This window comes from Cynocephalus volans, chromosome 1 (genome assembly GCF_027409185.1).
Source record: "Cynocephalus volans isolate mCynVol1 chromosome 1, mCynVol1.pri, whole genome shotgun sequence".
Classification (NCBI taxonomy): Eukaryota; Metazoa; Chordata; class Mammalia; order Dermoptera; family Cynocephalidae; genus Cynocephalus; species Cynocephalus volans.
In genome coordinates, this window is record NC_084460.1 from 263,111,880 (window position 1) to 263,183,968 (window position 72,089).

Consider the following 72,089-nt stretch of genomic DNA (forward strand, 5'->3'; position numbering starts at 1 on the left):
ATGAAGATAAGTTGGTTGGTATGTCTCCAGCACTATACATCCCTATTTTCTATTTATTGTATGTACTCACTTTGAATAATGTGTTTCAAACTGATATTTTTTAAACAATCAATGTAAGGACTGAAGTGGTAACTTAATAAAGTTAATTTGTATATTTTTTGTAGTTATTTTGGTTATTGAAATCTTTGTATATCATTTCAATGTGTATTTAAATAGACATATGTGAAGTGTTATTATAGCATTTAATATCTTAAAAATACTTTCACAGAAACAGACTGACAAATCCTGGCAAAATTCAATCTTCCTTTAGTCAATATTGAACTCCTCCTCTCCTTTCACTTCATACCCAACAACCTTCTGGCATTAAACATACAATCATAGTGCTAAAAGTCCTCCGATCAACAAGGGACCTCAGTAAGTAGTTCTCTTCATAACTGTGTATATGTGTGAATTTGCTTAATAAATCTGTATTGGGTACCTGCTTTCTCTCAGACACAGGGTATATAGTGGTAAAGGACTCATACCAGTCTACTTATATGGTGGTTTGTGCTTTCACACAAGTAAAGCAATATCTTTCCACTTATAGATGAGGTATCTTCCCAGAGCATAAGCAGTTTGCATATAAGTAGTTGGCATATAATTATGTACCTTTTAAATAACAAAGTTTTTAAAAAATGGCAGATAAGAATCAGATATTTTATTATTTCTCAGCACTGTACTACTTCACTTTTGATGGAAATAGGAACCCAAACTTTACCACTGCCTTTACAAATACCATAGGAAAACTTTCAGGATCTAGTCTTTGGGATGCAACTGGGCGGATATTATGATAGTATGTAGATGGAATTTTGGTCAGAGAACTCAGGAATACCCAAATATTGCTTTGATCTAGCCATTCTTTTGACCCCTGAGGTTCCCCAAGCATGGTCAGGACAGGCAAAGAACAGGAGAATGAAAAAGATAATGTTGGTTTTGGCTTTGCAGGGGTGCTTGTGCTCAATTTTAAGGAAGTTCCAAATGTGGGGCTGATTTCAATTAACTGATCTAGTCTCTCAGGTTCCAGAAATTGGTTCTAGTATTTTTCTTCCCTATGTTAACTGCAATGCTCCCTTTATTTTTACAACTACAATGACCATTTGAGTGGAATGCTAACAAAGGGATCCTGGGACTTTCTACGTTCTTAAGCCCAAATGTAAAGCATCAGAGTTTATATATCTTCCTGGAGTTCATCTGATTCTACATGTCATTCTATGCTAAGCCCCTCCAAGGAGACAGACCTGGTCAGGAATTTTTCTGAGGGTAATTTTATGATATTCTCGTTTTATTTTCCCTCCTCTGTGGATAAGAGAAAGTTCATAAGACCATGATATGTAGATCTCTGAGATTTCATGGGGCTGACCACAAGTTTTCAATGCTCAAGAGTTTAGGCATTTAAAAAAATTATTTTCTTTTGCACGCTTACAATAGCACTGTGTGCCAGGTACTGTTTTGAGTGCTTTGCAAAAAACATTTACTACTAATAACTCTTTGAGGTAGGTACTGTTATTATCCCCATTTTACATACAAAGAAATACAGAGAGGTTAAATAACTTTCCAGTGGTGTGGTAAAGGAGACCTGGGGGCCCAATAGCTCAGTAATATCCCTCAGCTAATTTCACCCTTGTTTTCAGTCCCACAGTTGGTCTTACCTGATCCCCTCCACCCTCAGAATCCAGTGAGTCCAAGTGCTAAATCTTTTGGGGGGTTCCATGGAATACCTTGCTTGCTTCTTGTATTCCTTCCTCCAGGATCGTAAACTATGACTTTCCTAACTCTACTACAGTCATTTTCTAACTTCCTAAAGATTCACTGATATCCCTCTTCTGCAGTTGTCTCCTCTCCATTTCTTTGTAATTTTATTACTGTCTGTTCAGTGGGATTTTGAGAATAAGTATGTATTTTTTTAAACCTTAGTTTTCATCTTTTTTTTTTTTTTTTTTGGTGCCTGGCCAGTATGGGGATCCGAATCCTTGACATTGGTGTTAATCAGCACCATGCTCTAACCCAGTGAGCTAACCAGCCAGCCCTTCATCTCCTTTTTGACCCTATTGGGTTTACCACTAATTCTCTTGAGTGCAAGGTACTACAGATTTACAAGAGAGAGCTTTCTAAGTCAAATCATAGGGTGCCGCCATCCCCCAGATTCTTAACCTACTCCTTTTTTCTTCTCCCTGCAAGTACTAAATCCTACATCACATTACTTGTTCCTCCTTCGCCTTGGTTGTTTTGGCATTCCTTATGTGTTCCTGAGAATCTTTTTGTTGTTATTGTTAAATAATGTCAGGCATTGGAGCAGGGAGTGAAATAATTTTATTTGTACTTTTTTTAGTACCTAATTTATTCTTAAGAATTTATAAAGTAATTACATTGCTTTAAAAGTTAAACTTTCCTCTAAATATTCACATACTGTGTATGTAACTAACCAATCTACACATATGGAACTAGCAAAATTAATTTCTTTGATCATTTAAATATCGCAGACTTTATCAAAGACTTCTAAACCTTTCAAATCTGGTATATCATATTCTCTTGGATGTTTTAAACACCTTTAGAGACAGAAAACCCTATTAATATTATAATAATTACAAAACTAGCCAATACAGTTACATGTAAGAGAATTGCTATTTCAGCTTCTTATGTTTATTATTTCTATTCTAATGTTGCCTTTCTAAGGTAGATTTTATATGTTTCTGGGCATTCAGGATATTAACTAGATTCAAGAAGAGACACCATCAGCCCAGATTAAGTTGTGGGATCAGGTAACTGTTATTGTTGATGATGTGTAACCTTGTTGCATAGGCTGATGTGATGCTGAGCCTTGATCTTTAGGATGAGTCCCTTCTTTTGGGGGCGGGGGGGGTGGCTGGCTGGTGGGAGGATCTGAAACTTTGACCTTGGTGTTATCAACATCGTGCTCTAACAAACTTGGTGTTATCAACATCATGCTATAACAAACTTTTTGTTTTTTGTAATAAAGCTTTACTTGTTACATCATGAGGTTCTTATATCCTCTGTGTTTCAGAGATTTTAATGATTAGAGATGTGCTATCTTTCTTGGCAATGCAGTGCCCTTTATGTTATGCATGGTTGTCAGTACCTAATTCTTGTCATTTATGGTATATTGACCTGGTTTGTCACTATACATAGAAACTTATGTCAGTCTCATGAATTGATTACTATTCATGAGTTTATCTCAAAAGTTTAATCCCCTGAAAATTTAGCTTTCTTTCTGGGGAATGTGGATAATCTATCATCTTGGAAACCATTGTTGGACCTTCTTTCAGTTGAATGTTCATGACCAATGGTAGATGGTTCCTGGACTCCCCTTCTACCTCAATATATGAGACTACCAGTGCTGCTCAGTTCTTCCTACTCTTGTTCAGTTCCTACTTTCTTCCATTTGAGGAGTGGAAACTTTCTTTCAAATGAGAGGACTGTTTGGCTCTCACTAGTTTTATTTCACTCCTTCCTATTTATACATGAGGGTACTTCAAAAAGTTCATGAGAGGGCCAACCCCGTGGTGCACTTGGGAGAGTGCGGCGCTGGGAGCGCAGTAGCGCTCCTGACGTGGGTTCGGATCCTATATAGGGATGGCCGGTGCGCTCACTGGCTGAGCGCAGTGCTGCTGTTCACAAAAAAGACAAAAAAAACCCCCCCAAAAACAAAAAGTTCATGAGAAGATTCATATTATCTTTTAATTCTATTTTTCCACGAACTTTCTGAAGTACCATCATATAGAAACAAGAACATAATCTATACTTAAAGGCAGACATCAATGCTCTTGTTTACTAACATCAATAAGGCACTAAGCATATAATATTCACCAGTTTATAGTAGAACTGTCAGGAGCTGGCCAGTTAGCTCAGTTGGTTAGAGCATGGTGTTACAACACCAAAGTCAAGCGTTCAGATCCCCTTACCGGCCAGCCAAAAACAAAACACTTCTTTTATTAGAACTTTCTCAATTTTTTACATTCATTTTCCTCTTTTGAGTATCATTATGCACCCTTGGCTTTGTTCTAAATAACTATCAATTTGTTATCGATACTCAAAATGTCCTAACTTTGCTGATGGGAACCCCTTGGGGAGGCTCCTCTTTTTAAAATCTGCTCTGGATGTCTTTGAAAAAGTATTTTTGCGGTCAAGCAGCAACAGTGTTCCAGATCCATCCTGATTTTTTCCTGCCCCAAGGCATGGACTCAAATGCTATTCAAGGAATCCTATTTCCTTTTAGTGGAGTATTAAAGACCTAAGTGCTAGGGATGTACATGAGAATTGGTGATAGGCACAAATGCTATTGCTGTTGCTATTGTTAGGCCATTTTTTGTGAGTCAAAGAGAGAGATCGCTTAATGTTACTAAATTCACAGATTATTTCCAGTTTGACAAAATGAAACTAATTTTCTTATAATGTTTAGTTTCATCAACCATTTACTCCAACACTGATAGTCCCCTACATCTAACCCAGTTTGAAAATCATCACACTGGAGCTATTTGTGAAGATGAGGAAGCTTCCCCGAGTCATGTGCGTGAAAAGCAGGTTTTGGATTCTCCAAGACCTGAGTCTAGCTGGGGCTACCTCTGCTGCAGTAGAAACATTCCATTTTCTCAACTCTTTTCCTGCAATAGCAGGATCTAACTTTATACTGCCATTCCTTTCCTCTGTTATTCCTGTTTTTCAAGTAGATCCAGCTACATTTCTATGGTTAGGGCTGAATAGTGAATCAGTGTTTGCTTCCTTTCTCCCCATTTTCTTTCAGGCTAATTCATTTGTTCTCTTAACACTCCTGCAAATTTTGACTTGAAAGGGCCTTCTATTGTTCAAATAAATCCTGCAGAGTAAGGCAATTATCCTGCTTGCCTTCATAGTAATGCAGTTTACCCCCTGCATTTTTTTTTAGTTCAACATCTGATTGCTGCCTGAATATACTTTGTGTTGTTTCCCAAGGGATTTTCATGATTTCCACAAATATCCTGAGCATGTTTCCTCAGGGGATCTACTATTCCTGCCTCCTTATCTACAGTCACTGGCATCTCTATAACCTTGACAAAATGCTCTAAGTAACCATCTTGATCCTTGATACTCTTGCTCCTCTCTCCAAAATTTCTGCAATCACTTTGTGCAGCTGTTCCAGTCAAGAAAGGAAAAGGGGTTTTCCCAATTTCTCTGGCTGTAGTTTTCAGAGGGTTTCTTGCAACAATTGCCTAGATCCTGGCTTAGGGGTACTCTCCAGGTTGCTTTGGTTTAAGAGCTCAAGTGCTTAAGTCAAAAACTGGTTCAAACTGGGGTGTACCACTCAATAGCTCTGAGACTTTGTGTAAGTTATTTGAACTTTCAGAGGCTCAATTTACATAACTGCAGTATAGGCTTAGTAAGTAGTTATGCGTCACTTAAAAATGGGGATATGTTCTAAGAAATGTCAGTAGGTGATTTCATCATTTTGCAAACCTGGAGGGTAGTCTACTACACACTCAGGTTATGTTATAGCCTATTGCTACCACCATCAATTGAAATGTTATGTGGCACATGACTATAGTCCCTAACCTAAGATTATTCTGAGGGTTAAAATAATACTAGTATCTACCTGTGGCTCACACATAATCACTTGGTTATTCTATTTCCTCTCCTGTTTATCTCTAAAGTCTCCTGTCATTCTCCTCAATCTAGAAATTCTTAAATCCAGATATTTATCCCTCACCTTTTCTTCCAAAAACCTAGCGTGGTCTGTTAAAATACAAACCATTTCCCTAGGTTTCTTTTCCTCCAAACCCTCTCATACTACTAGCAAGTTTGCTTGTCGCCACCTTTATAACCCAAACTGTGTTCTAGTCAAATTCTGCTGAGTCAATATGCCTTTTATTCAATCCCCTCTAATCTGTTCAACATACATGAAAATACTACAGGTAGAATGTTTTACACACGTGCCGGCCTCTGCCCCTTCTCTTCAGTTGGCTTTCATTTCTCATAACTTTTACATTATGGAAAGGCTAACACAATTATTAACTTTAAACAAATTTTTATTACACAAAGGTCATCACATAATCAGATATTTCTCTACTTTGTACACAATTATTCTGACTCTCCACAGAAAGGCTGCTTCTTAACTTCTCATCTGGCGATGGCAAGCACTAAAATCCTGATTTTAACAGAATAGTAGTAAAAATGCCTCAGTGATTTAAGTTGAAAGCAGTACACTGGTACATGGCTCTTGCACCCAGTATCAGGAATGTAAAAATGTCTTTTATTCAAAAATACAAAATAAATTATCTGTAGGCATGGACAATGACATCAGTAAACCATTATATATTGTCAACTGAAACCAGTAACTGATGGTTATAGTGATTTTCTTAAACATCAGCCAGCCTTTTCTTCAGTCATTTTCTTCAATCGACTTCTCTGAAGTTATCGGTGAGGAACACTGCCTTGAGCTTCCTGTCACAGTTCATTAATATTGATAAAGCACTATTCTAGGAATTAGAACATGCCACCTCCCATTCCACCCATTCCTCCCATTCCACCCATTCCTCCCATTCCAGGGTCCTTCTCTTCTTTAGGAATTTCTGTGACTACAACTTCTGCTGTAGTTAAAAGAGAGGCTACCCCAGCAGCATCCAACAAAGCGGTTCTTACAACCTAGAAAAAAATTTAATGAGACATTACTTTTCCCTCATATATGAACAAAATGTGATGAAAATTTCCTCTTAGAGTGAGTTGTTGGAAGAATTTTTACAAGGTGTTCAAATATTTACCTTTGTTGGATCAATGATTCCTTTTTCTATCATATTCACAAAATCTCCAAGCATAGCATCATAACCAACTTCTGAGGAACTTTGCATAATTTTCTCAACTATCAAAGATCCTTCAACACCTGCATTCTTAGCAATGGTCATGGCAGGAATTTTGAGTGTTCTTTTAATAATTTCTATACCTACACAAAGAAAACAAATCTTAGCAAATTTGTTGTTTATTCTTTTATAAATATTACAACACAATTCTAACTTTTGAGGGTACCGATATAGGAAAATCCCAATCCTACCACAATTTGTCAAATCATTTCCCTTGAAAGATGCAATGTATTATTAGCTCTCTCTGACATAACTTTTCTACTTCTGTTATTCAGGAAATTGTGATTTAATGTTCCATTTAGAGGGCAGCATTATTATTCTAATAGAAAGCCTAAAAATTAGGCCACAAATAAATTCATTTGAAAGATAACTCTTTACCAATCTTTTGATCTTCATTAGCTGGAGTTAATGAGTCCAAGGCTGGAATGCAGCGAAGCAGGGCACAACCCCCTCCCAGAACAATGCCTTCTTCAACAGCAGCTCTTGTAGCATTAAGGGCATCTGTAACTCTGTCTTTCTTTTCATTCACTTCGACATCACTTGTCCCACCAACCTAAAGATTAAAAGAATTCCATTTAGTATGACCTCTCCCATTCAAGATGCTGGTTGCTAAAAGTCATTTAAAAAGCACATCGTTTCATTAAAAAAAAAAAAAAAAAAAGTGGCAGCATGACTAAACAACTAAGAGGGCATGTGTAGTGTCCCACAAAAGGCAGACTCCAGACTGACCTTCTAGTCCATTAACAAAAGACCTCTCTCTTTCCTTAGCAACTTCCCCTAGTAAAAGTTCAACTCTGGTTTAAGAAAGGAATGTTTCAGTAAGGAAATTTTATATAATAAGTACTTCCACAATATAGCTAATTCCCCAAATATTTGCTTAGTTCCATGGCATTACTGGGGAATACCAAGGAAGTAAAATTATTCTTGGGCTCGGAACCCAAGAGTCTTATTCTCAACAATAAATCTTACCTTTAGCACAGCTACTCCATCTGAAAGTTTTGCCAGACGTTCGTTCAGTTTTTCCTTTTCATATTCACTAGTTGTGACATCTAACTGCTCAATGATTTCTTGAATGCGTTTTTCAATTTGAGATTTGTCACCTTTTCCCTTCAAGAGCATGGCATCATCTTTGGTCACAATGACCTCCCCAACTTTTCCTAAGTCATGAGGCTGAACGTCTTCAAGATTTAGGGTCAATCCCTCTTCTCCAAACACCTATAAAAACATTTAAACGTGAACCAGTTGTAGGTTACAGTTTCTTCCATACCAAATTTACCAATCCATCATGTGGGTGTGTTCTGTCAAGAGAAACACCTTGAGGGCCGGCCCGTGGCTCACTCGGGAGAGTGTGGTGTTGAGAACACCAAGGCCCCGGGTTCGGATCCCATATAGGGATGGCCGGTTGGCTCGCTGGCTGAGCGTGGTGCTGACAACACCAAGTCAAGGGTTGAGATCCCCTTACCGGTCATCTTTTTTAAAAAAAAAAAAAAAAAGAAACACCTTGAAATACTACATTTCTTTGTAACGAGAGATTTCAAGACCATTGCTAGTCTAGAATAAGACTTGAATATGGACTTTTATTGAATTTCCAACTTCTCAATCCTCTCAACTCTGCCAATTAGTATTAGCCTTATTTGAGAAAGGAAACACCCAAGGTCCCATTTATTGGTGGAACCAGGACTAGACCATAGGCCTAAACTGTTGTCTTTCAAAACTGAAAACAAATTTGGTCCCTAAGCCAATTCTTAGGCCAGACTCATGACAAGTTAGAGATGAAAAGGATCCTAATCCAATTCCTGTGTACCAAATACCCGACAGAAACAGACAGTAGCATGTAATTGTGAAAAATGTAAATTCTATCTATAAATTTTAGACCTAGCAGTATAAATTATTTTCAGTAAACCAACATCACATTTATTTTACTTACTGCACCACCAGTAGCAATAGCCATGTCTTTAAGCTGGTTCTTTCGATTGTCACCAAAACCTGGAGCTTTCACTGCTACAACTTGAAGACCAACCTTTAGCCTGTTAAGAACAGTTTATAAGATTTAAATAAAATAAAAATGCCTGTCTGGTTTAATTCCTGTCAAGTTCTGGTACTAGGACTACTTAGGACTCCTACCCTTTTTTTTTTGTGCTTCCTAGTAATATTTGTCAAATTAAGATAGGAAAGACATGAGACAGGGCTATTTTCCATTCATCTATACTTGTCCATATCTGATTACCTTAATAAACTGCTGGCCTTACAGTCCAGTTGAACAGCTGGACCAAGAAGCAAAATTCACATTAAAAGATACAGTGACAACTACTTTATGAATGGTGGAAAAACAATAATTATTGAATATTAAATGAGGGCTATTTAATAAACATATTTACTCCACAGGTTCCACTTAGTATTGGATTAAGGTGCTGGCTCATTAGCTCGGTTGGTTAGAGCACAGTTATTAAAGCTAAGTTTGAACAAGGAATGTTCTGAATTCAGTTCCTTTATAAAATGTTGTACAACGCTCACAGTAGTGTTAAGCTCACCTGAAATTTTATCAGATAAATGATACTTGGAATATACAATGAAAGAAATGTCCACTTGAGAGCAGATTGTGAAACAGAAGGGAGCCAAATAAAGATAAGCTATGATAAATTGGACATCTGATTTTATAGCTAGCTATCAGCATAAAATGGCTCAATGAAAACTCTGTAGGCCTATTTTTTTTTTTTTTTTTGCTTCAAATCCCACAATCTGCAAGGCTTTTCTTAACATCTCTCCCCACCCTTCCAAGCAAATCCAAATTAAGAAAAACATTCCAGGACAAGCAAGCTCATTTAGAACCTTGGTCAGGTCAAGTAATCTCTAAAACATACATGCACTTCATTTGTGCATTTTCATTTACCAAAATTGGAAAGTCTTGCTTCTGAAATGCCTCAATTCTAAGAATAGGATGCATATACATTTTAATACCCTAAGATTCTGTTTACAGCACAAACATCACCTATTCTAAATTTGAAATTAACATCAAACTATACATTAAAATGTAGATTTAAATAAGTTAACTAGACTTCATTGTATTCTAGGCAGAGTACTATTTTTTTCTGACGATTAAACATTTAACAATAGATTATATAAATACTTAATTACTAAATACAAATACACTTAGGTCTGAGGTTTTTAGAATGGCAGTTGCCTATTTACCTGTTCCTTGAAAAGTTACACTGTTAAAAACAAAACACCTCAGTCATGCACTTCCAAAACAAATGTAAATACTTATAAAAATGGAGATTTCAAATAGCAATACAAATACCTCTTTCACTTAGAAATGTAAACCATCAAATTCTGCTGCTTATTACCTATTCAAAACAAGTGTACTTAGAGCTTCTCCATCAACATCTTCAGCAATTATGACCAAGGGCTTCCGGTGAGCATTGGCAATTTCAAGAGCAGGTACAATAGACTGGACGCTAGAAATTTTCTTTTCACTCAGGAGAACATAGGCATCCTGGAATTCACATTTCTGACCTACAAAACAATGAATATTTCAAACCAAACTTTAACAACACTCAAAATGATTGCAATTTCTATAAATGAAAAGCTAGGGCTGGTTGGTTAGAGTGCGGTGTTGTAACACCAACGTCAAGGGTTAGATCCCCCATCAGCCAGCAACAAAAATAAAATAAACAAGCAAATAAATGAAAAACTAAACCGAAGTTCCAATATACTTTAAAAGTGACCAAAAAGGGCCGGCCCGTGGCTCACTGGGTGAGCGTGATGCTGACAACACCAAGTCAAGGGTTAAGATCCCCTTACCGATCATCATTTAAAAAAAAAAAAAAAAAAAGTGACCAAAAAATGTGTTTTTTTCCTTCATTTCTCACATATATTAACTTTTAGAACATACAAACTTACTTTTTAGAGGTATGAACACCAACTAATGCCTATATTTTGACACATACTAATGAAGTATATTTTTAAAATTTCAGTTATTGATTTGCTCTTACCTTTTGATGTATTAATAAAATATGGAGAAATATAGCCTCGATCAAACTTCATGCCCTCAATAATTTCTAATTCATCATTCAGTGTTTTTCCATCCTATGACAAGTCAAAGAATTAGATCAATGAATTTCACTGAAGAAACACAAAACTTGGAATTATAGACCAGGTTAATAAAAACAGACCCCAATGGCCTTTAAGGTATCCAGGTAGGAATATACAAATGCCCCAGAGCATACAACTCCATTTCTGCAAAAATTCCAAAAATGTGTATTTGAATAATTCAAATTATTAAATGATAATATCACGTAAATAAGATGAATTCATTCCAGGAAGCAAAGGCTACTAATTCACACAAAATACAGTAAGTACTCTACTCTAAACAGGTGCTGAAATTACACACAAAGGAATAACATACTCTATTTGCAACTCATATAGATCAAATTTTTCTACTTCAGAATCTGTTTTGATCAAACACCTTATCCAAGCTATCATTAAAAACACTTGCCTTTACTGTGATGACACCCTTTCTTCCAACCTTTTTCATTGCATCAGAAATAATGTTGCCAATTTCTTTGTCTCCATTTGCAGAAATCGTAGCAACCTGTAATAATCAAATTACCTTCAAAATTAAATGGTATGGTTACTGTCCTCAATCAACCCTCTTCCCTTTGCCTAGTAGCTTCCAAACTAGTACTTCCAAACATGAAGGAGGTTAATTTATGGTTTAACAGTTTTAATGAAGTACTAGTTCTTCTTTGTTCAGTTCTTTTTCAACTCATTATTCAGCTATATCATTTTGAAGAATATAAATATAAAATTATTCTTTTAAATAAACAAAAACAGTGAAGAAAAAAACCCCCCAAAACTGCTAACCCCATTTTACCTTTCCTTGGCATATCTGGTGACTTTACAAACTGACAAAAATTATACACCTATGAGAATGGCTAAGAACATTTTCACATACATAAAAATCCCTTTTATAGCCATGTAGAACTAAGAGGACAATCCATTAAGATTCAAATTATGGTCGCTGAATTCTTTTCAAATGTTTTAGCAATAAAGAAAAAAAAAAAACTGCTCCCAATGTTGGTGACTGGGTAGTATTGTTATTCTGACACTGACCTGTGATCATGAAATAAAATGACACAACCTACTAGACTTAAAAAAAAAAAAAAATTTATTATGAAAAGTCCTTACCTGAGCAATTTCTTCAGGGGTGGTCACAGGTTTGGACTGCTTCTTAAGTTCAGCAATTACAGCATCAACAGCTAACATCACACCTAGTATGATAATATGTCATTACAATGCTTATTCTAGTATATGTGCTGCCGAAGCGAGCACTACAATGCTTATTCTCTCATGGCTTCCATACCAAGAAGAAATCTCAAGATTCATGATAAATATTTTTATGGCTTCATATTAAGTTTGTACATTGCTTCTGTGCCAGTGATGTTCCTGACCACAAGGGAACTGGATGGCATGCAATTAAACAATGACTCTAAACTTATACAGTAAAAATAAATTAACACAGTAAATAAAGTCCTGCAATGCCAAAATTATTTTGAAAATTGGACTAAGAAAAGGTGGATATGTATAGTTTCAAGAATTTTGCCATTCAAGTCATCCTAATCCATCAAGTGGCCTGGTCCCAATAGGGCTATCCAACACTTCTCACTTTCATCAAATGACACAAAAAAGATACCAAAATGCGTAACACTTGCTTACTTTGAACAAGAAGTCCAATTCTTAGCAATAGGAATTTCTTACGGCTATGCCCCTGCAGGTTTTAATTATCTGAAATTCCCTCACTTCATTTAATGTGTATTTATGAACTAACAAAATGTTAAGTCAGTTTTAACAGACCCATTTTGCTAACTCTCCCCTCCTTTGAGAAATGTTACTTTAAGAAAAAAATTCAGTGCCAGCCCCGCGGCTCACTCGGGAGAGGGCGGCACTGGTAGCACTGAGGCCGCGGGTTCGGATCCTATATAGGGATGGCCGGTGCGCTCGCTGGCTGAGCGTGGTGTGGATGACACCGTGCTGAGGGTCGCGATCCCCTTACTGGTCAGAAAAAAAGAAAAAAATTCAACAGCCCAGTTAACTTAGTTGGTTATAGCACAGCCTTGTAACACCAAGGTCATGGATTGGGATCCCAGTACCAGCCAGCCACCAAAAAGGAAAAAAAAAGAAAAAACCCAAGGCAAGGTGTTGAGAGGTAAGTATTCTCTATAACCTTAATTAATACTTGTTGATGATTTACAGTAAAACGGCTTTCAATGCAATGTATTCATTTGAACCTCAAACACTGCAATATGAGGGTACTTCAAAAAGTTCATGGAAGGGGCTGACTCATGGGCTCACTTGGGAGAGTGTGGTGCTGATAACACCAAGGCCACAGGTTCGGATCCCTATATAGGGATGGCCAGTTGGCTCACTTGGGAGAACGTGGTGCTGACAACACCAAGTCAAGGATTAAGATCCCCTTACTGGTCATCTTTAAAAAAATAGTCCATGAAAAAACAGAATTAAACATACAACAATAAAATGGTAAGTAGTATTAAAAAAAAATGCTACAATAACTGAGGAAACATCACTCTCTGACATCCTGATTGATCTAGTTTCTTATTTAGTCTTAAAACTTTCCATAGTAAAACATCAAAACTGTATCATCTGATGGGTACAGTGGTGTTTACAACTAATTGATGACAACCAGTCACAGATTTCTTTGTTCCTTTGTCACTCCCACTGCTTCACTTGACTTGCCTTAAAAAAATAAATTATATAATTTCTCTTCTCTAATCCCTGTAATTTTGCTATTTTCAAGTATATAGCATATTCTGTATCTTCCAATAAACTGCTGTTCTTCCTGGCGGGGTGGGGGGTGGCAGTCAGGGACTACTTTAGTCCTATTTTTCGTAACACCCAGCACAGGATAGTGGGTACTTTGTATTTAATCACTATTTGATGAAGAAAAACAGTTTTAAGATTTTTTTTTTTTAAAATGAGAACAGAAATGAGAAAAGAATCAACTTCCTAAAATAACAGACATTTTCCTTAGGTCCAAGCTGTTTTATTATGGAACACCGAGGTTTAGAACACTGTAGTGACAATGAAGAGACATTCCTACCTCTCCTGATTTCCACTGGATTAGCACCTTTGCTAATCTTCTCGAAGCCTTCCTTGGCAATAGAGCGTGCCAGTACAGTAGCAGTGGTGGTGCCATCACCAGCCTCTTCATTTGTGTTATTGGCAACATCTTGAACAAGTTTAGCTCCAATATTCTTATATTTATCCTTTAAGTCAATTGACTTTGCAACAGTTACACCATCTTTTGTTACTTTGGGACTTCCCCAACTCTGTTCAATAATCACTGTTCTTCCCTATAATTGCCGAGAGAAAAAATGTGACAGGATCACACACTTTTTAAGGATTGTTCAGATTTTTTTTAAAAAAGCATCTGAAAGCCTCAGCACAGCTGTGTCATTTCTAGCAGTCCTGCAGCATGAATCTCAAGGGCAAATTTAACAACATTCTTAGTCTGCAGATAAAATAACGTGCTTCTCTGCCAAGAGCTTAAGTTTGAATGGGATATCACAGGAGACAAAAACCCTGAACTCAAAGATGTCATCTTATAAAATGAACAAGAACACAAAACAAACCATGAAATTCCAGAACATTCTTCACATCATTTATACTTAAATTTTGGGTCGTGCCTGTTATCTTTGAAAGTAATGGGACTTGTTTTAAAATCCACTTACTAAAACACTAACCAGCAAGGAAAGTACAGTGTGCTCTTTCAGGTTCACTCACCATAAAACCTCAAACATGACACAAATAGTATTGGCAGTTTTGGATTTGAACCAAAGCTTCTTTCTATTCTTGAGGTATGCAAATGCCTTATTTTATAGAGCTGTTTGGATCACTTTGATATTTACATTGTCTTCAGTCTGAAACGAAGCAACACTTTACAACACCTTCAAAGGTCTCCTCAAAATATTACACCAGGGTTGGCTGGTTACCTCAGTTGGTCAGTCTAGGGTGTTATAACATCAAGGTCAAGGGTTCGGATCCCCATACCGGCCGCCAAAAACAAACAAAAATATTACCCCACACTATTAAATGAGACTTATAATTGTAAATATGTTTTGGAACAGAACAGCAGAAAAACACTGGCTAAAATGGGAGAGGGGAAATGGGAAGGAAGCTATTGCTTAACGGCTACAGAGCTAACAGTTTACCAAGAGGAAAAAAGTTCTAGAGATGGATGGTGGTGATGGCTACAAACAATGTAAATGTATTTTAACGGCCCTGAACCGTACCTTAAAAATGCTATTACCTCAGGTAAGCTATACTCTTTCCTCTATATTTGGCACTAACTACTGGGAAGGGATCCAAAATTTAACCCAAGCAGACAAGCAAGATTAATTCTACCTCCAGTTTAAGACTCCACCTTGAGCTATGAATTACTACCCGATTACATCACACAGTACAAAAATAAGGTTTCAAAAATGTGGCTGAAGTTTAATTTTAAGATGATTATGCCTCAGTTAAAAAAAATAGTTAACCAATGTAAATGGGGTTCTCTCAAAAACGGATACCAAAGTACTGCTCAATAGTTCAGTATAACGATTTACTTAAGTAAAACACTACTCCTAATTTAATAATACTGTAATTACAATAAAATAAGAATACTGATACCTTTGGCCCCATTGTAACGGCTACGGCATCGGCTAAGAGGTCTACACCTTGAAGCATTAAGGCTCGGGCATCTGCACCAAATTTTACATCTTTGGCATACGCCCGAGTGAGATGAGGAGCCAGTGCCCTGGACACTGGTCTCAACTGGCGAAGGACTGTGGGTAATCGAAGCATTTCTGAGGGGCAGAACAAGTAAATGATCAGTACTGGCGCTACCCGTGGTGCTTTGCAGCAAACATACCCACCCAACCCCGCAAGAGAATAAGCAGTGTTAGATGTGAGCCTGGCTGAGCTCCCGCCAGCCACCATGCCCGGGCCACGGAATGCGCCCAGCTTCAGGACATCAGCTGCTAGCTGAAGCTTAAAGAGGCCGCCCCCACGCATGACCCAAGCACTAGCACAAAGCACACGCAACTCCTTCCCCACGGCCACCTACCCCTGCCACCAAAAACGAGTTAATCTTTCACCGCTAAAATGGCCTTGAGAACAGACCCACTTCAAATGTGCCTATGAAAAACCTACTCACCGGGAGAAAGGCAAGTTACAAATCCCAGTGACCGGGAAAGTAAAAATATTGCTGAGGGTGCAAAAAAGCCGCTCGGCAAAAAGTGTCTCCATGTATCTAGCCGGAGCTACAGTATCAGAGCAGCCGGCAAGGCCGCGATGCTGGGGGCGGCGGCCCGTCCCCCTCCACGCGGCCTCACGTGTCTTTCCTTCAGGACACCCCCGGCAAGGTCAAGAGTGGAGGCGCTGGAGTCCCTGCAGCCCGCGGGGTAAAAACCGGTTCTTCTGCGGATACGACCACCGCCCCTCCCCCACCCCCGCGCCCCTGCAGCCGGCGAGGAGCTAGTTGCACCATAGGGTCCAGTGGCTTCAACCCCCCGATCCCAATTCCCGCGCGAGTCCTCCCTCCCGCGCCCGGGCGCGCGATCCGCGCCGCACGTGATAGGAACCCGCGTGGGCCGGCGGGGCCTGGACCAGCCGGCCCAGGCCTGCAGCTCTGCGGGGAAGTCCTGGCTCTCTCCCTCGGCCCACTCAGGCAGGACCGCAGCGGAGGACGGCCGGCTCCAGGGTCGTAGGCGCCAGGGCGGAGCGGCGCGGGGCGGCCGCGTACCTGCGGGGCGGCGGCGGAGCGTGCGCGCGGCAAGGCAGGCCGTCGGCGGTGAGTGAGGGACAGAGCGCACGGCGCACACTGCAATGAGCCCGTGCCCCTCCCTCCGCCGCTCCCCCGCCCCGCGGCACGAAGTGTGCGGTCGGCTCCCGCCCTTCCCGTTGGCCAGGGCCCCGCAATCTGCATGCGCCGCGCGCGACCCCGCCCCTCCCTACCCGCTCAAGGCCAGGCCGGCGGGCTCACCCCCTCTGGCCAGCTTAGACTAGTTCCCGGGCCCCGCTCGGTTCCAGAACTTTCCGGAAAGCGCCGCGCTCTCTGAGGGTCAAGGATCAAGGCGTCATTTCCGGAGTGGGGGGAGGAAGGGATAGTTCTTTCACCTGGGCTTGTCGCCTAGAAAAGACTAGAAAGAGCTCCTCTTTTCTCCCGCCTCCCCGTCCGCGCGTCAGTGGCCTGCGCAGAGCCCTCGGAACGAATCCCGGCGCGCGCCGCCGCGTCCGCCCCTTCTGGCGCGGAGGGGCGGGGCAGGGGAACGGAGGCCAGCGCGCTTGCGCACTGCCCGGGTTTTCACGTGTCCCCAGGGCCAGACTGCGGATCTGTCCTGGCGGTGGTGGCGGCGAGAGGGCAAAATACGAACTGCGGTGGCGGCGGGAGTCATGGTAAGTCCCGCGTGGGCCCTCGGCGGGCCCTGGTCATCCCAGGAGCAGGGGGAGCCCAGACGGCCTGCTTTTTGGCCTGGCGGGAGGGGTATGGGACCAATGACCGGCGCCCGCCTGTCCCCTGGAGAGGCGACGCCGACCGACCCTTTTCTCCGCCGAAGGCCCTTTGCACGCGCGTGTGCCGCAGGCGTGTGGGCAGGGGGCGGGAAGGCGGACGCACACGCGGCGGCTCACCTGCTTCTGCAGGGCCTTTGTGGGTGTGTAATACCGTGGAGGAAGCGCATGGCCCCAGGTAGAGAGCGATCCGAACGTTTCCTGAAAAATCCTTAGAAAAACTTGAGCAAGTAAGATAATTGACCTTGGGATAAGCTTGGTTGTCCTTTAAAGCTTAGCTGGTTGCTTACCAGGGGAGCACCAACGACCCCTAACAGAGGTAACTTGCAATATAGGGTGAGAAGTTCAAACGTGTTTCCTAAACGGATAATCTGAATTTTGGTGTAAATTTTGAAAGCCAAAACGTGGTGTTTGAGATGTAATGGTTATGGTGGCACGGTCTGTTCAAAGTATGATTACATATATTGTTTTTGTTTCAACTCCAACATTTCTCTCTACAGGCAGGACAAGCATTTAGAAAGTTTCTTCCACTCTTTGATCGAGTATTGGTTGAAAGGAGTGCAGCTGAAACTGTAACCAAAGGAGGCATTATGCTTCCAGAAAAAGCGCAAGGAAAAGTGTTGCAAGCAACAGTAGTAGCTGTTGGATCGGGCTCTAAAGGAAAGGTAAATGGGTCTATAATGGAACTATTTTTGTGCGCGAAATGGAGGAAAAAGGAGTAATCCTGGGTTATTAAAATAGCCTTTCGAATAGCATGTGTCATCATCAGGATCATTGTTGAGTTCACCTTTAATTTGTCTCTTTAAGGAAAATGATTGTAAAGTAAAATATTTTATATGATGGGGATTTCCAGGGTATGAAAATTGCCGTCGATAGCCATTTGATAGTCTAGTGTGACCAGCGTTTTTTTTCAAATTTCAAAGTTTTGATAAGACAAAACATTATGCTTCAAGACTAAACTGTGGCAGATTGTAAGATTTGAGAGGAAACTTGGACTGTTGGTTAACTGTAACACAATGAAATTGCCTTAATCTCATAACCACTTAGGGCCTCAGTTGGCATACCTATGAAAGGAACAGGTTGGGCTATTCTTCCAGGTGTTCTCCAATTACCTAGTTAGACCTAAGGTCTGTAAAAATGTAGTAAGGCTTTGAGGAGTGGGCATTTCTGCTTCAGTCCCTCTGTACTTCGGAGGAAAGGAAATTGAATCAAAAGAAATGTATGTTCTAAGTACAGAAAACTAATCTTAAATTTTTGTATATTGAAAAAAGTCAAATAGCTAGCCTGTATGTGGTTTTTCAAACTGGTGTATTTTACATGGTTGATAGATTATGTTAATATTTAACAATTATGAAGTTAGGTTTAGTTAAAGTTAGCTTTTCCTGTACAGATAACTCTTTGAACTTTTACACTGAAATCAGGTTTTAGTTTAAGCTTTCATTATTTTGAAGTATAACTCTGCAGTGATGTTATTGAGTGAAGAAACTACAATTCTAGTATAAATTGTATCACTTGGCCACCAAGTACATTGTTAACATATTGGTACATTTTACTAATTGTAGTGATTTAAAAGTTAACTGTATATATTTGGTGAACAAGATGTCTTTGTTAATGAACATTCTTATTCCCTTAAGGGTGGAGAGATTCAACCAGTTAGTGTGAAAGTTGGCGATAAAGTTCTTCTCCCAGAATATGGAGGCACCAAAGTGGTTATAGATGACAAGGTGTGGAAACCTAATAATTCTAAAAAGAAGTTAAGTTCTTGCTGTAAGCTGTATTTAACTAATGGTTTCTCTATTTGCAGGATTATTTCTTATTTAGAGATGGTGACATTCTTGGAAAGTATGTAGACTGAAATAAATCACTGTTGAAATGGCATCACTCGAAGCTGCCCATTCCATTGAAGTTCTGAAATCTTTCATCATGTAAATAATTTCCATGTCTCTTTTATAATAAACTAATGATATCTAAACTAATGACATCTAGTGTCTGAAATTTAGTTTCATTGTATTGATATAAATATTTCTAAATAAAAATATGTAAATGAGTGGTTAATCTTTATTTAGTGATTCACGGTGGTTTTGGGGTTCTCCAGTTTATGCGCTTTTCCTAATCTGCAGAGAATTCTGGGAAACCAGGTTTTCTAGCTAGATACATTTTCACACTGAATTTAGCTGTATTATATATATTATAGATGCTGATAGAAAGTCATGGATTTACACTTTTATTTTGAGAAAATTAAGTAGCAACATTCTGATTTCAGGTATAACAAGTTTATAGTGAAGTACAGTTCTTCATTCATGGGCTCCAGTGGGGGTTTTTTTTTTTTTTTTTTTTGTCTTTTTTCGTGACCGGCACTCAGCCAGTGAGTGCACCGGTCATTCCCATGTAGGATCCGAACCCGCGGTGGGAGCGTCGCAGCGCTCCCAGCGCAGCACTCTACCGAGTGCGCCACGGGCTCGGCCCCAGTGGGTTTTTTTTTAATGTCTTGTTTCTTAAGTTTTGTATTTAGAAAAACTTACTTCCTGAATGAACATTTCCAGTTTCTAAAACTTTACTACATAATTTACTTGGTAAAAAAAGTCCAAGGCAAGGTATATTAAACACTGGCTGAGTGCCTTCTGTTTTTCCAGATTAGACACTATTATGGCAATAATAGTTAATACTTCAGGGACATTTTCTAGGTGCTGGCTGCTATTGTAGGTGCTTTGTGTATATTGATTGCTTTAATATTTCACCAGTCCTATGAGTCAGGTACTAGTCTCATCTTGCAAATGAAGAAGCTGAGGCACAGTAATAACCAACATCACTCAGTGGGAAGTGGCAAAGCTGGGATTTAGACCAGTCTACCTCCAGATGCTGTCTAAAACTTGATCCTTTATGGCCTCGTATTTGCTACTTTGTTAGATACGTCTAAGCATTTAATACACATCACTTCAGTTAATCTTGGTGATAATGACTGTTATGGGGAGTGGGTAGTAACAAACGGCACTTAAGTGTTGAATTTAACCAGTAAGGAAACAATCACAAAATGAGATAAATAGTTTGATCTAGCTATAGAAGGGTTAACATTTGAACCCAGACTCCCATGCTGGAGTTGATTACCAAACCTCTAAACTCAACACTCTCTTAGCTACCAGCTCTTTGTCTTAGTAGTTAACATTACTTTCTAGTTTCATTTACTTATAAACTAGTCTGTGGTAATGTTTTTTAAAGATTATGTCCTATATTTTAAGTGGAATTGAAATCCAGATGAAGTTGTAGTTGTGTTCCCCACCAATAAAGTAGTATGTACTTCCAGTAATATCAATACATGTGTATTTTCATTAACGTATGTGTTAGCGTCTTTGGTATACTAAAGCTTAATTTTTGTCAAACTGAAGTACTAGAGTTATGCCTAAAAGCTCTTTCTTATGTTATCCAAATGGGTTATCAATTTCATACTCTATTCCAGGTACAGTTAGATAATGTGTTTTGCCCATCATAACCTTGTGAGCACAGACTTGCCAATGAGAAAGCTTGACTTGGAAGAGAGAACTTGTTCAAGGCCATGTGGCTTGTAACTTGCAGAGCTAGGAATCCAGTCCGAAGGCCACAGCTTTCCCATTATTCTCTAATGCTGTGTTCCAAAGACCCAAGCAAATGAGTTTTGAGATCTAAAGGTGATAGTTTCCAAACTTGGTTCATTCCTAAAACTATAAAATTTCAGGGCCCCATTCAAACCAACTAAATCAGAATGATGAATTTTTATGCCACAATAGTCCTTGCCTAGCTTTCTTGTTAAAGAATTTTATTTTTTGGTGGCTGGCTAATATGGAGATCTGAGGCCTTTTGGTGTTATCAGCCAGAAAAAATTTGAGATTGTGAAGTTATATTGATAAAATAGGGAAAAGAATTTTACCACGAGAAATTTAGAGGACTGGGAGTGTGTAACCGTATGTTTGAGACTAGTATGTTGCCATTTACCTTTTGTTCAAGAGAAAAATAATTATGAAGAAAGGTAAACAAAATAGGTGAAATTCTAACGAATTTACACAATAATATTAACTACCACTTTTGAGCACTTGCCAGGCACCGTTCTAGGCACTTTATGTGTAATCTTGCTTGGTTGCATGTAGTCATAGCAACCTTTTGAGACAGAGGTTCCTGCTTCAAAGGTGAAGAAAGGTGCGCAATGAGGTAAACTCAAAGTGACAGAAAGTTTAAGTTACAGAGTTGGATTGAACTCATTTGATTTCCAACACAAAAACTTTTGGAAGCAGAAATGAACAACATTAAAATTACCAGGGAGGGGCCGGCCCGTGGCTCACTCGGGAGAGTGCGGTGCTGATAACACCAAGGCCCCGGGTTCGGGTCCCATATACGGATGGCCGGTTCGCTCACTGGCTGAGCGTGGTGCTCACAACACCAAGTCAAGGGTTAAGATCCCCTTACCGGTCATCTTTTAAAAAAAAAAAAAAAAAAAAAAATTTAAAAAAAAAAAAAAAAAATTACCAGGGAGTTATTCTGTCATACAGGTATTAACCATTATTAAGATTATGACTTTTCCTTCTATTGTTTCAGAAGTATGTGTGCTTTTACAAAAAGTTCTTTTAAAGATAGGGATCATAACGTTCTTTTATTTTTATTGTGGTGAGAGTTCTTAACAGATCTACCTTCTTAAAATTTTAAGTGCACAATACAGTATTGCTAACTATCGGTATAATGTAACAGATCTCTAGAATTTACTCATCTTGCATAACTGAATCATTATACTGTTGATTAGCAAGTTCCCATCTGCCCTTCCCACCAGTGCCTGGCAACCATTCTCTCTGTTTCTCTGGATTTGACTATTTCAGATATCTCATATAAGTAGAATCATGCAATATTTGTCCTTCTGTGACTTACTTATTTCATGTAGCATAATGTCCTTAAGGTTCATTAATGTTGTCACATACTGCAGTTTTATAAGTTTTTGAAGACCCTCTCTACTCTTCCATGGCAGCTGCACCATTTTGCATTCCCACCAATGTGGACCATAGGGTTTTATATATTAAAGGTACTAATTTGTCACATTTGTTTCCTGATTTGATGTGCAGTTTCTGTTTATAGCTAGTTAAATCTCATTCTTACAGTACTTTGTTTTGAACATTTAATTGATCCATAGTTTATTTTAGTGTATGGCATATGTATGTCTTTTTTTTTTTTTAAAGCAATGAGTAGCTTGTTGTCCTAACCTTCTTTATTGGTGTTTCCATTCTTCTCCTTGCTGCCCACTGTCTCCCGGCTCTCCTCACCCCGAAATTTGAGATGTTACCTTTACTGTACATTGAATTTATTTTTTATTTCAATTATTTTACATTGAATTTTTAAATATATCTATTCCTGGGTTTTATAGTCTGTTCTATTGACCTCTCTATTCCACCACATTGCTTTCAATAAAAATAGCTTTATATCTGATAAAAGTTGCATATCTGATAAGGCAAGTCCTCCCTATAGTCACTTAACCTGGCTGAGAGCATTTTTTAGGTTCTTGCTAAGGACTGCCAGATTGTTCTCCAGAGTGACACCAAGTCATGCTTCCTCCAGCAAGTTAATTGCTGTTTTCACTGCACCCACACTAAAATGGAATTTTTGAACTTTTGATTTATTTGTGTGAAGAGCATGTAAACATGTGTTCCTGTACCCTTAGGTAGCCTGTATGAGAGAGCCCAATCAAACTTAGGCTCTGGTCCTGCCTTGCTTACATTCTAGTTTTGTTACATTTGACAAATCACCTAACCTCTCTTAGCTTAAGAATGAACTGTAAAATGAGGGTGCTAGATTTGTCCTTTATTTTGAGCCAGGCTTATTTTTTTCTTAAACTTTAATTTTATTTATTTTAAAATAGGTAATGTATTCACGTAGTTAAAAATTCAAAATGATATACACTGAAAAAATGAAAAAGATATACACTGAAAAGAGTCTTTCCCATCCCTGTCTGCCAGCTATCCAGTTCCATCCCTGGAGGCAACTAGTGTTTTTTTTCTTTTCATGGGCGTTTTATGTACGCGTGTGTGTGTGTGTGTGTGTGTGTGTGTGTGTGTGTGTGTGTGTGTGTGTGTGTACATATATGTCTTTATGTATATGAAATTTTTTTTCATTTTTCCTTTTTAAAAACTAAAAACATTCTGTACATACCATTTGGCACCTTGTTTTTTTTATAGTAACATTTTGTCTTTGGGATTAATCTCTATATAAACACCATTTTCGTTGTCTTTAAAACTGTATAATGTTCCGTAATATGGATGAACCATAATTTATTTAAGCATCTCTCATTGATATTTGTTATTAGAAGCACTTCTGCAATGAATAAATTTATGCATAATTTTGCACATGTAAGATAAATTTCTAGACATGTAATTGCTTTGTGAAAAGATGTGGATTTTAATCATACATGTACAAATATACAGATATCTGCAAATTATCCTTCATATAATTTCTATCAATTAATAGTCCGGCCAGCAATGCATGAGACTGCTTATTTCTTCCCACTAAATAATATAGGATGTTATAAAGTTTTATTTTGACAATCTCATAATTTTACTTTTTTCATTGTTATGAATGAGGGCGAGCATCGCGTGTATTTAAAAGTCATTTCTATTTTCTTTACTGTTAACTGACTTTCTGCCCATTTTTCTACCAAGTGCTGATTTTTTATGATTTTTATGAGATTTCTATTTATTAGGGAAATTAGTTCATTGTGATGAGGAATCCTGTTTGTCATTTTGGCTTTGATTTTGTTTATGCATTGCAATTGCAGGAAGTCATTTTGGTGTATTTGAATAAATGTTTTCTTTTATGGTTTCTGGGTATTATGTCAAATTCTGAAAAGTCTTCTCCACTACTTAACAGTTCTTCCGTGGTTTCTTTAGGTATTTTTATCTTTTGGGTTTAAAAAAAAATTTTTTTTTGATCTTTGTTCTATCTGGAGATTTTCCTGTATGTAAGAAGATACAAGGAATGGATCCAACCACCCCACCTGACTCCTTACAGATTAAGCCTAGTTCTTTAAGATATTTAAAATTTAGCCTCAAGACTTGAAAAATGCCCTTTCAGTCTCATGAAGCTTGAAGACATGACTTGGAAAAACATCAATGGTTATTTACTTATTTGGCTTGAGTGTCAGTTCAAAAAGTCCAGTTTATTATAGTATTTTTAAGTCATTTGGTTTTTGAGCATGTGCCGGGCACTGTTTTAGGCACTACAGATACAGGGATGAATAAGGTGGAGGAGACACACAATAAACAACTAAATTAATAGCATACTTTGTGTCATGAAGAAAATATAGAAAGCTGCTAACTTCATGAGTGACATTAGAAGCCCTGTTGAAAAGAGGAAATGATAATATTCTCTGAGACTTGTCTCTTCTGATCACATCCTCCCTCCCTGAAAGTCCATGAACTATTCTATTAGTTATCTATTGCTGCATAACAAATTACCCCATACTTAGTGGCTTAAAATAATAAATATCTCACACAGTATCTGTAGATCACAAATTGGAAGCAGCTTAGTTGGGTGGTCCTAGTTTGGGGGTGCTCATGAGGCTGCCATCATCTGAAGGCTTGACTGATTTGGGCTGAAGGATACACTTCCAGGAAGGTTCACTCATATGCTGCCAAGTTGATGCTTACGTTTGACAGAAGGCTTCAGTTTCTCATTATGTGGACTCATAAGAATGCTTGAGTGTCCTCACACATGGCAGTTTTCTAACCCAGGGAAAGTGATCTCAGAGACCAAAGCAAAAGCTGCACTGTCTTCTATAACCTAATATTAGAAGTCACACACCATCATTTCCACAATACCATATTAGTTATACAGGTAAGCCCTACTCAATGTGAGAGAGAACCCACAGGGTGTAAATACCAGGAGACCATCATCACTGGGGGCCATCTTGGAAGCTGGATAACTACAACCACCAATCAATTTAATCAAATATCCTTTTTTTTTCTTGTGGCTGGCCGTTAAGGGGATCTGAACCGTTGACCTTGCGGTTACTAGACTGTACACTAACCTGGTGAACCAACTGGCCAGCCTTGATCAAATATTCTAGAATGCATGAGAGGAAAATGAAATGTCACAGAAATTCAATATCTCATTTGTAGTCAAAGCATCTAAGTTTGAACTCTATAAATCCAAAAAGTTACGTCTATTATTATGAACAACTTTCAGAAGGAGAAAATGATTGTCACATAATATGTTGAAGATGTATAAAACCATATACCGGCACTGATTTGTTCAACTATGAACACACATTCCCATGCTTCCCTGCTGCTTCAACTTTGCTTGACCTGGAATGAAATGTCCTGCATCTCTGCATATAAATGCTATCCATACTTTAAGGCACATTTCAACTACTTCATGCATCATTCACAGTGTGTCAACTTTGCTTTTTAGGCTGGCTTTTTTAAAGTCAATATGGATGCTGCAGTCTCAGACTTGGCAATGTCTGGTGGCAGAAAAAAGGGACCTATTCTTTTGGTATCTCTTCCTGAAGAGCATGAAAATGTTTTCCCTAAGACTTCCTTTCACATTTCTTAGGCTAACATGGAGTCATATGCTTACCCCTTAACTAATCATTGGTTTAGGCCAATAGGGATTTATCCCTCAGCTGGAGATAGGTTTACCTTTCCCTGATCATATAGGGAGAGATGGACACTGAGCAAGATCAGTACCTATTTGCAAAGAGCACGTGAAAAGGAATGGATGGCGAGTAAGCAACCAACAGGCTGCTTCAACACTGAAGACATTCTGCCTTGTAATACAGTAATCTACATACTGCCCTTTCCCATTCATTTTTAAGCTCTTCAAGGAAATCTCATACATTTTCATGTTTCTCGGCACTTAGCCCAGTGCCTTGCACTTAATATGCATTCACTCACACTTGAACTACCCCAAAGTGAATTTCATATTGGATAGATATTTTTGAAATTACTTACGACACTTTGGATTTATGTTTTCTTCTAAAAATTCAAGATACTTCCATAAATATTTAATTTCATGTTCGCTTTCATACTCTAGGGGGTAAAGGGAAAGAACTGTTATGCACAATCTTCATTAGGAATGAAGAAACGTGTTTGATAGCTTGTTCTAAGTCTCACATTCAACAGGTAAGAGAACCTAGATTTTTCTGAATCCTAGCCCAGAGCTATTTCCATTAGTCCATATTGCCTCTAAAAAAGACCATTCCTACTTTACCTGAAATATTCAAGTAACCCATCATTACATGTAAATGTTATTAATGATCAGGCTCTTTTTTTTCTTTTCTCCCGCCCCCCCCCCCCCCCCCCCCCGCGCCCAATTAACCCTAGTTATAAAATTGCTTTTGTTTCAAGGTCATAATGTGCAGACTGACAGAGGAATGAAAATGTGAAGGTTATGAGTTAGAAACATTTCAGCCCTGAAGAGCAAGGTTTTTCCTGTGAACAAGGTCAGGATTGACATCACAACACAACTCTATTAGACTTTCCATAGAAAATGAATTTGTATTTTGTTCCTGAATTTCACCGACCCCTCCACTTTCTCTCTCTCTTTTTTTTTTCAGATGGGCTGAAACAGTATAACAAATCTAGAAGATCCCATTCAAGGACAGGTAACTACTATTTACAGCTCTGGGAAACCACCACAAAATCTAGGAAATTTAATCTTTGGAGTAAGCGAGGTGGGATTGTTTACAGACTGAGCGGTCTACTTAGGACTTTGACTTAAGAGAACTCTTAGGACTTGCAACAAAGGATATTTGGAATCCTTTTAAGATGTAAAACTCCCACCATCTATCAGGGACTATTCATTTCCTCCTTCTGTTTATGACTTGCAAAAATACGAGCTAATTCTAAGTCGGCCTAACGCACACTACTAGATGTCCACTCTCTATCTCAGACGATTGGCATCTGGTTCTTTTATCTACGCAAACAAACCTGTCATTGAAAAGGTCCTTGGCTTTGAAGTCAGAAGACAGCGAAAATAACATTTGACACTCAAACCCCAGCCTTTGAGATTAGTTGAATTCATGCAGGTTCTAAGGAATTTTCCCAGACTGCTGGCCTGTTTTCTACTCTGCTTTCCTAGGCGAATTTTGGGATAGAATTGTTTATGTATTTGCTTGCACATGGGTTTACTGAAACGGTAGCCATTGTGCAAATTGTCCTTCCAGTGTAACTAACGAGAGCCCAAGGAAGGCACCAACGCAGCCCATACATACTGCTGCAGCGGCCACCCGCAATCACGCCCCTCCACGCCGGACCGCGGACCTCCAGAAGCTGTCGTGGCCCCCGCCTTCCCATCTCTCCTTCCCTCCAAGCCACCGCCTGAGCTCCGCCGGCTGTTCCTTCATTCGCCTCCTCCCTCCGCCTAGCCGGCCCTTTCCTGGACTCCTCCCCGTACTCCCGTCCTGCCCCGCGCGGGCTGCGGCTGTTCCGTCCGCTCCTCCCCGGCTCCCGGATGGTGAACACCGCCCCGCCCCGCCCCCCCCTCCCGCGCTGGCAGCGTCCCCTACATCCGGGTACCAACTTCAGCCGCCCAGACTCTGGCACTATGGTCATGGCGGAGGGGACGGCAGTGTTAAGGCGGAACAGGCCGGGCACCAAGGCGCAGGTATAATTTCCGCACGTTTCCTGACGGGGAACTCTCGGTGCCAAGCCGTGCCGACCCTGGAAGCTGTCCGCCACTGAGGCGAGGTTGGGCAGGGCCGGAGCGGCAGGCGGGCGGGGGCACGGGTGCCCGGCCTGCTCTTCCGGAGCCGCAGCCCATCAGTCTGGCTGAGGCTGCGGCGGCCGCCCGCGAGGCCTGCGGAGCCCCGACCTAAGGGTGGGCGTGAGGGACGGGTAGGGGCTGCTGGTGGTGAACGCTGAGGCCTGAGGCTGCAAGCCTGTCAGTAGCGACTGCTGGTTCTCGCCTCGCTTCTGAGCCCCAGCTGACTAGTGCCGAAGGGGCGCGGCCAGCCAGGTGGAGACCTCTGGCGTTTCCTGAGGGTCAGGGCCACCGGAGTGTGCGGGGGTTGATCACAGCCTACCTCGGTCCCGGCTTCTAGTTCATACCTGGCTTGTGACGTACCTGCGCTGCTCCTGCCTTCCAGCTTGTCTAGCCGGATCCGGGGGGCGATAATGTACTTTATTCTCCTCCTCCTGGTGTTTGCCTTTGACCACCTCTTCCTGCTTCTTCCCTGCAGCTGTTCTCTGGTCCAGCAAGTTTTCATCAGCAGGTTGAGACTCGTTAGATGTCATTTGCGAATTTCCTTGTTAATATGTGTGAAGCATAATTAGGGAATGAACTGATTATAATTTTATCAACTTTTAGCAGGGCATTATTTGGGGTAAGTTGGTGCTTGTTTAGGTATTGGTTTTTAGTATTTGCAAAAGAGGGGATACCTTACATTAAAAAAAAAAAAGTCATTCACACTTGATCTGATTAATCTGCCAGCAGAAGTGGCTTGCTATGGGTGAAGGTGCTCTAAAATTAGAAGACATGTGTTTAAAATGTAATTTTAAAGAAAAGTGATACAAGTGAAAAAAGAAGCAATACAGCCATGGAGCCGTGATCTTATGTCTGAGAATAGATTTTAATTTCTTATACTGAATTATCCAAAGGAGACCTTTCAAAGGGAGCTTATAGATCTAGACACTTTCCCAGATCCGTGTTACAGATAAGGAAATTGAAACCCAGAAAATCGACTGGATTTGCTAAAGGTTATATAGTCTCCCGATTCTTAGTTCACTGGGGACCTCTTTAACATGTTACTTTTACAGATGTAAACATGTTACATTTATAGATACCTTTACTTAATCTGTGGAAACATTGTTTCTCATTCTTAAGTGATCAAATTTTATATTTTTATATTCAGAAGTAGACTTTTGTATTCTCATTCTGAGAGTCATCATCTCATTTTTGTAAACTCAAAAGTTCTTAATTTTGAAAGGTTAGGAAATAATATATTTTTAACTAATTGTAACATCTGTTTATTATGTTATGAGTAAGTCACATATAAGAAAGTTAACTCTGCTTTTCTTCACATTGTCATGGATCAGCGTTGTTAAATAAAATGAAACAGAAAAGATTAGGATTAAAAAAAGACTGCTTAAGCAGTAGACTGTCCTATCTCTTGTTTATCACATGATAGATTTCCTTCAGTGAAATGTGTCTTCTAAAGTGATATATTTAGAACTATAATGGAGTAGGTGGAGTATCTCTCTACTTTTTTTTAAGGAGGTGGTTAGACTGAAATATAGGCATGTAGTTGGTTTTCAATAAATATTTGCTGACTGAATTAGGTGAGGTTTATTAAACTGGATTTTTGATGTTTCTCATACAAGAGGACTTCAAAAAGTACATGGAAAGATTCATATTACCTTTCAATTCTATTTTTCCATGAACTTTTTGAAGTACCCTTGTATATCACAGTTATGAGGCAAAACATTTCATTTCTAATTAACTTTTTTACATCTGTTCAGTATATTACTGTATGTTTTCTAATATTTTTAAAAAAAGATATTCTACAAACTTAATTTTTTAAAGGAAAGAATAGGCAAAACATATTGATAGAAATATTTTTCAGTATAAATCATATAGGAAGAATTTAAAAACTGCTCTTTAATATTTAGATAATGTCTAGGAAAAGGCATCCTGGGGTATTTTCCAGAAGATTGTTTTATTTCTTGATATTTTCCCTTAATAAATAAAGTTAGTGCATTTCATTCAGATAGGGCAACTATGAAAACAAAAAAAAGATATTATGAATAACTTTGAAATGTTTAAGACACTTAAAAAGGTATACTCGTCATCTACCCTCAGAACTAAGACATTGCTAATGTAGTTGAATCCCTCTGGATCACATTCTTCTGTCTTCTACCCTCCTACCTCATCCCCCCAAGCAATAATGGTGATTATCATTCCTTTGCTTTATACTTTCACTGTTTTATGCATTATATCTATAAGTATGCCTTGCACTTTCTTTAACTTTTATTCATGTGGTTTCCTACACTGTGTACTCTTGCAATTTGCTTTTCTTGCTCAAGGACTTGAAGGCTTATTGGTGTTGATTGATACAGGTTTATAGATCAGTAGTTTACTACTCCTCCTCCCCCCAGTTTTATCCCAGAGACATTTATTGAGCACCATCTCTGTCAGGCATTGTACTACCTACATAGTACAAATACATAGGTAAATTTTGCTGAAAAATCAGTTAAATGGAAAGGTTCTTAGTGGCTTAAGGGAATGTCCATGAACTGTACTATCTATAGAGGGATTCAGAACTAGTGCAAGGTGCTCCACAAACATATCCCCCTTAAAAGAAAGCTGTTCTATTTGGATGGCTACTTTTTGATGAAGCTCATATTTCAATTAAGAAATTGAAAACTATTTGGAATTGGAATAATTATAATGTCTGTCTAATGCTCATGGAGCAGTAAATTAGCTACTAATGCTTCCTGTTCTCTTGAAATAAGAAACCGATTGACTGGTATCTGGAGATTTTTTTCAGTGTAACTTTTTGAGATATATTTCACCACTGTAAAGAAAAAGTGATAAACTTATTTCCTTAATTAAGTCATGCATGGGAACCATATTTGAAGGATTGGTGGTTGAAAAAAATATAATTTGTTGTTCAATTAAATAAAATCTTGGTGTTTATTTTAAAAACATTGAATAAAATTTCTTTATTTCACTGATAATTGTATCGTAAAGGCTTTTCTCCCCCTTTAGTATGAGCTTTAGATATTTATTAATAATTAAAGTTAATAATTTTTTTTGAAGTTACTAATTTTTTTGAAATTCATCATAATAGTATTGCATCTTCTTTTTAATTTTCTATGTGCTTTAATCATGAATTTATTTCTATAGGATTTCTATAATTGGCCTGATGAATCCTTCGATGAAATGGACAGTACACTAGCTGTACAGCAGGTAATAAAAAATTTCTTCTGCAACTCCAATAACCTAAGCATTTTGCCTTTTTAGCGTAGTTAGGTATTCCTATAACTTTTGGCACAAATTGGATTCCTCTGAATTAATGGAATGCCTATTTAGAACTTTAATCAACCCACATTTTGCTTTAAGATGGCATATTAAACTATAATGAAACCTAAATACATTTTAAGATCTGTTATTATGTACAAAGTTATGGTACCAAATTTGATGTTACAGTAAATTTAAATCAAAATTGATGGGATAATAAATTAGGAATAACAGGCAAATAGAAATAGTATATTCATTTGGTGACTAAACCCTGATAACATGTTTCTAAGCTTTACATTTTCATTTTACTTATCATTAGTTCTTTTGGATTTTTTTTGTTAGTTTGTTTGTTTTTTAGGTTCCAAATGGGGTTCATAGTTATCATTCGTTCTTAACTTTTGTCTCCCTCCAGTATATTTGAGGGCTGCAGTGCTTCCCTGTGGGTTATTGCCACTATCAGGTAGCTCACTAAGGCAATGATTCTCAAGGAGGTGGGCTTCTGTAGCATGTTCGATTTAAAAAGCCACCCAGGAGATTCTCATGCATTGTCATTGAGAATCACTTTGTATGCTGTGTTGAGTTAAAAAAAAAAAAAAAAAGTGGTTCTTCCATAATAAAATGTGGAGTTTGGGAAAAAATACTTTCCATAGCTAATTATTAAAGGCTGAATTAAAGAGCTAACAGGATGACAGAAATTGGGGTGTACTAGTATAATGAATTAGGCACTAAGTAACATTTTTAAAGGGAAAATGTGCCATAAAGCAAGGCTGTATGGCTTTATCTTGATAGCCAGATAATAAAAGTAGATAGCTATTGGGATTTATTGTGTTATTTGAAGATCTTGGGAAATAAAAGAGAAATATTGTTGAATCCTTTGAGCATTAAAAACTTCACTCTTAATCTTTTTGGTGGGAGCAGAGGGTACAGCTGGCTAGTCACTCATAATCTTAATAGTAACATTTAGAACCTTTAGAATAGATTCAGTGTAATATTTAGATATTTAGCACAGGACATGGAAGAACATTCATGAGTGAATGGCTTTGTTCATTGTCTTTTAAGAATGTGTTGTTCAGTCAGCAAGCATTTATTGAATTCTTGCTATTTAGCTAGCAATGAGGTAGGTCTTCTGCAGGATACAGAGATATAAACCTAGAGTTCTATGCCTGGAAATTGGGAAAAATTAAGAGGAAAAATTTGCAGATATTTCTTTCTTTAAAATAGAGGTTGTATCCTGTTACTTTGTTGAATTTATTTGTTCTAACAGTTTTTGTGGAGTCTTTAGGGTTTTCTGCATATGGGATCATATCATCTGTAAACAGAGATAATTTTACTTCTATTTCAAACCTGGATGCCATTTATTTCTTTTTCTTGCCTAATTGCTGTGGCTAGAACTTCCAGTACTACTTGGAATAGAAGTGGTGAGAGAGGGCATCCTTGTCTAGTTCCTGATCTTAGAGGAAAGCTTTCAGTGTTTCACCATTGAGAATGATATTCCCTGTGGTTTTTTCTTATATGGCCTTTATTATGTTGAGGTAGTTTCCTTCTATTCCTAGTTTGTTGATAAAGGGTGTTGAATTTTGTCACATGCTTTTTCTGCACCAGTTGGGATGATCGTGTTTTTTTTTCCTTCATTCTGTTAATGTGGTGTATTATATTGATTGATTTTTTTTTTTTTTTTTATGTTGAACCATCCTTGCATAGCAGGAATAAATCCCACTTGGTCATGGCTCTCTATTCAGTTCCACTGGTTTATATGTCTGTCCTTATTCCAGTACCACATTGTTTTGGTTACTGTAGCTATGTAGTTAGTTTTGAAATTGGGAAATGTGAATCCTCCAGCTTTGATCTTTGTTTTCAAGATTGTTTTGGCTATTTGGGACCCTTTGCAATTCCATATAAGTTTGAGGATTGGCTTTTCCATTTCTGTAAAAAAGGCTGTTGGAATTTTGGTAGAAATTGCATCAGATCTGTAGATTGCTTTGGGTAGCATTGACATCTTAACAGTATTAAGTCTTCTTACTCATGAACACAAGATGTCTTTCCATTTACTTAGGTCTTTATTTTCAGCAGTGTTTTGTAGTTTTCAGTACACAAGTATTATACCTATTAAATTTATTTCTAGGTATTTAAATTCTTTTAGGTGCTATTGTAAATGGAATTTCTTTCTTAATTCCTTTTTAGATTTTTCCTTGCAGGTGTACAGAAATAAAACCGTTTTTTGTGTGTCGATCTTGTATCCTGCAACTTTGCTGAATTACTTATTAGCTACAGTAACTTTCTTGTGGCTTCTTTGAGGTTTTCTATAAATAGGACCATGTCATGTATGAGTAGAGAGAATTTTACTTCTTCCTTTCCAAATGGGGTGCCTTTTATTTCTTTTTCTTGTCTGATTGCTCTGGCTAAAGCTTCTGTACAGTGTTAAATAGCAGTGGTGAAAGTGAGGATCCTTGATTCAGTCCAAGTCTTAGGGGAAAACTTTCAATCCTTCACCACTGAGTGTGATGTTAGCTGTGAGTTTTTCATAAATGCCTCTCATCGTGTTAGGGATTTCCCTTCTATACCTAGTTTTTTGAGCATTTTATCATGAAAGGATGTTGGATTTTGTCAAAAGCCCTTTCTGCATTTACTGAGATGATTGTGTTTTTTTCCCTTTGATATACTAAAGTAGTGTATTACATTATTTATTTATTTATTTTTGTAAAACCGCCTTTGCATTCCCTTCAGCTTTCTTTTGATTTGTGTTTGTATGGTATATCTTTTTCTATCCTTTTAACTCATCTACTTTATTATATTTGAAGTATGTTGCATATAGACGACATATAGTTGGGTCATATTTCTTTTTGTTTGGTGTTTTTTGGGTTCTTTTTTTGTGGCTAGCCTGTATGGGTTCTGAACCCTTGACCTTGGTGTTATCAGCACCAGGCTCTAACTAAGTGAGCTAACTGGCCAGCCTCATATTTCTTTATTCATTCTGACAGTCTTTGTCTTTTAATTAGTGTATTCGATCTATTGAATGTTACTGTAATTATTGATAGATATGTTTAGGTTTAGGTATATCATGTCATTACTTGTTTTCAGGTCTCTCTTTTTTTGTTCCTCTGTTTCCCCTTTTCTTCCTTTTTAAGGGTTATTTGAACATTTTTAGTATTCTGTTTTAATTAATTCTTCTTTTTTTTTTTTTTTGGTCTTTTTTGTGACCGGCATGCAGCCAGTGAGTGCACTGGCCATTCCTATATAGGATCCAAACCCGCAGCGGGAGCATCGCTGCGCTCCCAGCGCCACGCTCTCCCGAGTGCGCCACGGGCTCGGCCCTAATTAATTCTAATTTTGATTATATCTCTTTATATTATTTATTTGGTAGTTTGCTGTAGAGATTACTAAATACATACTTTACACAGTCTACTTAAATCAATATTTTACTACTTTGATTGAAATGCAGAAACTTTACATTTTCTACATTTGTACCCCTTTCCCACCCCATTTGTACCCCTTTCCCTCCCTTTTATATTATAGAGTTATATATTACATCTACATAGATTGAAACCTCATCAAACAATCTTATATATATTTTTTGCTCTCAACTGCCAAACTTATTTTAAAGAACTCACGAGAATTGTTTATTATATTTAAACCCAGATGTTAATAATTTCTGTTGTTCCTGATATATTCCAAGTTTTCTTCTGATATTACTTTCTTCTTCTGTCTGAAGAACTTCCTTTAGCAATTCTTTTAGAGCAGTTGGCTGGCTAGGAATTTTCTTTAGTTTTCTTTCCTTTGAAAATGTCTATAATTTATCTTTATTCCTGAGGGTATTTTTGTTGGATATAGAATTCTGGGTTGACATCTCTTTTCTTCTAAGTACTTTTCAAATGTCATGCCATTTTCTTCTTGCTTCCATGGTTTCTGATGAGAAAGCAGCTGTCATTTGAATTTTTCTATAGGTCACATCTTTTTTCTCTGGAATTTTTAATCTTTAGTTTTTTAGCAGTTTGATTATGATGTGTCTGGGTGTGGATTTTTTAAAATTGTGGTGAAATATACATAACATAAAATATACTGTTTTTACCATTTTTAAGTGTACAGTTCTGTGGAATTCAGTATACTCACCCCACTGTGCAGCTATCACCAACATCCATCTCCAGAACTTCTTAATCTTCTCCAGCTGAAATTCTGTGCCCATTAAACAGTGACTCCTTATTTTCTCCTACGCCCAGTGTGCTCAGCTTCTTGAATTTTTAGGTTTTCATCTTTTCACAAACTTGGAAACTTTTCAGCCGTTATTTCTTCAAATAAACTTCTTAGCGCCACATTCTTTTTCTTCTTTCTCTGGGACTCTGGGGACACAACTTTTAAACCTTTTGTTGTTGTCCCTTAAGTTCCTGAGGTTCTGTTTATCATTGTTATTTTAAAAATCTTTTTCATTTCTCTTATTTAGATTGAATAATTGCTGTTTATCTTCAAGTTCATTGATCTTTGCTTTATCTCCATTCTGCTAATGAATCTGTTTAGTATTTTATTTTGTTTATTGTATTTTTCAGTTTAAAATTTTCATTTGGTTGCTCTTTATACCTTTTTCTTTGCTAATACTTTCTACTTTAACTTTTGTTTCAAGAGTGTGTTTCTCGTTCAAGCATTTTTATAATAGCTGTTTTAAAGTCTTTGTCAGATAATTCCAACATCTATGTCATCTTGTCATTGGTGTCTGTTGATTGTCTTTTCTCATTGTGAATTGAGATTTTCACATGTTCTTTGTATGATGAGTAATTTTTGTTTGTTTTTTTGTGGTTGGCTGGTAGAGGGATATGTGTGATGAGTAATTTTGGATTGTTTACTGGACATTTTGAATATTCCGTTAAGACTCTGGTTTAATTAAATTCTGTGGATAATAGTGATATTTTTGTTTTAGTAGGCATTTGCCCTAGTTAGATATAGGCTGCAAGTTCCAACCCACCTGTTGTTCCAATATCAGGTCAGTTTTCAAAGCCTTTGCATTGCTGCTTGAATCTGTCCTGTGTATGTACCAATTAGTGGTCAGCCTGATTAGCTCAGTTCTCAAAACCTATCATATACTATTTAGGACCAGATCTATCAGGGGTGAGCCCAGGAGTTCCTGAATAGCTTTATGGGATTGCTGTTTTGAGTTCTTCCCTCTCCACTATCTCTTTGATACTTCGTGGTTCCCTGGGGTCCACCCCTTTGATCCTCTGGCCAGAAACTAGTTACAGCCATTGTGCTGCAATTGTGGGAAGACAGAGAAGAGAAAGAAAGAAATGGCTTTGTCTTACCTTGTTGGAGCCACTGCAACAAATGGAGAAGAAAGGACTCTCTTCTTCAGAGTTTCATCTCCTGCATTTTTTTCTTGCCAGCTGCTTTTGTTGCCACTCTGGAATTGTCTCAGGCCTAGGCTGTGAAAGAATGGAGGAAAAAGAGGGGAAAAAACCTGGGGGATTTCTTTCACCCACTTTGAGTTTTAGGAGTGCTTTTTTTAATTCCTTGAGCCAGAACTAGAGAGTTATACCTCTGTCTATCAGCATGACAGGGCTCACTTCTGGATGTTGTCCTGCATTGAGTTCAGGCCAGGGGATACTAGAAGGAAAAAGAAACATGGTAAACTCACTGCCAGTTCAATGGTACTTTGAATTCTGGTATTTTTTCCTTCTCTTTCTGCTATTTACTTTTCAGAGACCTCAAATAGCTGGACCATGCATTCTGTCCAGATTTTATAGTTTCATTCCAGTGGAAGAGAAAGGTTGATATGTATTTATTCCATCTTAGGCAAAACTGGAAACAGTAAAATGCTTTTGCATGGTGTTTTACTGCTATGTGCTTGTACTTTACTCACCCCAAATGTTTTCTAAAAACTGCCTTAGGAAGATTTTTATAAAAAATATACACAGTGTTAGATGATTATAATTATAGCCAACATTATAATTAAATCACTACAAAGATATAGTTCTGCCTCTTCATAACAGAAGGAAGAAAGATCTCATGCCTTCTTTTTTACTTAACCTAAAATCTGGTATATTATATTCCGGTACTGAGGAGACTTGAAAGGCCTCGGAAATAAATATGAAGGTACTTCAAACAGTTCATGGAAAGATTCATATTATCTTTTAATCCTGCTTTTCCACGAACTGTTTGAAGTACCCTTGTGTATACTGATAGTGACTCTCAAATGTTAGTAGAGCTTGATCAGGTCAAGTGGTAGTGACTTTTGGAAGCTTACTGAAAAGGATTCTCTTCAAGAAATGGTAGTAGTTAGGATTTTAGAGTACTTGAAAGCATAAAGATAACTTCATACAAGGTTGTCTTCTGGATTTTTTTGGTAAAATCTTTTTAAAGATTTCAAAGTCAGTTTCTTAAATAATAGTTATTCAGTTTACTCAGTTTTAAAAACTTTTAGCAGTGAAAGTTTTAAGAGGTAAAGGTACTACTTTCCATTTAACTGAATCACCAAATAAAGATTTTAAAGATATTAATGTATCTGTTTGAAGAAAAAGAGAGTCAAAATTTTGGATCATTAGGATGAGATAAAAAATCAGGGAGAGTGGTTTCAATAGGAAATAGGGAGTAATTAAAAAAGTGTTTGAGTAAGTTCTAGTGATATTCAAGAAAGATTGTCTGAAATAGGCACAATTGATTGGCTCAAGAAGGCCTTATAGTTAGTATGTTTCTATAACCAGGCATTTTAATCTACTTTAATCTATTCAGCTTTCAGGATATTAAAATTGATTGAATGAAGCATTAAAGAGATCTGAAATTTAAAGTTTTATAGAGATTTTTTTTTTGGTGGCTGGCTGTTATGGGGAACTGAACCCTTGACCTTGGTGTTACAAGGCTGTGCTGTAACCAGTTAAGCTAACTGGCCAGCCCTAAAGTTTTATGTTATGTAATATTTTAAAAATTGAAAGTGACCCTCCCTGCTTTTTTTTTTTTTTTAACATAGTTGTTCTGCTAGTCATTTTTAAAAACAACTTTTGTTGGATGTAATAAACATACCATATAAATTGCCCATTTAAAATGTACAATTTAGTAGTTATATTCACAGGGTTGTACAACCATCACCACAATCTAATTTTATAACATTTTCATCCCCTCTAAAAGAAAACCCATTCCCATTTTTTTTTTTTTTTTTTTCCGGTATCTGTAGTCTTTTGTTTTATTTTAAGAGTTCATCTGTATTTTCTTCTGTAGCAAACATAAAAGGTATCTGTCCATTTGGTCAGATTTATGTATTCTTTAGTGATTGAAGCATTAAACAATGATATATTTACTCCCAACCTTAAATATTGTATTCATTATATTTGAGATTGTTTCACTTTCTCATGGGGAAAAAGAAACTCAAGCATGAACCTTTACATTACCCACCTGCTAGTCCTGCAACACAATTTTAATTAAAAAGTCTTACTGATACTTGAAAAATTTCTATGATGTGGTCAGAGAGATATGAACAAGAGTGATTGTAAAGTGGCCAGTCCTGTATGTCAGAAGTTATGATCTTTGATGCATTAGTCAATCTGTTTCAAGATCTGATTTATATTATTTTCTAGCTCTTCTGGTTTATTGCTGGGCAGCTGATACACAGTTTTCTCCTTGTAGGATGCTATGGCTTCTTCATAAAGAACTTGAAAAATCACACACTGAATATTGTCTTTTAGTTTCTTCTCACTGTGACCCCTTGTTTCAAGTCTTTTGTATAAAACACTATTATCTGTTCTCAGCACAAAACTATATGAAACCAGCATTCAAGGAAGAAATCACAACCATGGTAATCAATAATAACTCTACCTTTTCTCATTTGGTTATCTGATTCATCAGCTACTCTACATCTAAAATCAGACAATCGTATTCTTTATCAAGGCCCTTATACACTGCCCTTCTTAAGATAAATCTCCCACATTAACATATTTCACTCCTGATCTCGTTGCAAGTTCTTTGCCTAGTTTGGTTTTTCCAACTCCTGGTGTACCTGGCCCACTGTCTAGCCCCTCCTGGCCGTGTGACCTAACCAGTGAGCAGGTTGTTAGGAAGCAACATGGTCCTCAGAATGATGGTCCCCATCGCCATTAATAGTCACCTTCATTCTCCTCTGTCATCCTCTCCCTCCTAGCCCTAAGCAACTACTGTTTTTTTTCTATCGATTTACTTATTCTAGACACTTTATATAAATGGAGTCATACAATATATACCACAGCTATTTTTGCATTGTCTGTATTTTATGTTCATATGAAAATAATGGTTTGCAATTTTGATACCAGTTCCTATCCTGATAAATACTATATCTGCATATGTAGTAGATCCTGTCTCAGTGAAGTCGAATTGGAGAATAGGTAATGGTTGCCTCCTTTCTTCTCAGTTACTTATTATGATTCCATACTTGGTTTCCAATTTAGTGTATAACCCAAAAGTTGAGCCACAACAGCAGTTATGTATTCAAAAATTGTATATATTTAATGTACAATTTACCTTGTAATACAGTGTTTTAATTAACCATAAGAACTTTTTTGTTTACAGTATATTCAACAGAACATAAGAGCAGATTGCTCCAATATTGACAAAATTCTTGAACCTCCTGAAGGCCAAGATGAAGGTGTATGGAAGTATGAACATTTAAGGTAGGTCCTTACATCAAAATAATAATGGTACGTCTACTAGTAAAAATAAGCTTTAGTATTAATGATAATTATTAACATAAATAAAATTTACTATGTAGCTGCAGACCAAAAAGCCAGATTCTAAAGATTTTGTGTTTTCAGTGTTATAAGTTTCTCGATTTTGTTTTTCACTGGTTGCTTCTAGATCAAGTTGTGCTATATAGTCACTTGTTTTGAAAGGTCATTTCAGAGCTGTTAACTTGGACCTGCGCATGCACCTTTCTACATTTATGGATTTGGGCTTTATTATCTTTATACAGGGTTTTCCTTAACCATTATTTCCTTAATACATTATTTCCATTTCCCCACTCATTAATAACTTTCTTTTTAGAGGATCACCCCTAGGCCTTGGCCAGGCTTGGTATTTGATTTTTGGTACTACAAACTCCTAGTCTTCCCTTTGGTGAATAGAGATTAATTGTAATTCTGAAGTAAGGAGTTTGGGTGCTTTTCAAATTATCCTTTGATTGAGAAAATTGATGATGAGCGAATAGGTAGAGTGAATTTTAGAAGCAGCTGTATCCTGAAGTTACTAGGTGTTTCTTTAAGTTAGAAACTTTCCAGTATAAATGGGAGCTGGGATGAGTTGACAGATTAAACATAGAGAATGCAGTATTAGAATGTTCTTTGGGGCTCATTTTTTTTTGAGTTTTTTTTTTTTTTTTTTTTGTCTTTTTCGTGACCGGCACTCAGCCAGTGAGTGCACCGGCCATTCCTATATAGGATCCGAACCCGCGGCGGGAGCGTCACCACGCTCCCAGCGCCGCACTCTCCCGAGTGCGCCACGGGCTCAATAAGTGGAGTAGAAATATGACTTTTCCTGAATAAATTGACCATATTTTCTGGGATGAGTGCCTCAACTTGTAGACAGGCACTTTTTTTTTTTTTGACTTCTTGATGCTGCATGTTTGTTTAGATATTGCTGAGACATAATGTCTTATCATACAGTTTAAGAATTTTAGGATGCTAAGACATCTTTATACCCTTTGCCAGTTTCTTGGAGAAATCATGTGACTGTTTGATCTAATTTTTAAAATACGTCTTAATGCACAATATTTGAAAGTATGAGTCTGTAGATATTTTCTTATTCTTATAACCTAAGTTAGAGTGTGTTTAGTATATTATATTCTTTGCCTTATTTTATCACTTTTTTTTTTTGGTGGCTGTCTGGCACAGGGATTGAACTCCGGACCTTGGTGTTATCAGCACCATGCTCTAACCAACTGGGCTAACATGCCAACCCTTTGCCTTATTTTAATCAGCCTTGTGAAAATACTTATCGTTTGTTATTAATGATGAAAATAAGCAAGAATGTTTTTTTTTTCTTTACCACAAGCATAATTTCTAACAAGTGGGGGCTGATTTTAGTGTATTTTAGATCTAAGAAAACATTTTTCTCCCTATTTAACTTATGCTATGAAATATGTATTATACAAAACATATAAAGGCTTTATATGAAACTTTATATAAAATCTTTCTCATGCATATCCCATTTGTCCTGGTGCTATTATTTTTACTTTTGTCATATTTTTCTATTAGTTACTTTTCTTATTTATGTATTATAATCATATACAAGGGCACTTCAAAAAGTTTGTAGGAAAATGGAGTTGAAAGATAACACGAATCTTTCCATGAACTTTTGAAGACCCATCATATATATTCTTTTGTCTCTTTATCATATTGTGTACATCTTTATAGTTGATTAAGACGAGTTGCACTGGCTGACCAGTTTGCTCAGTTAGTTAGAGTGCAGTGTTGATAACACCAAGGTTGAGGATTTGGCTCCCTGTACTAGACAGGTGCCAAAAAAAAAAAAAGAGTTTCATAAGTAGTGTTTTTATTTTTTGCATGTGCTTGATATTGATTTGAGGCTATATACTTGCCATTATTGATTTATGCGGTTATATATTATGATGTTAATTTGAATTTGGTCATGACTTCAGTTAAATCTCCCATTAGCTCATACTGAATCTTTGTGGTTAGGAAAAAGTGCCCCTTCTTTGAGTGGATGCAATCCCATGCCAGGATGCATGGCTTGGTGACTGGCGTGTAGGCTGAGTTTCAGCTCTGGTTTGTTTCTTCAGCTGAATAACTATGTGTTAGCCTGTTTTGGATTAACTTGAAACTGTTAGGTTTGCACTATCTGCTACAGATTATACTCACAACAATGTTGAATCAGTTACCTTAATTTTGCTGTTGGCTGTAAGAAGGTTGGACTAGGTAAGAAATTTGCTTATCACCATTCTTTATTACCACATAGCGGAAAATAACTCACACACTCATAACATGCAGCCTACTGATACGGAGTAGTGGAGGGTGATGTGGTGATTCAGAAATAGTGCTATTTTTGTAATCTAAGAATATTATTATTAGGTATCGGGAAAGGAAAATAGTTACTGGTAACTGAAAATTTCACCCTTGTCTTTTTGTTTTCTTCTATTATAATGTCCCTAAAATAAATAAGTAAAGAAATAAATATAGTTTTTCTTCTACCAAGTTTGTTTCATATATGTCCCATTTTTCTTTTTGGGGGGAGGTGGGGGGACTCTTTTTTATATTCTAATTATGTAGGTTTTAGCTTTGCATTTTGGGGGAACTAAAGTGTTTTCATTTGTTTGATGGGGAAACATAGTAGTGATTTATCTAACTTGATACAGTGAACTAAATATTACTAAGTAAGCTTTTTAGAGGGAACATATTCGGTATTTTGACAGCTATAAAACAAATTATCTTTGTGACATAGAAGATTGTCTTCATATATAAAATAACAAATTAGTCTAAAACTGAAGGCCTGGCCTCAGTGTCATGTAATTTCCTCCATTCTTCATTTATTAAAAAATATCTATTGAGTGCTTACTGTGTTTCAGACATTGTTGTAAGTTTTATAATTCTTAGTTTGTCAGTTTTAGAAGGAAATTATATCATGGAAAAATGCCCAAGATCTATTAAGTGATAAAAGCAAATTAGAAAATTGTGTATGATAGATCCCTTAATCTGTGCATAGAAAAAATTTGCACGTAAACAGTAGTTTTTGTCGTTTGGGAGGAGGAAGTGGAATTATGGAGGACTTTCATTTTCTACCTTATATATTTGGTGATGTTTGAAGTTTTTTGTACTCAAGACAAAACTTAGAAAATATGAATGAGGGGCCGGCCCGTGGCTCACTCGGGAGAGTATGGTGCTGATAACACCAAGGCCCCGGGTTCGGATCCCATATATGGATGGCCGGTTTGCTCACTGGCTGAGCGTGGTGCTCACAACACCAAGTCAAGGGTTAAGATCCCCTTACCGGTCATCTTTAAAAAAAAAAAGAAAAGAAAATATGAATGAGTATAAAACATCTTTTTTATGTGCATCTGTTTGTGAATAGATATATACACACATAATTTTTTATATAACTGGAATCTTACAGTGAATATAGACAAAAATCCTTTGTATGTGTATGTGTACCCACATTTTACTACCCTCCAATTGCTAACGATTTAGAATATTTCAGAAATGTTCTCATATGTACATATAGTTTATGTGAACGTCTTTGTACATAGATCTGCATGCAGTTCTGATTATTTCATTACAATAGATTCTTAGGAGAATGATGTAGTTAGAAAATATACACTTCTTAAGGGTCTTGGTATATGTTTCCAAGGTACTTCTCGGAAAAATTGTACCAATTTCCAGTATGAGTGATTCCAGTATGAGTGAATTCTGTTATTGAACATTATTAGGGCATTGGTTTTTGATTTGTAATGTGTAGGTCTTTGGAAGAAATGCCATTGTCAGTTCAGGTGGTGGTAATAATGGTGATGAGGGAAGAAGGTCGGGACTGATGTGATTGTCTTTTTACTGTTAATGTTCTAAAAATCACCATGGAGAATAGATGTGACTTTTGCCTTATATATTTGTATTTTCAGGCAGTTCTGCCTTGAGCTAAATGGACTTGCTGTCAAACTTCAGGTAATATTTTCTTTAAGTTAAAGCTGTAATTGAAAGTTCTGGTAGTTTTCTCTGTTTTTGTAAATTAATGTGATTACAAAGACTTATCCAAAATTTCTAATTATTTTCTTTTAGAATTTTACATGGAAATGTAGTAACCCACATGATAAATTTTTTCATTATTATATTATCTATTAAGAAATATAATTATTTTTAACAGAGTGAATGCCATCCAGATACTTGTACTCAAATGACAGCAACTGAACAATGGATTTTTCTTTGTGCAGCTCATAAAACGCCAAAAGAGGTGAGGATTTATGAAATAGAATGACTAATAAAAGCATTATAACCAAAATCCCTCCAAGACAATGGTAGACAAGTTTTTAGGGTTTTTAGTTCATTTTATTTTACCATTTGGTTTAGAGTTCCTCGCTGCAAGGTTATTACCACAGAACTGTCTTAGGATTTCTTATGATTATTAGTATCATTTTTTATAGTTGGCAATTGCATAGGCTAAAATTCACTTTATGATTCATTGGCTATCACAAAATAACATCTGTCACATTGTAGTGATATCCTGTGTAATGGTTGAGATATACCTGTTTAGATTTTTGTTCAGTCATGATTTCTTTTGATAGGAAGAACTGTTGATTATTCATTAACGCCTAGTTTATTAAGCAGAAATGTTATTTTTGAGCTTTTTATATTAATTTTGTTTTTCTCCTTATTTAGTTTTTGTCAAGGTGAGAGTATAAGCAGTAGGTATTGTTTATTGTACTTTTTTCTTATTTTAAATAATTCCTTTATATCATCTGATACCCAGGACACTTTTCCTTAGTTGTCTCAAAAATGTCCTTTACAACTAGTTTGTTTAAACTATTCATTGCGTTTCCCTTCAGTCTGCATTCCCTTTTAATCTGTAGTAATTATTTTTACTTGACACTGACTCATTGGGGATATTGGGTTATGCCAGTTCTGTAGAATTATAAACCTTCAAATGGTCATTATGTTTACAGACCTCTAAGGCTTGAAGACAAGTGGCCCTCTAGTTGCAAAATCAATATATGGTGTTCTTTTGTTTGAAAAATGTAAATGTCCAAAATAAGGAGTATCTGGTATCTGTATAAGCAAATAGTACTTATTTGGAATACCTGTTTCATTCAAGGTGTTAAATTTTTTGTGTTAATAAATTGAAGCAGTATTAAGATTGTGTATCAATCCTACATCTGGGAAAATCATCATAGTTGTTTCGCTGATAATTCACTGAAGTTTGCTAATTAGCATAGAGAATGATGTGATAATTGTGATTAGGAAACTGAACCAAGAAGGTTAGTTTGTTTTGGCAGAGAGTAAAGATGTATTATTCTCACTTTAGAGTGGAATGATATCCAGTTAGTGATGTATTGTAAATCTTAAAAATACTGTCATTCTCGCATGTACTTTTTTCTTGATTAATATCAAATGTAAGATGGGATAATCATCAGGATTAGGACCTGTAAATGAGTCTTAGAATTGCGACGTTGTTTGCTGAAATTCAGCTCTATTGAGTTGGCCATATGTCAAGGGAGGATGATAGTAGGATTTCCAAGGGGTGGTTATATGGAATGGAGTTACTGTAAAAATGCAAACAAAAGAAAAACTTGAAGGGATACTTTTTGAACTATTTTGGAATAACTGCACAGTCAGGAAGCTGTAGGAGATGACAGACCAGGAGCAAAGAAAATTGCTCATTGATTCAAAGCACTGGGTAGATTCTGAAGTGGAAGAGACAGGATACTCAGCACCAGTAATGATTTATTCACTATCCTTGGGAATTAAAGAGAGGTATTATAGCAAGTAGAGTTAATTATACAAGTAATGATCGTAGGTGACAAAGGTCATAATTTGTTATTATCTAGAAGTTCTTTCAGTCACGTGCACATTGTGATCACTAGCAATAACATTATGATTGTATATTTGGCAAAAATATAATTATAAAAGTTTGTGAACATATTTTTATTAGTCTGTTTCTGTTGCTTATAACAAAATACACGGAACTGGATAATTTGTAAGAAAACAAAATTTATTGCATATAGTTTCAGAGAGTGGGAAGTCCAAGGTCTAGGGAACACATTTGGTGAATGCCTCGGTGGTGGCAACAGTGACTCAGGGGTCTCACATGCTGGAGCAGAGAGAGAGAGAGAGAGTTTCTCATGCACTCGCCTTTTAAAGCCCTCAAATCCACGGACCATGACCACCATTTTTAATCCATTTATTATGCATGGTCCTCAGAATCTAATCACCTCTTCAAAGCCCCACCTTTCAATTTTCATGATAGGATTTCCTACCCTCTTAACAGTCACAGTGGGGATCAAGCTACTAATACATAAAACTTGGGGGACACAGTCCATATCAGTATTGCATACTATTTTGTAAACTGCTATTTTTCGCCAACCTTTTGCTGTGAAGATTGGTGGAGAGTAGGAATGGTTACCTGACAATTAATTTGGGGAAGGTGGAGGGGAAGCAACTAAAACAAGGTAAAACTCTTCCCTCAACTCCCCCCCTACACCCCCCAGGGGCAAAAAAAACCCTGCCAGAAACCAATTAAAAGTTTAAAGCTACACTGTCTGATACAGTAGCTATGGAGCCTTGAAAGGTAGGTATTCCAAATTGAGATGTGCTGTAAGTGCAAAATACATACTGGACTTCAAAGAGTTAGTACAAAAAGATAGTGTAAAATACCTCATTGAGGGACAACTGGATAGCGACATACAAAAGAATGAAGTTAAGTCCCTACCTCACAATGTGCACAAAAATTAGTTCAAAATGGGTCAAAGGCTTAAATGTAAAAGCTAAAATTTTTAGGAAAAAATGTAGGTATAAATCTTCATGACCTTGGAATAGGCAACGATTTCTTAGATATAAACCAAAAGCTCAAACAATAAAAGAAAATATAGGTAAATAGGATTTCATCAAAATTAAAAATTTTTGTGCTTCAGAGGACACTGTCAAGAAAGTTAAAAGACAACCCACAGAATGGGAGGAAATGTTTTTGGAAATCATATCCAAAAACTAAGGGTCTGGTATCCAGAATACATGAAGAACTATTACAACTCAACAATTAAGCGACAAGTAACTCAATTTAAAAATGAGAAACAAAACTAAACAAAACAAAAAACAATATTTGAATAGATATTTTTCCAAAGAAAATACAGAAATGGCCAATAAGCACATGAAAGATGCTCAACATCATTTGTCATTACATAAATGTAGATCAAAACCACAATGAGAATGGATTAACAAAATGTGGTATATACATATACATACAATGGAATATTACACAGCCATGAAATGGAATGAATACATGATACAACATGGATGAACCTTTGAAATCCAGTATGTATTGTGCTGAGTGAAATAAGGTAGACATAAAAAGATGGATATTATATGATTCTACTTATGTGAAATACCTAGAGTGGACAAATTGTTAGAGACAGAAAGTAGTTAGAGGTTGCCAGGCAGTGTAGGGAATGGAGAGTTAGTGCTAAATGGCTACAGAGTTTCTGTTTGGGATGATGAAGAAGTTTTGGTTGGGGCTTGCTGGTTAGCTCAGTTGGTTAGATTGCAACCTTATAACACCAAGGTGACAGGTTCAGATATCCTTAACGGCCAGCTGCCCCCCAAAAAGTAAATGAGTTTTGGTTGGAAACAGTGGTGATGGTTGCATAGCAGTATGAATGTAATTAATGCCACTGAATTGTATATTTAAAAATGGTTACAATGGCAAATTTTATGTTATATACATTTTATCACAGTTTTAAAAAATGTAAGAAAAACCCAAAAACCCACAATGACATATGCTTCACACTCACTGTATTAGCTAAAATATAAATGATAGATGGGAACAATTAATGGCTAGATGTGAACCGGAACCCTCATGCATTGCTGATGGGATTATAAAATGCTGTAGCTACTTTGAAAAACAGTTTGGAAGTTCTTCAAAATGATGAGCATAGAGTTACCATATGACCCAGCAATTCCACTCCTACGTATATACCCAAAAGAAATGAAAACATGTTTGCACAAGACTCGTACATGAATGTCCACAGTTGCAATATTTATGAGAACCAAAAAATGGAAACAACCAAATGTTTATCAACTCATGAATGGATAAACAAATGTTACATGTATACAATGGACTGTTATTCAGCCATAAAAAGGAATGGAATCTATAAAGGGAGAAACATGCATTATAGCATTTTGTATATATTAAAAACATTAAAGACTACAAAAGTTTTTGAAGTACTCATTCATTCTACACCACAGGTGAGTCTTGAAAACATAAGTGAAAGAAGCCAGACACAAAATGATTCCGTTTTTATGAAATATGAAACAGAAGGTAGATTAGTTGTTGCTTAGGGATAGGGGTAGGATGGAATGGGAAGTGATTGCTAATTGGTTCAGGGTTTCTTCTTAGTGTGATGAAAGTGTTCTGGAATGTAGTGGTGATGATTGCACAATTTGTGAATATACTAAAAATTACTGTTTCTTTAAAAGAGTAAATTATAGGGTGTATACATTGTATCTTAATTTAAAAAGACAAAAGATAGTTCATTAATATTTTATATCAGTTGCATGTTGAAATGGTAATATGTCGGATATAGTGGGTTAAATAAAATATATTATTAAAATTAATTTAACTTGTTACTTTTTACTCTTTTAATGTGTCTACTAGAAAATTTAAATATGTGGCTTGCATTATAGTCATGCAACGCTCAATGATGGGGATATGTTCTGAGAAATGAGTCATTAGATAATTTTGTCATTGTGTGAACATCATAGCTTACGCAAATCCAGATGGTATAGTCTACTACACACCTCTAGCTACATTATAATATTATGGAACTACTGTTGTATATGCTGTCTGTTGCTGACTGAAACGTGGTGCAGCACATGACTGTCTTCCTATTGGATGGTTCTGATTTAAAGGTTGTAAAACTGTCCCCTGGTATACTCAAATGACTGTTAGGAGAAACACAGTGATTTGGAATATTTGTTTTTGGCCAAATCACCTGTAATCAGATATCTACAGAAAGATAATTTGTTCAATAAATATTGTTCATGTGCTGTTTTGGGCAATGAGTCCACTAACCATAAATTCCTATGGATGTATAGTTAGAAAAATACTTTTTTGTTGTTACTTAGATAATCTTTATGTATTTGTCATGGCACTATACGAAGCCATATTTAGTAGTTATTAATCCCCATTTCTCAATTACCAGCTTCAGTCTTAACACTTGAAAGCTATTCTGATTACTGGATAGAGCTAGAGTCATTGTTATTCCTTTCTCTAGTTCTTTTTTCCGTCTGTTGACTCCATGTCATTCCTAAACCTTCTTCCCTTGATGCTTCTCCCTGTCTGTCCTCAGGAGGACCAGATGAGAATTACTTTAGCAGTTTTATTTTTCCTTTAATAAGTTTACTGATTTGCCATGAGATAATAGATTTCATTGTTTCTGTTAAATGGAATAGGATAAGACAGGCTTATTAAAATATAAAGAAACTTAGAAATCTCATTTTAAAATTCAAAGGAGGTTCAAGGAGAAAGTTCTTTAGAGAGCTGCTAGATTAGTAGTAGGGTGCCAGGGACATAGAAAGGAATGTTTTTAGGCTGAAAGAAGGCTGTGATCTCTGGAGATATTTGTGAAGGGAAGGAGGCTTCTGGGCTGCTAGGCGAAGTAAAAATCGGTAGACTAGGAATTGGTATATCTGAGGTATTGTTTTTGAGTCCTTCTTCCTAACTGTATGATCTTGCACAAGTCATTGAGCATTCAAAGCCTCAGTTTCCTAATTTGTGAAGTAAGAGGGTTGGATTAGATAATCAGGAGTTCTTCCCACCTCTAAATGTTGGTTTCTTCTAGGTACAGTGTTGGGAGTAAAAATGGTTCATGTATTTTCTAGCAGCCTGACATTATAGTTCATGGGGATAATAAAGTCTTATTTATTGTAACATTGTATTTTAAAGTCATTCTGAAATTGTGAGGGAATTTTTTTTTTTTTTTTAGAATATGTTCTTGTCTTTGGAATCAGATATCTATATAATAAATACACCTAATCTAAGAGGTAGAGCTGTTTGTTGATGCATTTTTATATCCTTTCTTTTGTAGTGTCCTGCTATAGACTATACTAGACATACACTTGATGGTGCTGCATGTCTTCTGAATAGCAATAAATATTTTCCCAGCAGGTAAGCAAAAATTTCAAACATGGTGTTAAACTTTTTGGATTTAACTTAAAAGATGGAAGATGGATATTTTAAAATTAAAATTAGCTTGCTGTTTAAGGCATTATATTCTTTAATTTTTTTTTTTTTTTAAATAACTGTTGTTTATTTGGCTTGTTCAAATTATTCAAGTTTTGAAATTAGGGTTGTAGTTAAACAGCAGGACTTGGCTCCCAAGCTCACAGGCCAGTTCATTCTAAGGCTAGTCCCTGCTAATGTGTGTCATTCTCCAGGGCTCGCTCTCTCATGCTTTAGAGTTGGGATCTTTACATGCTTGCTCACTTGAATCTCTGTGAGCTGTCAGAGTCTGCCTCCCTTATACAGCATGCCTGAAGAGCAGACTTTTCTAAGTTGGACTGCTTGTTTTTAAAGGAGTCCTTATCCTTGCCTATAGATTTTTAAATCTGGGAATAAGCTGTGCATGTAGTATGTTATTGGTGAAGTTTGTGACTGGCCTTTTATTCTGTTAAGATATTTGTTACCAGGTGATGGATTTGGAGATTTTTCCCCCACAAATATGATTAGCTTGAAAGAACTCATAAAAAGTATGTAAAAAAAAAAAAAACTTTTTTCACCTCAGTGTCCTATATATACATATTTATAAAAACAATATCAGAAATATGCAAACAATTTTGATTTCCCACCAAAAATATAAAGGAAAGAAAATTATCCAGTTCTTTGGAGCAAAAACTATTCCTTTAAGCAGTTTCAATCATCTCCAGTGGACAAAGTACTAATGTTGTAAACGTATGTTTAGGTAATTTTTGAGTTGTCAGGGATCTATTTTAACTGCATTAAACTTTAAGTTTCAAAACTGTAATGCTGAATTTAACAAAGGCACTGTGGTTAGGTAGAAAAAGCACTGGCCCAGGAGTGAGAATTTGGAGGTTCCAGGCCTCCTAGAGGCACTTACTAGTACTGTGACCTTAGACTAGGTACTTATTTTCCCTAGTTATCAATTTCCACACTTGTGAATTGAGAAGATTAGACTATGTCATTTCTAAGATTCTATCCAGTTCAATGAATCTATGATTTCTTTTCTCTTTCTAGGGTTAGTATAAAGGAATCATCTGTAGCAAAACTAGGATCAGTGTGCCGTAGGATTTACAGAATATTTTCACATGCTTATTTTCATCACCGGCAGATATTTGATGAATATGAAGTACGTATCTTTCACTAATTATTTTGATAAATTTTTATCAGAATGGTAATAATATATGTTGATATTTAGTTTTTTGGTTTGAGATAGTAAATTAAAATAACATGTTTTTCTTTCTCTCTACAGAATGAAACATTTTTGTGTCATCGGTTTACTAAATTTGTGATGAAATATAATTTGATGTCCAAGGATAACCTGATTGTACCAATTTTAGAAGAGGAAGTTCAGAATTCAGTTTCTGGGGAAAGTGAAGCATGAAGGGAATCATAGAAAAATGTAACTATCACATAATTAACATTAATTATGTACTGTATATATATCATTTTAGACACATCAATCATGTATCCATATTATAGCTTCTTTGTTTAGTATAGGTTTTTGTATGCTGTCTGTTGCCTTTTAAAATGGGAAATTCTTTTTAAGTTATTCATGAGCTGTGTATTCACCGGTGTGGCACTCAAGGTTTTTAAATAAGATTAGTATTGTCTGTTTATAATGCCTGTTAATAAAAGAATTTACAGTTTGGTAAATTGCTGCTAAACAATCATTGGATCACAGTCCTCATCAAATAAACCCATCTATGAAAGGATGAGTAAGCTTGAGTTTTCGCACAAGCCATTTGCTAAAGAGATAGTAATATTTTCCTTTAGTTTTATCCCTGAGTATAGATATTCTAGAAAATTCTGTAGTACATAGTTTCATCTTAATTTTTCCAAAATAAAATAAAAGTGTTTTAAGATTCGGTTTATAGTTTTTGATATACATAAATGATTATGTGTATATCCAAGTGTAAATGCAAATGAAGCATAAGTAACACTTAAATAATCTTAGTGTGTTACATAAAGTATATTCTAGGCCAGCATACTTGGAAAGGATTTACCTTTCTGCAACAGTGGACTGTTGCATACAACATGATGATGATAATGGTAAGGCATGTAAATGATGTTCCTACTGGAAGCCTGCCCTGTCCCCTCTTTCTCATTTCCCTTAACCCTCTCCCCAGCCTACATTAGCTGGGAAGCTTTTCACCAGACTATGATTTAGTGGTGGCTTATTCCTATTTATATTTGTGTAAATGGCTTACAGATTATACCTCATATTAGCAATTACACTACAGGAAAAATGTATTGGCAAAGGTTCTTGCTTATCTTTTTTTTGCAAAATTGTTCTAACTACTTAGAAAACAGTTCTTAGAATAGTTTGACTTGCCAATCTTTTTATCTAACCATCTAGGCAACATTAAAGTTGAAGAAATATTGTAGTATTTATTTTATACCCCTCTGCCCACAAAGTTTATGTTTGAATTATATGCACATGAGATTATTTGCAATAATTCAAAGAGTGTTGATGCATGATCATACATCTTTTTGACTTTGTCATAATTCAATGTCTTAAGAAGGATTCAAGTGCAAATTTAACAATCTTATAATCTATTGAATGCAGTTTTTAATAAAACACTGGAGGTCTTATTGCCAAACTGGATGTAATGAGACACTAAAGGTGAAAAAATTATACATGTAGTGAAGAAAATATTTAAATCAATATCTTGAACAGATGTAACAAACATGAGGAACTTCTTTTTCATTTTAAAAGGGTTATTTTGAAATGAAGATGATAATGTATTCATCTTGATTGTTTTTTCAAATTTGAGGGAATTGTTTATACCATATTATGAGACAAGTATGTATAGCAAAAATGTGGGAAATAGTAGCATACTGAAAGTGTGTGTGTGTGTGTGTGTGTACATATACATATAGTTTATGCCTTTCCAAGCCTGCTAGTCTTTTTGGCAGTGCTTTTGAACAGTGCTGTCCCACCAGCCACAGTCATTAATGTACCCCAATATACAACTATCTTTTAAGAAGTTTTATGTTCACAGTGAAGGGAATGTTGACTTTGAAATTATGCATTTATATTAAGGTTGGTATAAACCAATGGGAATAGTAATTTTAAAACAAATTTGCTAAATATTGAGAGACTAAACTACTAAGTCAATAATTTATATATAGCAATGTAGCTATTCTCTCTAGATGATGTCTCATAATGGATTCCTGTTGCTCGACTATTTTTTTTTTTTTTTTTGGTTGCTTGACTATTTTCTTAGTGAACATTTGGACTAAGGTAATGATTGGGATTGGTGATCTGGCTACATGTTTTGAAACACATTTTGAGTAATGTGGCTTAGTGTTAATGGAGAAATAAAATACATTTTTTTTCTTATTTCTTCTTCCATGTACTATATGTTTGGAATTGATAAAAAAAAAAAATCTACAAAAGAAAACATCAGTTTGTAGTCTTTCTTTTTATTCATATTGACATTTCACTAGGATTCCTTGAACTGTAAAGTTGATTCACTATACTACATAAGACCTAAATGAAGCAGTTCCTGTTTTTCCTTAATAATATGCAGAATTTTGAAAATATACATGTATGTGCATAAGCAGTATTAAAAAAATTGAGACTGGCAAATCATTAATTTATAAAGTAAGTATTCTAAGAAGAGAGGAAATAGAGAATTCACAGTTCTGTTCAAAAAGGAAGTTAGGCTCCACTGTTTGTTTGAATTGCCCTGTATAGATCCAAAAGTTAAAATTAGATTTTTCTTTCTTTGAAGACCATATAGTCAACTCACTCTTCTATCATATCTGACAATGTAGCTAACTTTTTAATCATTTATGTTCCCATAAGCAACATAATTAATTTGAATATGTACATTTTCTTTTCTCTCACTTGAGGTGTTAAATTTGCATTTCTAGAAAAGTTTCTCTGTTAAATTCTTAATAACTTAATGCTTTTTAATATCAGAATAAAATTAGAAATTCATGATTCCATTGTTAGTAAGGACTGTTATGGTTATAGAGACATTTACTGACTGATGTCAAATTCATTGTAATAGAATTAATTTTTTCCATGGGTACTTCGCCCTCTTCTCTGTATGATGACATATTTTTGCTTCAAGGCTTCCTATAATTTTATTTGAGCAGTTAAATTCTAAATTTTCCATACTTTATTTTGTGAATATTTCTTGAGTGTGCTAAAGGTTTCTTTGTGTAGTTCTTTCATACTATACAAACGTTTAGTAAAAGTAGTTGATTTTCATTTGTTGAAACAGCTAAGCTGACATTACAGATGTATTCGTGCAATACATTTAGCAATTTATTTGAGTTGATCAAAAAATTCAAATCTGATTCCTGTAAAAATATGCTTTATTACTGTGGGGTACACTACAAAACCAGAAAACTACCAAGTGAATCCACTAGAGGACTAGATTACTCACCTAACAGGTTTAATGAGGAGCCTCACTTTTCATTTGTGTGATTTTTCTATTTACAGTTCTTTTTATAGTACACAAAGCTTCATATCAAGTGTGGGAACCTAATGTAATTAAGCAAAGAGAATACTAAATTTTCATATTAACCTCAGTTCCCAAAAGATAAATACATTGACATACTGAATTTACCCATGATGATAGTATGTCAATTAAGTGGTGATAATTGTAGGATTAATTGACATCAACCTTCAGATTAATAAGACATTTTTTAATGAAATCAGGATGTTTTCTTGATCTGGATTTCTTCTATAAACTTTGGTAAAAACAGTTTATAATTTCATAAATAGTGGGTGGATTTATTTTGGGTGGATCTTATGAGAGTCGTCTGTGTCATGTATAATAACTTAAAATCTTCACTTAAAAGTTGTAGTTTATGTTACAGTTTATAGGATTATCTGCCTTTTTTTGTGACAGTGTCAAAGGAACATGCTCATAAAATATGCTTTATGTAAAATAATTTCCTACATCTCTACAAGTATTTGCTGATTTTAAATATATTTGGTTTTCCGTAGTAACATTTTCTACAAGAAAATATTAGTTTTAAAAAAATGCTTTATACCTTTTTCTAAAAGTAAGAGGTTAAGTCAAGTAGGAATGACAGGATTCTATCCGTGTATTTTCCTCTACCTCTCTCAGAGATAGATTGAAGGGAGTCAATTATGGAACAAGGGAACCACAGAGATGAGGAAATAGGTATAGTCATTGTTCCACTAGCAAATGAGATACCCCTTCACCCAATTCCAATAATTCAATAGTATCTTTTTGACTTTTGAGGATAAGTCTCTACATACCTGCCTTAAAAGCTGTCACTATGTTTTTTTTTTTTTTTTCTAAAAGACGACCGGTAAGGGGATCTTAACCCTTGACTTGGTGTTGTCAGCACCACGCTCTCCCAAGTGAACTAACCAGCCATCCCTTTATAGGGATCTGAACCCTTGGCCTTGGTGTTATCAGTACACACTCCTAAGTGAGCCACAGGCCGGCCCTGTCATTGTGTTTTTAAAACCAGGTATATATATAGAGAAAGAAATTATGCTTGCCTTGATTTTCATAATATTTAAACAACTTGAGGGGAATCAGAAAAGTTCCAACAGGTCTATACTGTTTTGGTTGCTTACAAAGTGAGGATGCTGCCATTGCAGAATTTCCAAACACATCTCAGATGGATATTGGGTGGGTATAGAGGAGATTGCTATTTAGTTTTTCTTTTCTCAAAAAGTAAGTATGCTCCATGCTGGCTGGTCTGGGGTCTTTAGGGCACTTAGTAGAGAGAGTAGTTTTTTTGCCATTAGGTTTGTGCAGTCTTGTTTAGCATATTCTAGACTGAGGAGGATGTTTGTCTGTTTGGGGCACTACAACTACTTGAATCCAGGCTTTGTATTGCTACTCTTGAATCACTAGTGTTTGCTTTATTTTGAAAACTGAATCTAAAAGAAGAGTTGGCAAGCTTTTCTTAGCACAACTAAAAGGGCTTAGTTGTGCTGTTGTTATTTAACAAATCCCAAGGAGAGGATAGGAAAACGTATTTAGAGAGGTAGAAAAGGAACTTTATAAAGATTGAGTTATTTCCCTCTTCTTGTCCTTTTGTTTTACAGATTAAAAAACAAACACACCAGCAAACCAAGGCCTCAGAAATGAAATGATTTTCCAGAACTCTACAGTTAGATAGCGACAAAGTTGGGGCCTCAAATTTCTGAAAGGTGTGGAAGTAATGATAGAGAAGATATAGAAAGGAGAAAAGTACATTGGGACCTGACAAGGCAGCATCCCCTCCCATATGACTTCTCAGTAGTACTACTATTATAAAGATGCACCTTCAGGTAATCTCAATTCTTAAAACACCAAGTTAAGCTGCATTTTATCTACATCCTATGATCCCAACAGTAAATGATGAGATTTTCTAGTTGGACCCAAAAGTGCTTCTTGGAGCCACAGCTTAACTTGCAGTCATTGTTTGAGTCTCTGGAAGTAGGTTAGTGTTTGGGAGTTGTGTGAAATCTTTTTCATCCACTAGAGTATTTGGTACAACAGCATGTAGTATACTAAATAGTAGGGATGTTTGAGGACTTACAAAACCCCTGATTTACTTCTAGGGCATATCTTAGTCACTACCGTGAATTTGACTGATTATAAAGCAGCCCCTTCTCCTGCTTACAATTCTAATTAAAAATAGGCCAGTCATCAATTGGCAAAAATCCCATCTGCCTTTAGCTTTCACCAGCTAATTTATAAGTATGCCAGAAGCTTCACAATGTACCCATTCTTCCCCAGGGCTTCCCATACAGCCTAGCACTAACTTGATAATTTTTTTACATTGGACCCAAGTGGGCTTCTGTGAGTCAGAATTGTACACTGCAGTTTGTTATCACTCGGCCCTTGCCCTCTCTGTTTATGCATCAAGTGATTTAATATAAATTATGAAATTTCAAATCATTTTCCTGTAAAAATTCAGTCTATGATAATCTAGATTTAGTTGAGTGAATAAATCAAATTGTAAACTTAACACAGATGACATATTTCATGAATGGTTTCCCTTAAAAGAAGCCTTTCCCTTGATAAGAATATACTTGCACCTGTCTAGATAGATATGTAAATGAAGCATTTTAAAGACTATTTGTGATCTTGGAAACAAATTAGGAAATAAATTTTAGATAACAACATAAATTTTATGTAAACAACAGCTTTCTGGAAGCTAGAACAGACTACTGGAGAAGAAATAAAATGTGATGTTTGTGACTTCAGAAGGAAACGAATAAGTTATGAAAAAGTGCATCTTTATAGGTTTTCAATTTCTAAGTATATTTGGAAGGTCTACAACTTACAGTTTTTCAACTTTACATCTTAATGTTACTTTATGAAAATCCTGTGTCTATAAAGTTACAAAATTTCACTGAATAACATAAGTTGTATTTTATAATATAATAATGTCTTATATTGTCTTATCATGCCTAGTTAAAGAGGCTGTAAGTCTTGGCAACAACCTCTATTAAAACATCCTTTTTGCTTATTCACATTGACAAGCTTTTTCTAAGCTGTTATTCACAACCTGTCTATTTAGTAATCAATTTTCCTTTAGTGTTGTATTTATGTATAGTTATTCTGAACATCTGAACATGGTTAAATGTGTTAATATAACAGGATTTATAATAACTAGCGATGATTTGGGAGAATTGGGAGGAGAGAGTTTTCAAGCATTGCTTAGGGCAGGGGTAATGTATTACGGTGCATGGCAAAATGAGCTTATTAGTTGGCGTAGGGAATTATGGATGGAATGAATGGGGTTCACTATTCCTGGATATGATGTTAACTTTTAAGGCAAGGGTAGAGACTAATCCTTATAATTTTTATTAAATACCATTTCCCAGATATAGAGTAATCACTGTAGGAAGAACCCATCAGTACTGAGGAAAGCTCAGATTTAGCAGTATAGTAAGTAGAATATGACTATATTGATGTTGTCACATTTCTGAGGCGTTTGGAGAGGCCACAGTCTGTGAAGTGGGGTGTTAAGTGTCAGGAGGGGTCTCTCGAGAGTGTGCCACTCCAGCTGTCAAGGCCCTCCAGATGCAAGGCATCATTTCCTCTGCCAATCCTCAAATTCCACTGATTTGCAAGTAAAGATTCAAGGGCTCACCAGTACCCTCAAGCGCGTTACATACTTGTGCGGAAATAAAAATTATTACTTGGGTAGAATCAGAATGGATCATGAAAAAGGGCCAAGATGGGTGGCATGGAAATGTAGTGGGGCAGTGAGAGGGAAGCTGGAGGGCAATGTACAGAAATGGATTCGATGTACTTGTTCTCTTGACCTACAGAAGAATTTTCCATCCTTATAAGTTCCCGATTGCCTGCTCTCTCCCAACACCTGTGACACCCTATATCTCCCGAAAAAGATATCACTGTTCCCTAATCTCAGGTCCTGAGCTAACCATCTGCTGTTCTGCACAGTCTGAAATTCCCTCACCTGAGCTTTTCAACACTGTAAATCAGGCAATTTTAAGACCTTTGTAGGCACCAGATTCCACCTCAAAGCAGACCAAATATATACAAATACAGCCCCATTTCACATTAAATATAATTTTTATATTTAAAAAATATAAATTCGAACAGTCTTTTTGTAACTGGTTTCAGGAATTGGGCTTTTGTTGGTCACTCAGTTTGCAATTGGCTATGCTTTGTCATCAATCATCACATTCTCTGGAATTCCTTATGTAGAGCCAACATATCGAGGGAACTTCAAAGAGTTTGTGGAAAAATTGAATTAAAAATATGAATCCTTCCATGAACTTTTTGAAGACCCCTCCTATATATTTTAAAGGTTTCACCCCTTTTTTGGGCCCCCTGAAACATTCACAGGTCTTCGAGTTGAAAATGATCTGCCCAGGGGCCGGCCTGTGGCTCACTTGGGAGAGCATGGTGCTGATAACACCAAGTCAAGGGTTAAGATCTGCTTATTGGTCATCTTTAAAAAAATAAATAAATTAAAATAAAATAAAATGATCTGCCTATAATTTTATAACACTGTTGGAGCTCAGGAAACAATACCCTCAAGTATGGCTCCTTGGCATACTGAGTACTGAGAACTTAGGAGATTGAGAGGGCCTCAGAAGCAAGATCTCTGCCGCCTTCTGCCCTCCTGTCTCCTGTCCTCCTCTCCCTTCCCCCACCGCATGTCACAGAAACCAAAATTCCCCTCTGCCAGGCGGATCACAGAAACTAGAACTCCTCTACTTAAAGCAAGCCATAAAACTTAGAAGGGTGACACTCTGATCTATTTTCCCTGAAAGTAGGTCCTAAGGCCCTCATTCCAGAGTGGTCCTGCTTCATCCCTGGGAGGAAGGAATGCACATAGGCCAAAAGGATTTGAATGAACAGATCTTGCTAAGTTCCCCCCAGTTTATTACCATTAGATCATACCCTTTCTGTCCAATCATGTTTCTCCCCAACTGTCCACCTCTTTTGTCAGACTTACCATAAAAATACAGTTTTCCCTGAGTCTTTGGACCTTAATTTCTGAAGGCTCCCTCATCACATAAAACTTAAGTTTGTTATGCTTTTCTCTTGCTAACCTGTCTTTTGTTATAGGAATGTTGGCTACGACCCTCATGATGGGTGAGGAAAAGGTATTACCTTTTCACTCCTGCGACACAAACACACCCTATTATTACAAGCTTGTAAAATTATCAAATACCATTAGCTCAGGGAAACTTTTCCTGACCTTCAGTATGTTAGTCTTTTCTGTTATATGCTCTCCAAGAAAACTTTGCTTCCCTATGGGAGTATTTCCATCAATGGCAATGACATAATTATTTGTATGATTATTCATTTCCTATTTTTCTCCTCTGCTAGCCTATTGATTCCATAAGGGCAAGACTGTATCTGGCAGAGCAACTGACCAAGAGTCAATAAATATTTGTTAAATAAGTGAATGGATGAGAAAGTGAACCTGCATATTATCACAGGGATTCTGTTTCAGGATGAGGCCTTTATCCTCACCGAAGGAGCCTGAGCATTGAAAACTAAAAAGTATTCTTAAACTATATCCTCCCTTCTCCATGTTTTATTAGGAATATCTGCCATTAGTGGCATCTGTGCCTGTAGCAATAGCAGCATGGTCTTCTGCAGACATGTTTGTAGCATGATTTATTCTTGGCTGCTTAGCATCCAATTTTGGGCTCCTGGCTCTTCTGGAGATTCTGTGAACTATCTAATATACCTAACAAAGTAGTGATGAATCTGCTAGCCACATAGAAATATATTTAAATGTTTTTGGATATTATATTCTAATTTTAAAGATGCCCTGTATTTATTCTGGAGTTTCCCTAAGCATAATCTTGTTCTCTGCACTAAAAAGAACTTCACAAACTTAAACCAGAACTTTAAAACATTTTTTAAAAATGAGTTTCAATTGACTGATCCTCTGACTAGGTGTCAGGAACTGTATTAAGCACATTCCCACATTATCTCATTTTATCCTCAAACAATAAAATTTATTACCATCCCCATTTTACGTACAAGTAAATTGGCCTTCCACGTAGCTGTGCAGCACCCACAGGAACAAGTAGCAGGGCTGGGATGGGAATGCGATCCTGGCTCCAGAGCTCAGCTTCTCCATTGTGCTTCTGCATGACCCGACACAGAGCTGCTACCCATCTGTATTAGTCCGTTTCTGTTGCTTATAACAAAATACTTGAAAATGTGAAAGTGGCTTTGGAACTAGGTGTTGGGCAAAGCTCGGAGGAGTTTGGAGGACTCAGAAGAAGACAAGAAAACCAGGGAAAGTCTGGAATGTTTTAGAGACTAGTTAAATGGTGGTGACCAGAATGCTTATGGAAATATGGACAGTAAAGGCCATCCTGAGAAGATCTCAGGTGTAAATGAGAAAGGGCTTTTTGGAAACTGTGGCAAAGTTCACTCTTGCTTTGAAATGACAAGGAACTTGGCTGCATTATGTCCATAATCTAGGACTTTATGGAAGTTGGAACTTAAGAGTTGTGAACCAGAGTATTTGGCAGAAGAAATTTCTAAGCCACGTGGAAGCCATGTGGCTACTTGCAACAGTGTATGCTGAATTATGGTGACAAAGGCATGACATGAAGCCAAAATTTATAATTAAAGGGAAAGCAGAGAGTACAGATTTAGAAAATTTGCAGCTTGGCCATGTGGTAGAGAAGCAGAGAGCATTTTCACAAGAAAAATACAATGGTGCTGAGAAGATTAGTACAAAAGAAAGGGATTATCAAGAGAAGGGGGGAAAGGTCCTGAAGGCATTGCCGAAGCCTCTGGGACCAACCCTTCCATTTCAGGCCCAGAAGCCTAGGGAGACAAAATGGTCTTGGAGAACAGGCCTGAGGCACCCTACATGGACTTGCTGCTCAGGGCCACCTCAGGATGCTGCTCCCCACACCAGCACCCCAGCTGCTTTGGCTGTTCCTGCTGTAGCTAAATTGGCCCCAAGTGTGGCTGGACCCACAGCTGTGGAAAATACAAGCTGGAAGCCTTGGCAGTGTCCATGTGGTGTTAGGTCTACAGGCCCACAGAATGCCAGACCTGTGGAGGCTTGGGAGCCTCCACTCTGATTTCAAAGGATGTATGGAAAAGTCTGGGTGCCCAGGAAGAGATCTGTTGCTGGGGCAGTTTCACAGCATAGAGTCTTCACATTGCTGAGCAGAAATGTGGGGTCAGAGCTGCAGCAGAGAAGCCCCATCAGTGCCATGCCTAGTGGAGCCATGAGAGTGAGACCACCATGGGGACCCCAGACTTGTGGAGCTACCAGTGTGCAATGCCAGCCAGTGAGAGCTAAAGCATCACCTGAGATTAGGAAAGATGAAGGAGTGGAACTGCCCAAGAACTTGGGGACCCAACCCCTGCACCAGTGTGCAGAAGACATTGAACATGGAGTCAAGATACATGATTTGCCAGCTTTGAGATTTAATGCCTGCCCTGCTGGGTTTCAGACTTGTTTGGGACCTGTTACACCTTTCTTTGGGCCTATTTCTCCTTTTTGGAATGGGAATACATACCCTATGCTTGTCCCACCATTGTATCTTGGAAGTAGATAACTTGTAAATTCACAGACGGGAAATTGAGACTTTGGATTTTTGAGTTGAAACAAGTTAAGACTTCGGGAACGAAATGAATGTATTAGTATGTGAAAAGGACATGAGTATTGAGGGGCCAGGGACGGAATGCCTTGGTATGAATATCCCCCAAAACTTAGTCCCCACTGTGACAGTATAAAGAGGGCGGGAAATCCGATTATGGTAATTGAAAGGTGGGGCCTTGAAGAGGTGATTATTTTGCAGGACCATGATATAGTGAATGGATTGAAAATGGTGGTCATGTGTGTGGTTTGGAGGGCTTTAAAAGGAAAGTGAAAGAGGAGATTAGTCTCTCTCTGCTCTGCCATTTTGCCGTGTGATACCCTGCCCTCACTGTTGCCATCACCAAGGCCTTCACCAAATGTGTTCTCTGCACTTTGAACTTCCAGCCTTTGAAACAATAAGCAATAAATTTTTCTTTATAAATTACCTAGTTCCAGGTATTTTGTTATAAGCAACAGAAACGGACTAATACACTATTTACACAATCTTTTTCTTTGTGGCTTCTGGGTTTTGAATTATGCTTTAAATATTTGCTCATATTGTTGGAATGAGCAGGAATGAAGAGATGTTGGGACCTAAAACCACATGGGCTCTCAAAGATTTTTAAAAGACGCAGTTTTTTTCTTGGCATGCAGGTTATTTGATATTTTGGACCTTGGTTAACGGGGCAAGATGACATTATTTACATGAACGTAAAGTTGTTTTCCAGCCCGCCTGGAGCTGCAGACTTGCACATACTATCTATCCAGACACTGGGAAACCAAGGAAGACATCAGTAAAGCTGTGCTGATTCCATCTCTCCAGCAGGACCCTGAGACAACAACAAGGACAGGAGCAGAAACCAGATGAGTCTTGGCAAGACCTTGTACCTGGCCCCTTGTACATCCCCCCCTCCTGCTTTTCATTTCCCACGTTCCATTCCCTCAACCTCCTCTTTAAAAACCCTCAGCAAACCTGAGACTTTGAGATGGCTTTAGCCTGGCCATTCTCCTTCAGGACTACCAGAGAGATGGGTTAGCCCAACATCTCTCCTCAGGTCACTGCTATTCCTGAGTAAAAGCCAACTTCCATTTTCGCCAACATTTGGCTTTTGTTGTTTGTTTTTTTGTCTGAGGGCAGGCAGCCAGACCTGTGAGTTTGATATCAATTCTGTGGAGCTTCAGTCAAGAGCTGAGTGTGCCCTGTAACAATAAAATTTCAGTATTTTTAAAGTTTTGTTTTTTACATTTAAATCTTTAATTCATCTGGGAGGTATTTTGAATAAGGAGTGAAACTCATTCATTTTAACTTGGGTTCCTGGCAGTAGCTCTTTACATGAAGAGGAGGAAAGAAAGGGAGAAAGGTACATAGAATATCAGGCTGCAGTTGTTTTGTAAAGCTGGAAATTTTAAAAAATAAAATCCTAACTAATACTTTTATTTATTGGTAGCTGTATGGGGATCTGAACCCTACACTTTGGTGTTATAACACCACACTCTAACCAACTGAGCAAACCAGCTAGCCCCTAACTAACACTTTTAGAAGGAGTTAAAAAAGGAGAAAAATCTTGAGACCCATGTTTTCCCAGAAGAACAAATTCAAAAGGATGGCATGTGGTTAATGAACTAATGCTTATTTAAAATTTTTTGAAATGTTAAAATCTACTTTTTGTATGTATGGCACTAGTCTGGGAAAGAAAAGGAAATGTAAATAAAACATCCAGATTTGGTGTGTTTCAGTTTTATGTTAATTACTGAAACAGAAAGATATGCTTTTCTCTTGCTTTAAGAAATAAAAAATTATTTTGCTAACTGATAGGTTCTGAACATAACCAGCGCCATTTTAGACAGGCCAACCCCTCCCCGCTTCCCTTTACAAGAAACCTCATGATTTCTGAGAAACAGAAACTCTTTTGCTTTCGCCAGGGTGCAGTTCTCCACCCTGGTCACATAGCTTCCGCATTAGCATAGTGCCCCTCCTTGATTGTATCAGCCGGCCCTTGATGCTCTATATAAGCTCTACTACCCCCACACCTGGTGCTGCCCTCCATCTTGAGGGCAGCCTGGCAGATTCTTTTCTTTTCTTTTTTTTTTAAGATGACCGGTAAGGGGATCTTAAGCCTTGACTTGGTGTTGTCAGCACCACGCTCTCCCAGGTGAGCCAACTGGCCATCCCTATATGGGATCTGAACCCATGGCCTTGGTGTTATCAGCAGCACCACACTCTCCCGAGTGAGCTATGGGGCCGGCCTGATTCTTTTCCTTTAATAAAGCTTGATTGGTACCTGGTGTTTCGGCTCACTTTGTTTCACTGACCACATCTCTTACAATGATGTAAGTGGTTCTCTTTTTGAAACTTTAACATATTGAAAACAACTCTGTCCCTGAGGATTAGTATGCCCATTATGATACAAAGTAAATAAGACGTGTGGTATTTAGTAGTTTTTTGTAGAACCACCAAAGAAATTCTTCCATTAGAGAGCCAGAACTTCAGATTTCCCAGATGCCTATTTGGGTGGGTCCTGGCCAGCCCAAGCCAGGGGCCAGGTCTCCTAAGGGCTCACAGAGAACAACGATTAGCTGGAAGAGCAGGATGAGCCCTTGACTGAAACTTGTGTGATTGATTCAAACTTTCTTTCCATGCAGTCAAGTGTAATAATTCCCCTAGCTGTTTTATTTAGTGATTCCATTTTTACTTTTTTTTTGGCAGCTGGCTGGTATGGGGATCTGAACCTGTGACCTTGAAACTGTCAAAGAATAAAATTACAACAAATTTAGTCAAAGATCTCAGTTGTCTTTATTGTGACTTTAGAATCAGGCAACATGTTATTCATGAAACAGAATAAGTGTTCCCAATGAGCCAAGCAGAGGAGGTTGGGTTTATAGATAGAAAAAGGCTAAAAAAGCAGAAACTAAAAACAAAAAGCAGATTGGTCATTTCAAAGTTATTTTCCTTGTAAGGTGGGGACAGGAAGACAGAGTAATAGAAAAATAACATCAGGTTACTTCAGACTATCTCTTTTGCATAAGGATTAAAGCAGAGGGAACTTCATTATTGCACCTATTGAAAATTTAAACTGGCCTGTTTGTGAAATTGGCTTTTATCTTTCTCCTGACTTCTTGGAAGTTCAGACCACAAGCCTAAGTGACATGGAACTTAGCAGGGGTGACTCCATTTTTGATTTTCAGTTTGGTCTTTTGGGACCTAGTGCAGGAACTTAGTCCAAAACAGTGGCCTCCTATAATTTTTATCTAACCGTATTATAACACTGTGCTGTAACCAACTTCCATTTCTTATTGGTTTTCTTCATTCACCTTTTTTGCCTTAATGCATCCTTTGGAACTTCTTTTGCTGCAATAGAGATAATGTTTTGCCGGGAAATTATATAGTAGGTGAAGGAAGTAAAAAAAAAGTATTCTCACATTACTAGAACTGATTTTCCTTTGAATGGCTCTCTAGATACTGCAACAATAACAACTAAATGTGGCAGATGCTGTATTTGTGCAATCCTCAATATAGCCCCATAAAATAGATACTATCATTCTCATTTTAACAGATAAAGTAAATCTCAGAGAGGTTAAGCAACTTGCCCAAGATGACACAACCGATAAAGAGTGGAGAAACCAAAGACAAGGACATCTGGTCTATCATCACTTCTGAAGTATGTTCCTAGGTGGTGATCTCCTTTTTCATTTGTCCTTATGGCTATTTTTCCTATTTCTCAAATGTGGGCTTTCCTTCATTCTCTTTCTTTTACTGGTAGGAATGGCCAATCACATTGTCCTTCTTGCATTTCTTCCTAATCAACAGTATTGGGTAGGTTTTCCAATGAGTGTCTTGCCATCCTGGCGACCTCACTGTGGCCTGATGGTTTGTGAGGGAGCAATGAAGGATCAGATATGAGAGGAGCTTCTGAGTTCAGTTCTCTTTTAACATCGATTTGTAGACAGTTCGGTAGCAGTCAGGAAAGCTCTGATAGATTAATCAATACTTTGTATTATCTATTGGATTCCCTCTATAGCTTGAATGATTCCTAATTAAATGCTAAGAATAGAGAGGGACAAAGGAGAGATACTATTCAGAGTTGGAGAATCTAATCCCTTTTCAGTGATAAGGGGTCTTGGAATCAAGCAAGGTTCTGAATTCTAGTTTCTCCCCTTCAAAGCTGTGTGTCATTAGCAATGTACTTAAACTTTCTGGGCCTCAGTTTCTCCATCTGTGAACAGGGATAAATCCAACCTTAGGTGGTTATTTTGAGGATGAAACAGCACATGTGAAAGCTCATGGCTTAGTGCCTGGTAAATAGTAGCCACTCAATAGTTTTAGTCTCCTTCCTTCCTTCCTTCTTTCCTTCCTTCTTTCCTTCCTTCCTTCCTTCCTTCCTTCCTTCCTTCCTTCCTTCCTTCCTTCCTTCCTTCCTTCCTTCCTTCCTTCCTTCCTCCCTCCCTCCCTCCCTCCCTCCCTCCCTCCCTCCCTTCCTCCCTCCCTCCCTCCGTCCCTCCTTCCCTCCTTCCCTCCCTTCCTTCCTTGGCTTGACATCTTTTTTTTTCCTGAAATTTTAGAAGATTTATTAAAAATATTCTATATAGCATTTTAGGTATTCTTAAGGGTCCTATTAACATGCTGTAAGAATCATAGGTAGAATAAACAGGATCCTCAACTAAATTGGTGGAGAAGATAAGCTTTAACTAGCCATGATACCAGATGTCCATTTCTACATGAGATGCAGGACCAACATCTTCTAAGTCATAAGTTTGCTCCTTTAAAGTAAACATGATTGGGGGCCACTATTTGTAGTAAATATGTGTCATGTTACCCAGGTGACTGGCATCTTTTAATTATGTGTGCTATGTTTGAGGAATCTTGAGCCGGATGAGTTCTGCCCACCCAGAACCCAGAATACTCATATTCTGCACTCTCTGCATTCTGTAGAACCCAGAATACTCATTCTCAAGCTAGAGCACAGGCTCACCCATGTGAGACTCAGATTTATGAGAGTCATGACAGGAAGAAAGTTGCACAAAGGACAATCATTTAACTGGCAAGAATGGCAGCAGAAATATTTGAGTTTTGGGGGGTGTAAGGTCTCGTAAAAAGTTGCAGCTGCAGATTGGAAAGTTGGATTCCTGGCAGCAGTGCTTGGTGCAGCTAATGGGCTTGTTCTCCTGTGTAGGTTTGCACATTGTTCCTGGAAGCTTAGCAGTGAGCTTGGTTTTCTAGCCCTTCCAACAATTCTGTGAATTCTCAATAAGTATTTTTAAATTAAGATATAATTTACATGTACTAAAATGAAGCTATATTAAGTGTGTATTTCAATGCATTTTGACAATTATATACACCTGATGGAGTTTGGATGTGTTGTCCCCTCCAAAACTCATGTGGAAATTTGATCCCCAATGTGGCAGTGTTGGAAACTGATTGAGTCATGGGGGCGGGTCCCTCATGAATGGATTAATGCTCTCCCTGGGGGGGGGGGGATTAATGAGTGAGTTGTCGCTGGCCCGCGAGAGCTTGTTGCTTAAAAAGACCCTGGCACCTTCTCTCTCTCTTGCTTCCTCTCACCATGTGATCTGCTTGTACCTGCCGGCTGCCTGTCACTTTCTGCCATGAGTAGAAGCAGCCTGAGGCCCGTGCCAGATGCAGCTGTCCCAGAATCGTAAGCCAAATAAACCTCTCTTCTTTATAAATTACCTAGTCTCAGGTATTCTGTTATAGCAATACAAGATGGACTGAAACAATACCTGTGTTACTTCCAACCAAATAAAGATATACAATAGTTCTCAATAGTTCTATCACCCCAAGTCCTCCGTGTGCTTTTACAGTCAACAACCCCACCCCCCACACTCCCACAGGCAGCTGCTAATCTTATTTGCATCATTATAGATTAGTTTTATCTTCTCAAATCCACAAATTATGTCAAATTTGGGAAGTTTTCAGCCATTAGTTCTTCCAGTCCTTTCCAGCCCCATTCTCTTTCTTCAGTCCTTCCACCAGAACTCGAATGACTTGAACATTAAATCTTCTTATTTGTTATTGTCCCAGGTCTTGAAGGTCTATTTTTATTATTATTATTATTATTATTATTTTTGTCTGTTTTCTTCTGTTGTTCAGACTGGGTAATTTCTATTATTCTATTTTCCAGTGCATAGATTTCTTTTGTCCCTTCCAATCTGCTGTCGAGCCCACCCACTGAGATTTTTATTTTCATTATTGTATTTTTCAGTTCTAAAATTTCCATTTGGTTCTTCTTTAGATCTTCTACATCTTTGCTGAGGATTTCTGTTTTTTCATTTGTTTCATAATTTCTTGTTGAAGCATTTTTACCATGCGTGCTTAAAAATCTTTTAAAGATAATTTTAACATCTCTCTCATATCATTGTTGGCCTCTCTTCATTGTCTTTTTTTTTTTTTTTCCAAGATAAGAAAAATGGGGGCATTTAATGTCTTCTTTTTTAGCTTGGGATTTTGCTGGATCTTGGTATGAAGAGGCATGTTCTGTTGAAACTTTTGCATTTTCATATTACATTATGAAACTCTGGATGTTGTTTACACCTCTGTGTAAGTTACCCTTTCCTGACACCAGTCCAGTAGAGGGTGGGGGGTACTGCCTTAGTTACTGCCAGGTGGGGGTAGAAGACCAGCTTCCCCACCTGACCTCTGTTGACATCTAAAGGAGGCAACTCCTCACTACTGCCAGGCAAAGGTGGGAGTGCTAGCTCTCTATCTGGTCTCCATTGACAGCTCAGTGGACGTGGTAATAGTGAAAGTCCTGACTCTCCACTAAGCTTCATCTGATACCACCATAGTGGGGAGAGAGAAGAATGCCTCATTACTATGATGGGGTGGAAGTCCAAGCTCCCTACATGGTCTCCATTAACACTGTGGTGTGAGGGCTGGAGGGCTAGTTACTGGCCCGTGGGAATGAAAGTCCCAGCTCCCTACACATCCCTCTCTGACACCATCCTGTCCAAGGTATTGGGCCCCTTGTTATTGCCTCTTGAGAGTGGAAATCTGGGCTCCCCACTTGGCTTTTGTGGGCATAGGTGGGGGCACGGGTCCACAGGTGCTACTGTGGTGTCTCACTAGAGTAGAGTAGTTGCTGTGCTGAATAGTCAGTAGGCTTTTGCTAACGCTTTTTTGTGGGCGACATTGGCATTTCCAGGTTGCTGGCTTCTTCAGCTCCAAATATGAGATATATTATGCAAAAATAAAACCAAGAAGCTCACTACTGGTCTTCTTATGTTTGTTTTATATACAATGTTAAGGGTTTTTATACTTCATGGAAGGAATCTACCCCATCTTTCTGGAAGCAGAGGTCTGTATAACTTCTTTCATGAAACATCTGTTCAAGCCTTTTGCCCACTTATAATTGGGTGCTGTGTCTTTTTATTATTGATTTATAGGAGTCATTTATGTATTCATGATAAGAATCCTCTGTCAGATATATCTTGCAAACATATCTCCCGTTCTGTGTCCTGCCTATTTTATTCCTTTAATTTTGAGTTTTGATTAACAGAACTCTAAAATTTTGATCAAGTCCAATTCCAGATCCCCTTTGAAATAAATTCCTTTGTTGGTAAATGAGCCGAGATCAGCTCTGTTGCTTGCAGATAAGAATGCTGGCTGATACAAGCCTTCAAAGAATCACCTTGATACTTACACATGTATCTTATGCAGACATTGATTTCTACTTACTTGTTACTTATACATACAATGACTTTAATGCTCAAAACATTTTTGGAACACATTTTTGCCATTGTCTCCACAAAAACTTTGTGAGCTTCACCAAAAAAGGCTCTTTACTTTAGAGTTTTGCCTAATTTTCCACCTGAAACACCATCTTAGAACTTCATCATTTGTCAGACCTGGTTCAACAAATTTTGGACTATTACACAAATAAAATTCACTCTCAGGTGGCTGGTTAGTTCATTTGGTTAGAGAATGGTGTTATAACACTAAGGTCAAGGGATCAGATCCCTGTACTGACCAGCTGCCAAAAAAAGAAAAACAAAAAAATCATTCTACAGGGATAATAAATTGCCACAATAAATATTATTTAAATGGGTATGGTATTGATATTCAATGCTGTACCCCACAGATATGTACAATCAACTATGTTCCAATGAAAGAAAAAAAAGGATATGCTACAAGTTCTGATGATTAGCATTTAGCCAGTTTTTCTATGTATCCACCAGTAAATTTGTATTTAACATGCTTGGTTATAGACTCTTCCCCATGGTTAGCAAATATTCCCTTTGAGTTCTCAGAATTTAGTTTCTCCATACAGGTCTACTCTGCGGCCCTGAGAATTTAAGAGAAGGAAAACCTCTTTAGCCTTATGCTGAGGGAAAGAGACATGATCCTTCCACCCAGAGGGAAGAATAGTGAGGAATCAGCAATAGGAAAGGTTGGGGAAATGAGACAGCTCCTCATCTATTCTAGAAAGAAAAAAATAAAAATGCATCTGGTACATTTACATCCAATATATAAAACACCTGTTCCTGATAAAACAAATGATTTAGAGATGGTTGAGATTTGGATTGACTGTAGCTCTACCTCCTGCTTCTATGGGTGTCTGAGGACTCCTGGAAGCCCTAGAATCTCTTAGAGAGGGTGACCCTTTCATTTAGTGACATTGATAGATCTGCTCCTCAGCTCAAAGGTGGTTTCCTGGTGATTAGGTTTTAAATGTTCACGAAAGATAACAAGGCGACTTTCAATACAAATGGCATGGAATTAAGAAGTGGTTATTGAAAACTAAGATGAAAGTGCCATAGATATTGTACCAAGGGAAATGGCAGAATTTCACACCCATGTCTGTGATCTTAATACTTTTTCATCATAACTTATAGGTATTCAAAATTTACATGCTGTATTAGTCCATTCCTGTTGCGTATAACAAAATATCTGAAACTAGGTGATTTATAAAGAAAAACATTTATTGCTTACAGTTTCTGAGGCTGGGAAGTCCAAAGTCCATCTGGTGGTAGTGACAGTGACCCAGGGGTCTCACATTGCAAGATGGTGGATGCAGAGAGAGCAGAGTTTCTCATTCACTTTCTTTTTAAATCCCTCAGAACCACGCCCCTGACTACCATCTTTAATCCATTTCCTAAGGCATGATCCTACAATCTAATCACCTCTGCAAAGCTCCACCTTTCAATTACCATAGTAGGATTTCCCACCCTTTTATTAGTCACACTGGGGACCAAGTTTCTAAAACATAAAACTTGGGGTACACAATTCAAGCTTCAGTGAGTTTTGGGGGGAAATAATTTAATCCACTACACATACCAAATTCCCTAAAGAATTACATGGTTTTATGAAAAGATTTGAATATACAACTGGCAGGTAATGATAAGATTAGTCACATTTAACTCTTAGGCATATAGAGTCCAAATTTTTTTTTTTTTTTTTTTTTTTAAAGTGGCTCAGAGCTATTCAATGTACATTTAAAATGTTCTAAAACCACTGGGTCATTATTTATTCACTGTCAGACAAGTTTGCCACATAACTTAAGGGCAATTGTTGGAGTAAATGCCTATGAAATAAGTTTTGAGGATATGAAACACTGCTAAGTTTATTCTAATAAAAGTTTATTTATTTATTGGTGGCTGGCTGGTACAGGGATTGAACTCTGGACCTTGGTGTTATCAGCTGCACCCTCTAACCAACTGAGCTAACCAGCCAGACCCGAAAAGTTTTTTTCTTTTGTTTTTTAAAGATGACCAGTAAAGGGATCTTAA

At 37.3% G+C, this 72,089-nt stretch overlaps 3 protein-coding genes and 1 pseudogene across 8 annotated transcripts in view; 2 read left to right on the forward strand and 2 right to left on the reverse strand.

Moving 5' to 3' along the window:
• The window catches only part of COQ10B (coenzyme Q10B), a 19,134-nt gene extending 18,980 nt beyond the window's left edge, over positions 1–154 (forward strand). The window contains exon 5 of the mRNA XM_063105178.1: positions 1–154. This exon is cut by the window's left edge and continues 924 nt beyond it. The gene's annotated coding sequence lies outside the window, so the exon portion shown is untranslated.
• Positions 155–6,035: 5,881 nt separating this feature from the next.
• On the reverse strand, positions 6,036–17,029 carry HSPD1 (heat shock protein family D (Hsp60) member 1). 3 transcript variants are annotated; one of them, XM_063087907.1, is made up of 12 exons: positions 16,927–17,029; positions 15,573–15,748; positions 14,002–14,254; positions 12,072–12,154; positions 11,380–11,475; positions 10,877–10,970; positions 10,229–10,397; positions 8,812–8,911; positions 7,854–8,099; positions 7,263–7,437; positions 6,789–6,967; positions 6,036–6,672 (listed from the first exon to the last, which is right to left on the reverse strand). In XM_063087907.1, exons 2-12 carry the CDS (start codon positions 15,744–15,746, stop codon positions 6,514–6,516), a joined length of 1,728 nt encoding a protein of 575 aa, XP_062943977.1. In that variant the 5' UTR covers positions 15,747–15,748; positions 16,927–17,029; the 3' UTR covers positions 6,036–6,513. The 3 variants fall into 3 exon arrangements, with proteins under 3 accessions (XP_062943977.1, XP_062943971.1, XP_062943969.1); XM_063087901.1 differs by having other exon boundaries at positions 16,899–17,000; XM_063087899.1 differs by lacking the exon at positions 16,927–17,029 and adding an exon at positions 16,687–16,818.
• Positions 17,023–57,525, forward strand: LOC134370966 (MOB-like protein phocein). 4 transcript variants are annotated; one of them, XM_063087939.1, is made up of 9 exons: positions 17,023–17,339; positions 17,954–18,118; positions 31,305–31,367; positions 39,933–40,033; positions 43,984–44,026; positions 44,226–44,312; positions 50,155–50,234; positions 51,321–51,432; positions 51,556–53,649. In XM_063087939.1, exons 1-9 carry the CDS (start codon positions 17,337–17,339, stop codon positions 51,685–51,687), a joined length of 786 nt encoding a protein of 261 aa, XP_062944009.1. In that variant the 5' UTR covers positions 17,023–17,336; the 3' UTR covers positions 51,688–53,649. The 4 variants fall into 4 exon arrangements, with proteins under 4 accessions (XP_062944009.1, XP_062944001.1, XP_062943994.1 ...); XM_063087924.1 differs by lacking the exons at positions 17,023–17,339; positions 17,954–18,118 and adding exons at positions 27,969–28,064; positions 56,356–57,525 and having other exon boundaries at positions 51,556–51,705; XM_063087915.1 differs by lacking the exons at positions 17,023–17,339; positions 17,954–18,118 and adding an exon at positions 27,969–28,064.
• Positions 38,903–39,455, reverse strand: LOC134388865 (adenylate kinase isoenzyme 6-like; annotated as a pseudogene).
• Positions 57,526–72,089: the final 14,564 nt, after the last annotated feature.

Coding starts and splice junctions, on each gene's coding strand:
- HSPD1 (XM_063087907.1), bottom strand. CDS start 15,746: ATGCTTCGATTACCCACAGTCCTTCGCCAGTTGAGACCAGTGTCCAGG. Junction 10,971..11,379: donor AGGGTGTCATCACAGTAAAG/GCAAGTGTTTTT, acceptor GACTTGTCATAG/GATGGAAAAACACTGAATGA. Junction 8,912..10,228: donor AGTACACTTGTTTTGAATAG/GTAATAAGCAGC, acceptor TGTTCTTAACAG/GCTAAAGGTTGGTCTTCAAG.
- LOC134370966 (XM_063087939.1), top strand. Junction 18,119..31,304: donor GATCGGGCTCTAAAGGAAAG/GTAAATGGGTCT, acceptor TTATTTCTATAG/GATTTCTATAATTGGCCTGA. Junction 40,034..43,983: donor TGGAAGTATGAACATTTAAG/GTAGGTCCTTAC, acceptor TTGTATTTTCAG/GCAGTTCTGCCTTGAGCTAA.